At 43.3% G+C, this 72,089-nt stretch overlaps 3 protein-coding genes across 4 annotated transcripts in view; all 3 read left to right on the top strand.

The window, feature by feature from the left end:
- The window catches only part of NPVF (neuropeptide VF precursor), a 3,278-nt gene extending 369 nt beyond the window's left edge, over window positions 1-2,909 (top strand). The window contains exons 2-3 of the mRNA XM_076332324.1: window positions 1,583-1,955; window positions 2,848-2,909. Of these exons, the coding sequence (XP_076188439.1) occupies window positions 1,583-1,955; window positions 2,848-2,855 (381 nt within the window). The 3' untranslated portion in view covers window positions 2,856-2,909. The remainder of the gene's footprint in view (window positions 1-1,582; window positions 1,956-2,847) is intronic.
- Window positions 2,910-17,888: 14,979 nt separating this feature from the next.
- Window positions 17,889-43,909, top strand: SPMIP4 (sperm microtubule inner protein 4). Its single transcript, XM_076332114.1, is given in 9 exon segments — window positions 17,889-18,022; window positions 28,054-28,125; window positions 33,852-33,881; window positions 35,599-35,780; window positions 39,330-39,388; window positions 40,543-40,730; window positions 43,114-43,348; window positions 43,753-43,829; window positions 43,831-43,909. Coding segments are annotated over 9 exon segments (1,056 nt in total).
- Window positions 43,910-54,031: 10,122 nt separating this feature from the next.
- Window positions 54,032-56,729, top strand: CYCS (cytochrome c, somatic). 2 transcript variants are annotated; one of them, XM_076331310.1, is made up of 3 exons: window positions 54,032-54,142; window positions 55,110-55,286; window positions 55,457-56,729. In XM_076331310.1, exons 2-3 carry the CDS (start codon window positions 55,118-55,120, stop codon window positions 55,603-55,605), a joined length of 318 nt encoding a protein of 105 aa, XP_076187425.1. In that variant the 5' UTR covers window positions 54,032-54,142; window positions 55,110-55,117; the 3' UTR covers window positions 55,606-56,729. The 2 variants fall into 2 exon arrangements, with proteins under 2 accessions (XP_076187425.1, XP_076187424.1); XM_076331309.1 differs by having other exon boundaries at window positions 54,033-54,146.
- The last annotated feature ends 15,360 nt before the right edge of the window (window positions 56,730-72,089 follow it).

A 72,089-nucleotide genomic window follows, 5' to 3' on the forward strand; every position in this document is an offset into this window, starting at 1 on the left:
GATCAGGTTGAGACTTTTTCTGAAATGTTTCTTACTTACACAGTGGGGCCTCAGTTAACATTCCTGTCAGGCATTTTATGCACATAATATAACAGATACATTATTAATCCAAAATTAATAAAGGCATGCTTGTAATACTCAAAGAATAATGATAAACAGAGAACATTATAAATCTAATATAGTTAATGGTCTTAAAATTCTACTCTGGAAATTGACTATAAAAATATCTTTGCAGGGTTGCACATTTATTATGTCTCAATAGATGCCAAATCAAATTTGCACAGTTCATCTGTATTATTTTTCTTGTCTGCCCTGCAAATACTCCCTGGGAAATAAGAGCCATCCTCTCTTTTGAGTCATCATTATTGGTGTAATAAAGATCCTTCAAACCAAAATACAACTTTAATTATGCTAGTGAAATCCTCCTGTCTTCAGCTAACTGTCTTATATACTTCAGAAGGGGTGTGCAGGTGCAATCAGAGGGATCGTTTATTTAATATTTTAATCATGGAGTATGATTAAAAGTATGATTTTAATCATGGAGTATGATACTTCCCAGTAGCTGGAGAAGCTCCTGGGAAAGTCACCAAATGGGGATAAGGAACTGAAATTAGGATTAGTATCATTTCTGTCTTCAACTGAAATTAAAAAATGTATTTGTACATATTTGCTGTTAAGGCTTGGAAACTTATATTTGTCGCAAAAATAAGTGATTTTCAATATGCCTAGGGAAGGAACACTGCTATATAGGAAAGGGTCATGCTGATATAGCTATTTTTCAGGCAACAGCTGCCCTTTACGTCAAGAGACAGGTAATATGCTAGGCCCAGTTCTTCAACGTCTGCCAGCATAGACACAGAAAGTAGATTTTGTGCTGGTTGCACAAAAATTAGGAGCCCAGGAGCTCCTAATGCATCTTGTGTACTAGTGGAGGACTAAAGCAACTTAAAGCTCAGGGCAATCTCTATGCAGCAAGGCCACAACAGGCATGATGTGGACTTCACCCACTTTCCATTCATTTCCTTGGCTGTTAGCCCAGCAGGATATTGGGTCAAAAGCATCCACCCAGTCCTTAGGAAGAAATGAGCTACACCTTCAGGTAGCTTGGCCCGTCCTCCTGTTCATCCAGACCAGATGAGTAAGAGTCTGGGTCTGTGTCAAGTCACTAAATAGTTAGCATTTTCCCCTCCAGACAGCTTCAGTTGGTGATATTAGCAAATACGGACCTGACAATGACTCCTGTCCACACTTAACTGATGGCACAGGTACTGACACCTATGCCCAGAAATATTTCCGATTGACACCATTTGAACAGTTGTGGACACTGATAAGGAGATGTGCTCTTGTGGTCAGTGTACGGAAAAGGTAAGCAGGACAATGTCTGCATATGAAGTAATCCACGTGAAGTAGCTCACACTACAATGGAGTTTAGTAAATACAGCTAAAAAGCATTAGATATCAAAAAAAGAGTGTTACCCAGCAGCTTTCTAATGACATATGAAAATGAATGCTTTGTGTGATTGGTAGCTGGACTAATGACCTATAAAATGATAGCATCCTTTTTTAAATCATTTTTCTTTAGATTAAAGATAATATCTTGGAAGAAAAGCAGAGGAGTCTCAATTTTGAAGAAATGAAAGACTGGGGATCAAAAAATATCATTAAAATGAACCCTCCTACCGTAAACAAGATGCCAAATTCAGTTGCTAATTTACCTCTCAGGTTTGGAAGAAATTATCCAGAAGAAAGAAGCATTAAACCAATTGCTAATTTGCCTCTGAGATTTGGAAGAGCTTTTGGAGAGAATGTACCTAGGCACGCTCCAAAGGTATCACACAGGCTTGGGAGATCTCCACTTGTTAAAAGTTCCAGTCAATCACTTCTCAATTTGCCACAGAGATTTGGGAAGTCACTGTCCGTCAATCTGTCTCAAGATGTTCAGGAATCTGAACCAGGTAATACTATGCAAGCATTCAAGCCATATATTAAAATGCATATTAAATCAGGTTAGTGATGATCAAATACAACCAGTCTTCCTCAAGGGATATTCCCTAAGCATTTCAATATGAGTCCAATTTGCCTAAAGAAAGATTTGCAGTTCATCAAATTAAAAATTCTCATCACAAGAACTAAAGAATCTCTTTATGAAATCTTTTCTAATGAGAAGATGCCAAATAGCCAAAGCCGAAAATGTTCATATGACAAGATTAGGTTTGACAACACTTTTTTAGATCAGGTTTCATTTTGAAAAGGTTAAAGCTTTGGTGAAAAAGGTTCAGAATCATTAAAATATCCCATTTCAGCACTATAACATGACCAAACAAAACTACCTAAAAATTACTCTTCCATTTTCTAAATTTATGCAAATTAGAGTTAAAAAAAAAGACAAAATTCCAAGCTGAATTGCAGCATTTTGAAAATGCTGGTTTTTTTCTCATCCAAACCTATTTTTTTTTCAGATTGTCTTACTGAGACAATGTTTGAGATTTTGATTTTTCATTCCAAGTTAAGATGAAAAATTTTTTTTGACATCTCAGAAATTTTTTCAGGATACGAAAAATATTTCCTGCCCATTACTAAGAATAATTTAAACCAGCTCTTCAATAACAGTCCTTCTTATCCTATCTGCTGCTTTATCTGAACTGTCCATTTGTCTTGGAACCAAGTTTCAGTTGGCTATCCCTAACTTATATCTGACACATGCGTAAAGTAGACGTTCAGGCCAGGAAAGATAACTGATATATCAGAAGCCAAGACTCTCTCTTATTTAATTTGTTTCCTTTTGTTCCTTTCTCACTGTCTCACCTGATTATAACAGATTATGTTTTATTTGTCTGATATTTTTAGGGATATGAATTCTAACAGTTACGTTAATACTGGAATGAAATAATGAAGACAGAAACTGAAAGACTTGGAAAAGCTGCAACGTGTTTTCAAAACTAAAGGTCATGAAAAGGAAATATATGAGAACTGAAATGCAAACCTATCTTCATGTTATGAATAATGTATTTATTCTGTACAAACACTTGATGTACAAGGCAATGATAATTGTTGTAGTTTACTTCAGTGGCAGTGTAGTATAAATTTTATTTACTTCTGTGCGACATGTCCTGTGGGTTGTAAAACCTAATTTCAGAACAATGGCTGTATAATTGAAAGCATTTTAAGTAAAATTAAAAGAAGCATAGTATGAATAATGAAGCATGGTACAAATAAAAAGAAACCTATGATATGAATAACAAACAGAAGCAGGATCAAAACCACTGGTACCCTTTGTGTCATATGCAGCTAAAGAAAATCAAGTAAAATGTAGAGAAAGCACTTTTCCTGTTGTTTATGAGTCATGTTAGATATAAATCTGAAAGGCGACTTGTCAAGAATTTGCCGCAAATAAAACCTAGCTTCTTGGACCCCCACAGAGGAATAACATCTAACCAAAATCATATTGTAATGCAATTATCTTGGGTTTTATATCTGAGATAATGCCCTCCCTAATGTCCTACAAGATCTGCCCTGTGGGTGTCCTGATTCCTCTGTTAATGTGAATGATATTACAGCTACCAGATACACACGCGGAAGGGGCTACTTCATTATAAGCCCATATTTCCATTTCATATTTCTTATGAAAACCGTTCCCTTCTAAGTGGAATATTGTGTGTTTAGGCTTCCTCCAAAACTGAGTTTTTAGTAAGCTTTGAAGAGAAGCTGAATTCTCACCAGTTACAGGGAAAACAAATCTGGTGGACTACAGGATCTAAGGGATTCTTTCTTCTGGCCCTCAGATGCTGCATTACCTTGACACCAGGTCTGGCCAATGGTGGGGCTAGGCATCCCCCAAAAACCACACCACATGTACATACACACACTATACAGCCACAGCTGACTACCAACAGACAAGAGAGCAGCAACGTTACAGTCTCCACATACACACCAACAAGACTCACATAAACATACAAATGGGCTGATCCTCTTCTCACTCACAGGCTAATCAGACTGAAAGCTTGCTAGCAGATCTCCCACCCAAACACACGCAAACAGGTCCCTCCAGTAGCTGTTCCAGACTGGTGGTCTCTCCAGCAGCTGGCTCTCAGACCCTTGGTCCCTCCACTGTCCCAACCCGTGGTCTCTCTGGTAGCTGGCTCCCACACCTCTTCTCCTGCTCACCAGTTATTCCAGCTTTAAATTCATATTCGAATCACACACACAGACAGGTCCCTTCATCAGCAGCTGTTAGATGCTCAGTCTGTTCAATAGCTGGTATCCAGACAGTCTCTCCAGTTGCTAGCCCTCAGACCTGCATGTCCCTTCGACCCGCAGTCTCTATCTCCAGTTGCTGGCACTCAGACCACTCGCTCTACTCACCAGCTAGACTGGCTTGAAATTTGCCAGCAGATCATACACACGCACATGCACACACAATAGAGAGCACACTCACATAGGAAAACATTCAATTACTGAGTTTAACAAGAAGATAGGACACACTGTGATGATCAGGCACAGGGCATAGCCTGACAGCATACTGACAGCGGCTTGACTGCATGCAGCCGACCTCATTTATCCCCCATCTTCTCCGTTTTTCCATGCTTGCTCTTCCCCCATCTATCTTGATCCCTTGCTTTGACTGTGTTTGGCTCTCCCCTAAACATCCCAAAATAAGTTCAGCACTTTCCCACATCCCTTAAAACACCCCATAATAAGTTTTATGTGATCTTACAAGCCCTCTCAAATATCCCATTGTGAGTTTGCTCTTTCCCATGAGATCCCTGATAACCAGTTACAGAGCTCTGGCTGAACCTCCTCAAGGTGTCGAGTGGTTCCTTTAAGGTCCCATCAATCAGTGATCTAAGTGTTCTGCTCTTTGTTACTGTCTTGTTATCGTCTCTTCCTCGGGGTCTGGGTCTCTGAGAGTTTAATTTATTACTTCTGTCTCTTGTCTTAGTCCTTTATGCTGAATAACCAGTAACCAGACATCCTTACATTCCACATATCTTTAGAGGAACCTGGGAAAAAAACTGATCAAATTGATACTTTTTATCAGCTAAATTAATAGTTGGGACAGAGCCTGCGTTGCTGTTCCTCTACAAAGTTAATGGGGCTACTTGAAACATAACACTATTCAACCTGTGGCTGGTGAATTTAATTCAATCCAAAGTAGTGAGACCACAGTCCTGAGAATATCTAGTCTCTCTGTTCACTCAGACTTAAAATATCAAAGAGATAGGGACATCTAAACAGATTATAAACAAAGAGATTGTACCTTTTGAAAGTAAGAGTTCCAAACCAATCTTTGGGCTTCTCTCTCAGTCTCAGAAAACACTTTACCTAACAAGTGCTGGTGAAACACCAGTTTTGCAGCGTAACACTTGGGTACTGCAGCAAAGTCCATGCTGAAGGACACTGGTCAACAAATTGTCTATGTGGGGGAAAGTCCAGGACCCAGCCTATGAAGTAGAAGTCTTGCCATTGCCTGCCACAAGAACAGGATGTTATTCTTTCTGTAGTCAGGAAAACTGGGATTTTTTAGTGATTTACAGTCAAACAAACAGCAGAAGAAAATGCCCTGAACTTTGAGTTGTGTTCTGGTCCTGCAAACCTCACTGCACATCATGTGAACCAACAGCAAACAAGATTTGTGAGAATCCCTGAGCAGCAATAGGAGCTGCTTTTTTTAAGGCACGTATCACCTAGCAACAGGGAAAGGACACACATCAATTGGCATTAATGATGGCTGCTATGGGAGGAAAGCAGAAGCTCAAACACTGGCCCAGCAGCAAGTACAATTAGGTTGTCCTATTATTGCAAGCTCCACAGCACAGATACAGGAGATGGCTGTTGATTTGTTTTCCCTTAGCAGAGGAAGAGCTAGGTGAAAAGTACATAAAGGAGGAATTATGCTACGCTGTGCAAAATTTCTGTTTGGTTTGAGAGCATGTGAGCCAAGAAAACAATCACTGGATAGTGCAATGGGAAGAGAAGGGGCACAACAGGCAACATACATTGCTATAGCTATTACTCATCAGATTATTTATTATCCATATACAGATATTATTCATGAATTGGGAAAAAGCAAGGAAAGGACTCAAGTAAATCAAGTGACAGACTATCAAGGCTTACCGGCATGAATTCTAGTAGGGTTCAGGAGCTCCCAGCCTTTCCTGCCATACACATAATATTTATGTCTGTTATTAAAGCCTCCATGCAAAAAAACCACCAGGCTTATTTTAGATTCTGACTTAAGCTTATAGAGAGGACAGCTGACAATCTACTGATTAATTTATAAGTCTGAGGGCTCATCATGTTGTTGATTTCAATATATCATTTGGATAGATTTAGTGGAACGTAAAGAGACACTGTTGTTTTACTCTCAGAAGGAGCCAAAGACTTGGGCATCTGGCATTTGAAATCTTTGTCTTAGATTCACTTCAGCTGCTTTTTGCAACTGCCTTTTGCATTTTCTTCAAAAGATGACAGCTGGGCTAGCCTTGGTCATCACAGACCACTAGAAATTTCCAAACACTAAAAAAGACATTTTAAAAATTGCCCCCTCTTGAAGAGTACCCATTAGCAGGAATTGGAAATGTTTTCATTAGTGACATCCACTAAAGTACATCTAGCACAGATGCATGGACACCCATAGATATCCAGTTTGCATTTGTGCTGCTCTCCTGATGACATAAGGTATAGAAGGGCCTCAGCTAGTGCCACTCAGATCTTTTGTAACACAGAATATGGATCAGAAAAATCTGTGCTGTTAGGAAGGGAAAAAGAGGCTTAAGGTATCCTTATGTGTGTTTTATCTCAAAGAATGATGGACAGTGTAAAATACATTTTTTCTTTTTTTCATACCTATGCACATGGATCCTATGAAGTGATTAGCCAGAAATTCGGTCCTATGGCCTTATGTGGAACCATATCCAATTAAAATTTTGGTGAAAACCAGCAAAAAATGGGTTTCTCTTAGAGATGTCATCCCAGTTATTCACTTAGAGCCCTAGAGTTAACTGGTGGAAGAACTATTCTAGATAGGCTTTCAGAAAACTCAGATATATTTGTAGGCTACCATTGTACTTGTATTATACGGAAAGTACATGGTTTAAATAGTTTTCTAAAACCAGAAGGTATTAAATGCTATTCAAGTTCATTCCATCCCTTTATGACCATCCTCCAACCTGCTGATAGTGGATAAAGTAAAAGGAAAACCAGAAGGTTGTTTCTATTGTTTGCAAGTCTTAAAAAAGGAGTCAGGTGATTAAGACAGACATAGGTCAGAAAAACTTTGCACAGGAAAATTCATTTTGCTACATCCCAGATTTTCAGAGGCACCCAAGTACTGCTTTGTCTCACACAGCAGCACCTCAGCAATTAATTATTTCTTTTAAAGCCCTGCCTTCAACAGGAGGTTGGACCAGATGATCTCCAAAGGACCCTTCCAACCCAGACTTTTTTGTGATTCTACAATTCTTCAAGCTTGGGAGATGCAAAGCTAAGACAAAAATGTTACTTCACAAAGGAATCTTTATTTCTATTTCCTTATATACCTTTATAACTTTGACCCCAAGTCCCCACCAAGTGTAGGTCACTTGCCACAGCAGAAGGCTTCCTAGTCAATAGCAGTAATGGTGCAGGTAGGTAGGAGCCTTTAACTGTTCCCATCTTCTGGAACTTGCTGACCACTTAGCTCTTTCCCCCTATTTTGTCATATTTAGGACACCTGTTCTGGTTTTGAAGCTTTTGCACTTAATATATTTCTCTCATCTCTGATGCTCATAACAATTGACTTCTACCACACTTATCAATTACCATGTTCATTGACCTTAGTATGGCATCCAGCTACTTTGTCTCTTGCAACACAGTGAAAATTATAGGCACAAGCCAGAAAACAAGTACAAGTCAGTTTATGGTTCAGCAAACAGAGTTGAAAGCAAAGCACGTATCAGAAACTTCTCTCTTTCACTTCTCAGAATTCCTGCAATTCAGATGGACCCAGAGGGTTTACATATATAGCTAGAGGCAGCCAATAACCAAACAAGGAATATTTTCAATCCTTTCAATTACAGCTTCACATTCTACCTATTGCAAAACATTTATTCTCCTTTCTCCTCACATATATTTGATACCTCAGCCATAATGAAAGAAATGGTTAAATATTAGGAACAGAAGCTAAACTTCACATGCTGCATACCGTAGCACAGATGCACAGACATGCACAATGCAACACATATATTGTAGGACACATTAAGTCATCGTATCTGTCTTTGCAAATACCACATTTGTGCATATACTGGTAACAAGTGAGAGAGGAGCAGTGGTTCAAAAACAGAGGCAACTATTAGGCATATCCTAACTCAAAACTCTGCTTGGGTTTTGACCCTTAGTTCCTAAAGCCACCCTGCCTCACATCAAAGAAAACATATTAAATTACTTTGCATCACTGAGATCAAAGTATATAATAGGTATGTATCTCTGAGGAGCTTTATGCTAAACTTTTCAGTTGAAAACAAATAGATTTACAATTTTTGAGATGGTGAACAGAGCCAGTAAGGTCTGATGAACTCCATGTGCTGTTCATTCCCAGCAGGGCTTAGCTGGCTCATTTGCATGAATTAGTGAAGGAGAACAGAGAACAACTTTTTAAAATCACCTGCTTCTCTTAGCTGCTCAACACTGTGGGTACATAAAATACACCTGCATCTTGGGGTAATAAAAGTGTTTAGAATTAACTACATTATATGACTAATATGGAGAATTTTATTTGTAAAAGAATGGAGACAAACTTTCATTGAACCCTGCTGTTGAAGAGAGAGGCTCAAGGAAAAAATAAAAGCATATGCTGGGTGCTGAGCTTGTCTTTGAGTGTGGTTAACTTTTTGAGTGAGTACCTACTTGGCCTTAGAGACCATCATCAATTCTGAGAGCTGCAAGTTTGCCTCTCCCTCAAGAGGCATTTCAAATTAAATGGTACAGCCTAATTCAGCAGCTGATTTCTTTTGGCAGCTATGAAAGAAAAGTCAGAAGTTTAATTTAGATGCCTGTGAAGAAATTAAATACCAGTGAAGGTCTACTGGGGTACCTATAGTGTAGTTATACTGGGATCACATATGGCTTATGAAGTCTTGAAATAAAGAAGTGTGAACGCAGGTCATTCTGAATTGCTCTTGAACTAGAAGTGTCAGTCTTGTGCGGAAAGAGCAGGGGAGGGGAAAAGAGCAGACGGTCGTCAGAAAGTACTTCCCGTGCCGGCTCGGCTCAGCATACCACCGTATGCTTCTCGAAGTTCCACATTTCAAGACATTTCCTAACAAATGTATTCTTGCACATATTTATACTGCATATGAACTTATGAATCCCCAGGGGCAGCCTGGAGGATTGCAGAGCCCACCCCCATCTCAAATTTATAACTAGCGATAAATTCTTTCTGGGTCTTACTTCCCTCTCGTGCTAAGTGCAGATGGTGCACAGTTTGGCACGGGTACAACAGCAGCGCAGGCTGTGCCTGTGCAGTGGTGATTTTCCTAGTTACCCCAGAAACCACAGAGATGAGGATATGGCAACTTGGGCTGACTGTGAAAAGGGGCACACAGGAGAACGTTTGCAGGTAATGTATAAAGTAATGGCTTCCCCTCCCCCCCCATTTTCCAACATAAAACAGCAACATATTCTCATCTTGTTAGTATTATCTTGACAGTGAATAATCTATTCTTGTTTTGTATAATACTGTTCTTTTAAATCACTATTGCATTATATGCTCTCACACGTCTGCTACAAAATTTCTTGTTCAGATCCTCACCAGCTAACAAGCACTAGAGACGCCACTGTGCGTGCATGTACACCTGTTCTCTCTGTGTATACTTGATCGTCAGAAAAGGTGATAAGCAGCAGCAGCTCACTTTGGCATTAACTGAAACTATACAACCCTCTATAAGCCTGTATTTGATACCATACAAGGGATACATGGTAACCTTTAAACAGTATAGGATCTCTATGAAATACAAATTGGCATTGTGGTCTGATCCTGCCCTCAGTCTGGAATAAATCTAAAGTAACTCCACTGGAATCAATGTATTTATTGATTGATTGACAGGACATGGAAGCTGAGTGCAATTTAACTTATAAATAAGTTAAAGAATCACTGAAGGCATGAAGAAGCTGCTGCGTGCAATTATGCAACATTTTTCATGTGAACAGGCCAAAAGTGAGGCACAGGCCCTTGAATTAAAATTACCTTAGTGGCTAGAAAAGAAATGATCCTTGCCTGTTTCTTCTAACATGCAAGTCACATCTTCATATTCTGGGTTATGAGGTAAAACTAAGAAAATTGTATGTAATTAATTTGACAATCTAAATAGTCAACTGCTGTACTCAAATGAAAGATATACATAAGTACATTGTATACAGAAAAACTGGCTCGGAGATACAAAATTCTGTGTTTGTTCTCTAAAGTAAAAGCAAGACATCTGGGATTATCGAAATGCAATGCAAGTCTTGGAAATTCCCGTCGTTGCAAAACTAGCCTGTGGCCACGAGAGGGCAGAAAGAACATTCCTTGTAAAGCTTGATTTTGGGGAGAATCATGTATTCCCTTGTAGAACCTGGGCTGTAAATTGCCGTAAGAGGCTGCTGGAAGAGTTAGGAAAATGCAAACTACACAGTTAGCTTGACAAAAGCTACTGCATGAACTTTCAACATTAACGAAATCTGGTTATAGTCAACTTTCCATTTTTAAATAGATATTCCTAGAACAACAAAATTAAAAAAAAAAATCACAATGGCATTTGACGTAAAGCCTGAAAAGAGGATTTCTTGAAGTGTGTATTAAGCTGTGTATCAATGCTTTCAAACTTTTGCCTTTTAGCACTGGCTTAAGGATAAGAATACGTATCATTTCTGACTTCAATAAACAGCTTGCTTTGGCTCTTTTTGGATCTGAATGCATGTGTAGTTCTCACAACATCACGGCTGTCAAAATCAGTGAGAAGTCCAGAGAATGACATCTCAGTCCTCTTCACTGAAATGCTCACATCCCTCTATCTTCTCCACCACAATCAGGGGAAAAATATGAATTGGAGAAATTACTTTTCTCCCTACTTAGCTAAGCTGTCCTCACCTTTTCTCAGCCCACCACCATGTAAGTAACAGAAACACAGCTTTAATCAGTTAGAAATGATCTTTCTATTTTCTGTTTCCACTTGCTATGTCACATTACACCACCTGAAGCACATTCAGTTTCAGCATGGAGGGGGTACTGGTTTAATAACTGCCTCTGCAGATCTTCATCTTTCCTGCGTTAGTCAACAGGAAGGTTAAAAGAGCTCTGACCTGAGATCATACCAGAGCCAAACGCAAATGACTATTTTATCTGTCTGTCAGAGCCATCAAGTGACTTTATTCCCTGGGAGCTGAATATTTTGCTTAAGAAGGCAGATTATGCTTCCAATTCAAGAGGTGCCTTGTTGCAAGGCTCCTTCCTCTCTTTGCCCCAGAAAAAGGGATAGTTTTCTTTATCCCACTTTCCACGTAACTGCCACAGCATGGGGACACCTTCAACAGCCCTTGATTGGGGGATTGTAGGAGCAAGCAGTCAACAGGGCACTGGGGTAAGAGAGGAAAACTGTGGGCAAGCTGTCAAGAAAAGCCATAGAGAGGTAGAAATGGAAGGACAACGTGAGGAACTCACTGCAGAAGATCTTTAATATGCTTGAGTAGATAGCTTAGTAAAGTTGTCAGGCTTGTAATTGTCATTTTTAGGATTGGGTTGAGGTCACCTTTTCTTAGGTCTCCTGAATAGCCTGGGAAGAATCTTTAAATGATCATGCTTCTTAATGCCACCTCATTTCTGCTTTTGCCTTCTGACTTCCACAGCATTTTAGAAGTAGAACTGGTTGTGAAAAGCTTATTCTCTATATTCTTCACAACACAAGACAGGACCAAAAACACAGGAGTGTTTGAAAAGCCTTTAAAACACACATACACAAGTCTACGGGCCCTGATGCCATGAGTGTTGAGGGAGCTGGCTGATAACATTTCGAGGCCACTCTAAACCCTGAACAATCACAGCAACTGGGAGAGGTGTCTGAGGACTGGAAGAAAGCAAATGCCATTTGTATCTTCAAAAAGGGCAGGAAGGTCTGGTCAGCCTCACCTCCATCCCTGGGAAGGTGATGGAACATCATCCCGGAAACCACTTCCAGGCACATGAAGGACAAGAAGGTGACTGGGAGTAGTCAGCATGGATTCACCAAGGGGAAGTCATGCTTGACCAACCTGATGATGTTCTACGATGAAATGACTGACTTGGTAGACAAGGGGAGAGCAATGGATATTGTCTATCATCTTGACTTCAGTAAGGCTTTTGACACTGTTCCCCATAAAATCCTCATAGAGAAGCTGATGAATTATGGTCTGGATGAGGAGACTGAAAACTGACTGAATGGCTGGGCCCAGAGGGTGATGATCAGTGGTACCAAGTCTAGGTGGAGGCCAGTAATGAGCAATGTACTCCAGGGGTCAATACTGAGGCCAGTCCTGTTCAATGTCCTCATTAATGATCTGGATGATGGGGCAGAGTGCATCCTCAGCAAGTTTGCTGATGATACAAAATCGGGAGGAGTGGCTGATACACCAGAGGATGTCTGGATGATGCCATCCAAAGGGACCTCAACAGGCTGGAGAAATGGATTGACAGGAACCTCATGCAGTTCCACAAAGGTAAGTGCAAAGTCTTGCATGTGGGGAGGAACAACCCCAGGCACCAGTACGTGCTGGGGACTGACCGGCTGGAAAGCAGCTTTGCAGGAAAGGACCTGGGGGTCCTGGTAGACACCAAGTTGGACATGAGCCAACAACATGCCCTCACTGCGAAGAAGGCCAATGGTATCCTGGACTGCATGAGGAGGAGTATTGCCAGCAGGCTGGGGGAGGTGATCCTTCCCCTCTACTCAGCACTGGTGAGGCCACACCTGGAGTACTGTGTCCAGTTCTGGGCTCCTCAGTACAAGGGAGAGATGGACATACTGGAGAGAGTCCAGTGAAAGGCCACTGAGATGATGAAGGGTCTGGAACATCTCTCATATGAGGAAAGGCTGAGAGAGCTGGGACTGTTCAACCTAGAGAAGAAAAGGCTCAGAGGGGATCTCATCAATGTGTACAGATATCTGAAGGGAGGGTGCAAAGAAGATGGAGCCGGGTTCTTTTCAGTGGTGCCCAGTGACAGGACTAGAGGCAATGGGCACCAACTGAAACACAGGAGGGTCCACCTGAACATAAGGAAACACTTTTGACTGTGAGGGTGACTGAGCACTGGCACAGGTTGCCTAGAGAGGCTGTGAAGTCTCCCTCCTTGGGAACATGGTCCTAGGCAGCCTGCTTTAGGTGGCCCTGCCTGAGCAGGGGTTGGACCAGATGATCTCCATAGGTCCCTTCCAACCTCAACCATTCTGTGATTCTGTGATTTTGTGATACCCATCTTTCCCTGACTCCTTTGTCACATCAACACAGAACAGCCACTGTAGCCTGGTAAGGGAGCTATACAGAGAGGTATCAGGAACCTTAGTCCTCCCAATTAGTTGTTTCCCAAAGAAACTCATTAACCTGGAGATACAGGTGGCAGAGATACACCCAACTTAGGTACTGATAGATTTACATGTGGGGTGACCTTTTCTGTGTGAAGATTTAGAGGGTAGAAGTGATGTCCTAAGCCTTTTTCCTCCAGTCAGCACACCCTCTATAATAACAACTAAGGCAGGTCATTCCCATAGTATCTTAAAACCACAACTCTAAATCTTCCATAGTATTTTTTTGGAAAGAAATAACAGAGTTTTTCAACAGCTGAATAATTAATGAAATGAAGGAAAAGATTCTGCTGAGCCTTTCCATACATTCAGCTCTAGACTAAGATGAAGCATGAAAAAGAAACACTGAAAATATTTTTTTTTCAGAATATATTAAACTTCTGAACTCTGGGAATTACTGATACAGCTATATCACTTGTACATGGCACAAACATTAAAGTGTAGTTCACTTTAATGTGATGGCCAAGCCATCCATGTTAAAAACAAACCAGTCGTCCAAAATCATAATAAACCAATTACTGGCTCCACTGTATAATAATAACACGACAGTGCACTTAATAGGTATTCAGAAAAGCTATTTATGTATTATCACTTGCCAGAAGACTTGCTTCCAGCTTTTTTCACACTGCTTTTCCAAGAAAAGTAGGACCTCCAGCTAATTTTGCCCTGTCTGGTGAAAGAAACAACAGAACAAAACCACTCTTTTCAAACGCATCCATTTATTTTGACACCAATTCAACTCAAAGAAAAACCACATTGAGAGAAAAGAAAAGGTCAGCAGAAGAAAGTAAAACAGATCAAAATCTATCACCATGTCTGTCAAACACAGGAGGGCAGAAACATCCAGCAAGCCAACTAACCAGAATCCAAGCTCCACCAGTGGCCAGGTCCAACTGTTTCGAAGGAGGGTGTGAAAATCCCACACAAGACCTAAGCAAAGAATATTGGTATCTCCAAGAATGGGGATAAGAAGTGGCAATCCACAGAAGTCCAGCTGCTGTGCTGCCTGCCTTATTTGAAATGTTCTAGGCTCAGCCAATTTGTCAAGAATTGAACTGATGCCCACACGACTTCACTCAATTCTTCCCAATTGAATTTTCTGTAATGAACTGGCTTTTGGCTTGGCTTGTGGCTATATTCACCACTTTATTCAGCAGAGGTAAAACAGCCCATCACTTACTTGTGTCTTGGATCCCAGCTCCCAAACGTGTTCTAACATCCTCCCCCCTCACACACTAGGTAACCATCTGCTGACATCACCAGCTGCCTCATTCTGTGTATCACCCCTAAAGATCCCCAACACCCTCTCACTGTGATGTCAAGTACGACCAGAACACAGGCCAAAGCATACTCACAGTGCACTGCACTGAATGAGAAAGTAGGCTTAGTTCATAGATCTGCTCTACACAGTTTCCTGTGTCTTCTGAAGACAGACAGACAATAAAGCTTTGGAGGAGAGGGGCTGCTCCCTAGATATTGTCTCCTACTTTGGAATAATACCTCTTTGGGGTTTCGTAAACACAATATTTGAAAGGTTATTACATTTAGAAATTAAGATTTACTTAGGTATCATTCACCAGGACATAAATGTATCGTTTTCCTGTACCTTCCTGCCTTCCCCCCCTAGAAGCTTTTCCTCATCAAAAGGCTCACAGTGAGATAATTCATTCTCTTAGCTGTGGATTTCTGAAAGCTCTGGGGCTGAAATGTGAACAATTGTGTTTCCTGCTTTGGAGAGACATCATCCTGGAAACTAGTGACTTCCTTTGTGGATGATTTCACCTGGATTGGTAAGGACTTGGGACTTTAGTCCTGGCAGCACGTGGCTCCATCTGACTTCATCATCTTTCTCCTACTGTTAGCCTCCCTTATCTATTGCCAGACCTCTAGCCTGAGTGGCCTCACTGAGTTATAACCCCCTTGGCTTCTTCTGCCAAGGAACTGGGCCAGTTTGCCAGGGAACAGAACTGGACAGACAGCGGGTGTCCTTCTGCATGCATTGGACTGTGTCCAGAAAGCGTTGTTCAAAGGGATGCCTTGACTACCCAGATGATGTCTGGATCCTGCTGCTAAAGGTAGGTGTCAAGGGCTGGGAACTCAGGTTCCCAAGCCAGCCACCTAGAAATGCTGTGCAATGAACTATGTTTCTGGAGCTGAAGACAGTTTTTAGGATTTGTGTGGTGGCTTTGGACTAGTGCAGCTGCAGGGACATGGGACGTATATGTTCACAACCCTTCTGATGAGGGGAATGGACTGCTGCCTATCAGTGGAGCTGGTGTTGGTATGATGGGTAAGACTGCAGATGGATGTAAGTCTGTATGTACGTTGTGTATTTGGAGCTGAATGCAGTCAGATCATGATCTGGTGCTATGGACGATGGTTGAAATGCCAGGAGACTGATGAAGTAAAATTGGTGGCGTAGATCCCTGCCTCAGCGGGCAGTTGCTATTGTGGAGCTGCAAAGAGCAGCTGTGAACTGTGGCACCTCCCTAGATGTGCAACAGGCAGAGGCAAAAAAAGCTACTAGTCATAGGCCCCACCTGTAATTCTGGCAGCCAGAAATACATTTCCCAGAAAGGTTAATCAAGCTGGATAGAGGGGAAATTCTGCTAGGGTTTGAACAGTGTGGACTCAGAACTGCATTGCATTACAGAATCACAGCAGTCCTGCTGGAAGGAAAGTCTGGCTTCTGTTTCTTGCCCACTTGCATATTGTGAATCAACAACTCTGAACATTTTCCTCTTTGCAAACCAGTAGTACTTGAATCTGAGTCATCAGTGTAAGAGTCCCATAGTGCTCACGTAGATATCATAGCAGACCACCCAACACTCCAGAAACTGCCAGCATGACAGAATTCATCTGAATTTTTTCACTTGAACATGCTACGTCAGCTTCTTTTCTTAGAACACATATGGCCCAAACCCCCAGACATCCTAGAAGAATTACATATTTCAAATATTTTCAAATTAGTTTCCTATTTTAATAAGGCAAAGCAAAATCTTTTGCATTTCACTGACATATGCCTGAGAAGAAGAGGGTTTGAGCAAAATACCCTTTTTGTCAAAGCTTTGCCAAAGTCAGGATAGCAAACGTACCAGTGAGACAAATGTACATTGCTCCCTTCTCCTTGAAACTCTTCTCAGACCCCTCTTGCCATTGTAAGATCCATATCCAAAAGCTAGCAGACCATTAAGTGCAGAGCAATGCAGAAGTGGCTTTAAAGGTACAACTCAAAATGTAAGGAGGTAAAACAAAGGCCTCTCAGCCTTCTCCGTATGATGAGCCATTCGTTTTTAGTCAAAAGGAGCCTTGTCACAGCTTGTGGAGAGCAGAGTGAATTCAGTGCTTCCCTTTGTACCTGTGAACTTGTACAAAACGTTATTAACATACCCCTACTGGGCTTGTCATAGAGCAAACAGGCTCCTGAGGGCTTCCTCAGGAAAACTGAGGATTCTCCCAGAAGAAGCAGGGCACAGATACAAGGGAATGCTCTGCTGGCTCCTGGTGGAGGGGGAGGAAGCAGTAGTGCTTCTTCATATACTTCATCTAAGAAGTTGCTGGTGTTTTTTGAGAGAGGACTCTCAATGCTGTGAACCAGAGTTTCACCGGGTAGAAAGTACAAGTCCTGGTGCTTTTCTCTTACACAACAGAGCAGCTCAGAACAGAGGCAACTTGTTCAGATATAAATGCCTGCATGGCGTTCTAGAAAGCAGAAGGGTTTATACTGACCTAAGGTAGCACCTCTCCTCACAAAGAGCTAGTCAACCAGTGTTGAAATACAACTTCACTCAAGTGAAAGGAGGACTAAAGCATTTCCCACAACTTCACTCAGGTGAAAGGAGGACTAAAGCATTTTCCCTTGGCACAGAGGTAGAAAGACAAAAATCATGGCAATTAAGGAAAAAATTATTTTCTATGAAAAGTATCGTGGGTTTAATATTATCCTTTTCAGAGTGGGACTGGAACTTTACAGTGAATCCAAATTCACCAAGTGAGACTTTCACAAGTAAGACTCTCCAAGTGCAAGTCCAAACTTTCTCCTCCCATTATTTGAAAGTTTATTTCCAGCTCCTCTTCATCAGTAATACAAAACAACAGTATCACACCTGTTTAATCTGCCTCTTTTTTTTGTTTTATTTTTGTAACCTGGCACAAATAACCAGTAGCAGTAGTAAAAGCAACCATTGTTTCCTGTTGACACTTGTCAGAATTAGGGAGAACTCATCTATGTTTCCTCTTTAGCATCCAGATGCACTAACAAAACCTTTGATATTTGGTATTTTATCCCTGTATTTTCCCCTAGAAGCTCAAACACAAAACATGATGCTGCTGCATGACCTGCCCCACTACTATAGAGAAATTGAGGGAACCAAAATCCTATCAAGAGCCTTTGAGTCCAATGAGGTACTAACTCAGCTTCAAATTCCTTCTTGTCCAACTGTCTCACAAGACAGGTAAGAACAGAACTCATAAAGGTAAATTATTTCATTAAAAGTATTTGATATCCATTTGCTGTTACCAAAAGTATTTTCTAATGGTTACGTTTTTCTGGCAAGACACAATTTTTTCTTTTTGTTTTAATGAAACAAAACGTTTTCTACTTTGTGCAATAGTCTGTCAGTTCCCTGGGAAATATGTTGATTACACCTGAGAAGAGGAATGCTAAAATATGTTATACTGTGGCTTTAGGGCGCAAAATCTCCGGAATTAACTTTCATAAAACCAACCTGTATATTGTATTTCTAATTTGGAAAAAATGAGCATATTTCACAAACCAATCACCAATATTTATCATATTATTCTTTGATCTACGCCTGTTCTGAACCTTTTTTTTTTTCTGGATTACAGGTTGACCTAGAATTACTGAGATAAACTTTAAAATTAAAATTTAAGATTACAGGAAGCCTGAATTTTGCTTTTGTAGTCATCAATGTGTAATCAGGAAGTTTCAGGAATCAATGCATTTTTACTCTATTGTACAGGCCCAATTATACTGTTAGCTAGGGGGCAAGATATGGCAGAATTCCTGCAGTTTTTAAGTTCTGGAAAGCTGAACCTCCATGCTGCTCAGTACTCATGACAATTTTTTTTTTTAATCTGAATTTCTATTTTTTTACATACATAACAGATTCCAGAGTTAATCTCAAGTCCTCCAGTGTTCTTTCACGTGAGATTTTCTCTCTTTTGTTAGCAAAATCAATTCTTAGTTTCCATCTTATTGACAGCCTTCTGGTTTACTACTACTGCTAACTTCTTCCATTATTTGTAATGTCTCATATCCAACATCTGAATTCCAGTCAGAGTATTTTGATATTATTGGATTATCACACTTGTCAAACTGTGTCTTGATGCCTCCCACTTACATATTTTCCCTGAGGCAAGTTTTTGTTGTATTCCTTGCATTACAGGAATTTGGGTGAATTTCCATCTGAACTGTTTTAACTATTGACAGACTTGAAAGTTTACTGAATTATAGGCCTGATGTAAATTTTAGTGAATGTACAGGGAAGATTAATGTTGCCGACACAGGATACCCAGCAAAAGGAAAAATTAAGCTCAGAATAGGCTGTGATATCAGGATCTGAACGCACCAGCAAAGCATCTTTCAGATGACAACTATGTTAGACCCAACTCTGAAACACAAACAAGAAATAAGTACGGCCAGGTCATAACATTTCTCTTCTCTGTGAACAGGAAAATCTGTATTGTAATACAGGCAGCAAGCTACATTTTTCTGCTAATGTAAACACACACTCCCATGAACTCACCAATTTATACCTGAAAAGAGGGTGGCTGCGTGTTTTACAATATCATACATGTTTTTAAAATGGTGCATTTTTTTCTAGTCACATAATTACAAGTAAATAAATAAATAGAACACAGTTGTTCTCAGCTTTTAAAAATACTGCATCCATGAATTTTATTACATTATCATCTTGGACTAGAGTATTTGTTACCAATATTTGCATTGATAAACAGCGCCCGTGAATAACCAGAGGCACGTATGTGTATTTGTATAATGTTAGGTTACATATATACAAAGAAGGTACCCTAAGGATTTTACCCTATGATCAGGTAGTCAGATTCAGCATTGATATACTAAGATGTATATAGTTATTTATATGTTTATTGGGGAAGAGTTAATTAAAAAAAAGTTCAGCCATTCCCACACCCCAAAAAATTCACTGAATTCCAAATCAGTATGTTGCTCAGTGACTATGTCTATGTTGGCAAGTATTGTGGACTACAGGAGAAGACGAATAGAGTGAAACAGTTGGTGCTGAGGATCTGAGGTCCAGAAAAAATGCATTTCAGGTGCTCTTTACTTTGCATTACCTCTAGTGTGATTCCAGGGACTGAGGGTCCATTTGTGGCTGTGGTGCCCTCCTGGTGCATTCCTGGAACACATCTTCCAGTTAATTTCATCCAGAAGGAACCCAGTTCATGTACTCCAAGACCAAGGCACTGCAAAATAGAGATTCATGCCAAAAGTGCACTCCTGATCCAAACTAAAATGGCAGTGTGAATGCACCCTGTGTGAACTCATACAAAGGCAGGTCTTAATCTTATCCCTCTAAGAACTCTCTTTCCACAGACCTTCTGCAAGCTGTTGGCAACACACCCCCTCAGATGTGTTGGCTTCATGCACTGATCATATCAGTCACTGGAGCCCTTCACAAGCTCACAATCTAAGATGCTGTATTCATACACTCTGGTTTGAGCTCCCCACAACAAAACAAATTTGAAGGAAAAAATGTAACTTTTTAAAAATAAGGGAGGCACTAGCAAACTAATGTTCTGATCCCTGAACGTTAGCTTTTTTTTTTTTTTGTCAGAACAAAAAAGACAGAAAGCTGGAAGTTGGCTGTCAGAATTCAGAATAAATCTACAGTTGTGGAAGCTAGAAATGGTAATAGTCTCTGTTAAATCATTGACTATATTGCTGAGACTCTTAAGGATTGTTCATGATACACTCTTTAAAACTTTGTTCACCCTAGCCCTCATTTGATATTCTCTGAGCAGAGACATTTTTTTCTGTGTCCTTGAGATCTTCAATATCACTGGATCAATATCAGCTATAAATGTTTCTTTGTGAGAAAGAGACTTGGAAACATTTTAAGCTTAACAAAGTCCTGTTTGGACTGAATGGATGATCAGACCTTTGTGTGCAATGCTTCTCTTTTCTGTCTAAGATAAAGTCGTTGTTCTGCAACTTAGTAACCTATAGATAGCAGTCAACAAGAATGATTTATTAATGTTTCCAATGAGAGTCAGTTTAATGAATACAAACACCACAGCCATGCAGGTGACTTGGCATCTGCCTGACTACTTTCAGAAGGGGGAAAAGAGGCTTTAGACAGAACTTAAGAAATGGATGTTTGAGTTCCTTCAGAAACTTAAAAACAGAAAAGCTTTCTGATAATCTATGGCACATGAGATTCTTATTTTGGTTCATTGTACAATACAAACATATTGCCCTTTGCACCCTGGCAAACTGGATAAAGGAACAGCATCAGGTAGCAGCAGAGTGGTGCTGAACCACATGGAAGGAACTATATGATAGGAGGGCGCTGTGCTGCCAAGAAACCAGACAGAACAAAATACAACACAGCAGCACTGTCTGTGTCTTGTAGATCACGATCTCTCCCATAGATTTCCCTAAGATCTGTTTAGATATCTAGGACTCTACCACAGTTTGAGTCTCAATGTACTCTGACAAGAAGTTTTTGTAGCCATTGTTTTTTCTTCCTTAAAAGCCCATACTCATAACGAAGGTCAGGATTGTAATGTTCATGGAAATGCTCATAGCCACATAATAAGAAGCCTATTTCTCCTCACATTTTAGGAGATGTGGGCTCAGGGATGTTATTCTACCTTTGAATCAATGTAAGACGAAGTCAGAATTAGGGGAACCTTACACCTGAAAAACACCATAAGCCTGACTCTAGCTAGTACCTTCAGAGTGGCACTTTTTCCCAGTATAGCTTAATAAAAAACACCCTCTCCCTCCATCTCCAAAGTAATGATCAACACTAGCAAAGATTAATAACAACTCTGTTTAAACAAGGATTTCTTTAGCTGATACACCTCACTCCATCAGGAATCACACATCCAGAAACCTAGAGCAACACCATACTTTGGAGCTCAGGGCAGAGAAACCCAAGGTAATTGGGAGCGAGTTGGAATATCTGCATGATTCACCACAGCCTGTGCTTTGATAGCAGTGCAGTGGCTGTACCACAGTCAACAAAGGCACTCCTACTGGTCTGCAGCCATGTCCAGCTGCTTCACTCATCAGTAAAGAAACACACAATATCAGAAAAAGATGGTAGAACAGATGAGGTCTAGCTAAAGCAAGAATCGGGGCCACTCAGTGATGGAGGGGCTGACAACAAACGTAGACATGGCTGCTGGCTCCCAGCTCATTCACCTAAACATCACTCTTTGGTTTCATACGAATGAAGACAGCACACCAGTAAAATATCCCGAGGGTGACCATCCCCATCACATACAACAACGGTTCATTACTTCCTTGATAAGGTTTTCAGAAAATCCTGGACAACTAAGTCAAATTTAAATCACTCAATTTGGTTCTTACAGAATCATAGAATCATAGAATATCTCAAGTTGGAAGGGACCCATAAGGATCATCAAGTCCAACTCCCTGCTCCTCACAGGACTACCTAAAACTAAACAATATGACTAAGAGCATCATCCAGATGCTCCTTGAACTCTGACAGGGTTGGTGCCATGACCACTTCCCTAGGGAGCCTGTTCCAGTGACCAACCACCCCCTCAGTGAAGAACATTTTCTTAACGTCCAACCTGAACTTCCCCTGATGCAGCTTCACTCCATTTCCTATGGCTGGTCACCAGAGACAGGAGATCAGCACCTCCCCCTCCGCTGCTCCTCTTGAGGAAGTTGTAGACTGCGATGTCGTCACCCCTCAGCCTTCTCTTCTTCAAGCTGAACAAACCAAGTGACCTCAGCTGCTCCCCATAAGTCTTGCCCTTGAGACCTTTCATCATCTTGGTTGCCCTCCTCTGGACACATTATAATAGTTTGATGTCCTTCTTATATTGAGGCTCCCAAAACTGTACACAGTACTCGAGGTGAGGCCACACCAGTGCAGTATAGAGTGGGACAATCACCTCCCTCGACCGGCTAGCTATGCTGTGCTTGATGTACCCCAAGACACAATTGGCCCTTTTGGCTGCCAGGGCACACTGTTGACTCATATTCAACTTGCCATCAACTCAAACCCCCAGATCTCTTTCTGCGGGGCTGCTCTCCAGCCTCTCATCCCCCGATTTGTACATATAACCAGGATTACCCCATTCCAAGTGGAGAATCCAGCACTTGCTCTTCTTAAATGATGCTGATGGGACTTCCATCCCAGGAGCATGACAAGGTGCTGTGATCCCACAGTGATAGGATCAGTGCAAGAATGTATAATGAGCTTGAAACAAGAATTTTCATTGCTCGTGTTTTTCTTTTCTGAATATGCAATCCCTTGGATTATTTGGTGTCCAGGCAAGTGAATTCCACTCTGAAGAGAAAAAGAGGTCCAGAAACAAGCCTTCCCTTTTCCACAAGGTGGAAAATGCCTAGGTGGCATATAGTCTGTATACCTGTCTTCACATTCCTACCCTCACATTGCAAGCAAGCAAAGGTTTAGGCCAACTCAGTCATAGTACAAAGGTAGGAGTCACAAGGTGACTCCTCATGAGAAAGTAGATGAGTCACAGTGACTACATGTCCCATCTCAGAAAACCAACTTAGCAGTCAGAAAGAGAGAAGAGGTTTGCAAGCTACTTTATAAACCCATGTTCATGACATCCATTTGTTGTTTGTCTTGGGCAACTCTCACAGTAAAGCGATACTGCAGAAGAGTTGTTCAGAGCATAGCCAGACGTCACAATCCTGATAGTGCTATTGTAGGGGCAAAATAGAGTAGCTTTTCCTCCACACTAAGTTTCTGTATTACACAGATTAGCTTCCAGGTAAGTAGCAGAGCTACAGTATCCCCAACGGCACCACCTTTGCTGATCTCAGTGAAACCTACCAGAGATGCAGGCTAGAAATTAATTAGGAATTTACTCTAGTGCAAACAATTATAGAGGAGAAAGCTGAAGTGGGCAAGATGCAAATGAAGTCTTTTCGTGGCTGTGCCTCTGATAGCACTGGCACAAATTTCAGCGGGGGAAGTATGAGAAGCCTATATAAATATGTTTACAATAAAGCCTTGCACGAGAGCTGGAAGGCTGTCTGACCATAGGTGCTTGCGTTGCTCAACTGACAGCACCCGTGGCACAGAAGCACACATTACAGTGGACAGTGCTATTGTGGGAAACTGCTTAAAGAAGAAAGGGAAGACAATTCTGAACTTGTGGTTAAACCCAGAGTATTATGAGCATATTCCCGTTGGACTGTGCTATAACCCGCAAGCCTTGGGAGCCCATTGAGCCAGCCATAAAAGTCAAACAAATCCCTTCTGATTCAGCATAATTTCTCTCCCTTTCTTGCAACCAACATCTCTTCTTCAGCCATACAATTAAGGCCACCCATTCCTTTTAACAACAGACACTTGATTAGACGCCTTGGATCAAGCTCAGCTTTAGCAAGGCCAGGTCAGAACTATAAGGCTATTTCTAATACCAGGAAAATCTTACTGGTTATGGCTGATTTTTCCAAATGCATTTCCTTCATTTTGGCACTCCTGTTTGCTCTCTCTTCTGTTGTGGTTTGGTTTTTTTTTTTACCTGATGTCCTGTACTAACAACTGATTTGTTTTCCATTCTTTAAACTCAAAGACAGGTACGGTGGTGTCTTCTCATCAGATTCTTTTCAGTGAAAAGGACCATGCAGTTTGGCTGGATTCTGGGAGCCCTTTGGCTGAAAGTGATCCCCATAACATAGGAATAACTTAACTCCTTATAGGATCAAAAGATGGAACCTGCACCCATTCAAGGCATTCTCACAGCTCCTACTGAGTGTTAGGGGTGCATGGTGAGGGGCTGTAAGGGCCAGGCCTTCAGAGAGGGAATTGCTCAGTGTTCTCAGGAACTTTGGATTCAGGCATGGGTGCTCAGCACCTCTCAAAATCCAGCCCTGCAGGACTTAGATTTTGAAACTGAGGATATATAAGTGGTTACGGGACTGGTGCCACAGCCAGGGATTCAGCTACTTAGACCATGGGACTCACTTTGAGAAACCTGGTCTACTGGGGGCTGACGGGGTCCATCTGTCAGAGGAGGGGAAGAGCATCTTCGGTCATAGGCTTACCAAGCTGGTGAAGAGGGCTTTAAACTAGAGATGCCGGGGGAGGGGAACCTCAATCCATCCCACTCCTACCAGTTTGACGCCAGGGCCAGCAATAGATGCCCAGAGCCTGGAGAAGGAACACAGGGCAGCAGGAGAGTGCCTGAAGAGCAGCACAAAGGAACTCCAGCCAGTAAGACAGCTTCATCGGGGGCCCAACTTAAATGCCTCTATGCAAATGCACGTAGCATGGGGAACCAACAAGAGGAGTTAGAGACATGCGCACGCCTGCAGGGCTACGACCTTACTGGCATCACACAGACGTGGTGGGATGGCTCCTATGATTGGAGTGTTGGGATGGAGGGATACAGGCTCTTTAGGAAGGACAGGCAGGGGAGATGAGGAGGGGGTGTCGCCCTCTATGTCAATGACCAGCTGGAGTGCATGGAGCTCTGCCTGGGGATGGATGAGGAGCCGACCGAGAGCTTGTCAGCATTAAAGGGAAGGCAGGGACAGGTGACATTACGGTGGGGGTCTGCTACAGGCCACCTGACCAGGAAGACCGAGCGGATGAGGCCCTCTATAGACAGATAGGAGCAGCCTCACGCTCACAAGCCCTGGTCCTCATGGGGGACTTCAACCACCCCGACATCTGTTGGAGGGACAACACGGCAGGGCATAAGCAATCGGGGAGGTTCCTGGAATGCGTCGATGATAACGTCCTTCTCCAGGTGGTAGAGGAGCCAATGAGGAGAGGTGCTATGCTGGACCTTGTTCTCACCAACAAGGAGGGGCTGGTGAGGAATGTGAAGCTCAAGGGCAGCCTGGGCTGCAGTGACGACGAAATGGTGGAGTTCCAGATCCTTAGGGCACTGAGGAGGGCGCACAGCAAGCTCACTACCCTGGACTTCAGGACAGCAGACTTTGGCCTCTTCAGGGATCTGCTTGGTAGCGTGCCATGGGACAAAGCCCTGGAGGGAAGAGGGGCCCAGGAAAGCTGGGTAATATTCAGGGATCACCTCCTTCAAGCTCAGGAGCGATGCATCCCAACAAAGAGGAAGTCAGGCAAAAATGCCAGGAGGCCTGCATGGATGAACAAGGCCTTGTTCTCAAACACAAACTCAAACACAAAAAGGAAGCCTACAGAGGGTGGAAGGACAGGTAGCCTGGGAGGAATACAGAGAAATTGTCCGAGCAGCCAGGGATCAGGTTAGGAAAGCTAAAGCCCTGATAGAATTAAATCCGGCCAGGGACATCAAGGGCAACAAGAAAAGACTCTATAGGTACATCAGGGATAAAAGGAAGACAAGGGAAAATGTGGGCCCTCTCCGGAACGAAACGGGAGACCTGGTTACCTGGGACATGGAGAAGGCGGAGGTACTCAATGACTTTTTTGCATCGGTCTTCACCAGCAAGTGCTCGAGCCTCACCGCCCAAGCCACAGAAGGCAAAGGCGGGGACTGGGAGAATGAAGAACCGCCCACTGTGGGAGAACATCAGGTTCGAGACCATCTAAGGCACCTGAAGGTGCACAAGTCCATGGGACCCAATGAGATCCATCCGCGGGTCCTGAAGGAACTGGCGGATGAAGTTGCTAAGCCACTATCCATCGTATTTGAGAAGTCATGACAGTCCAGAGAAGTTCCCACTGACTGGAAAAGGGGAAACATAACCCCCATTTTCAAAAAGGGAAAAAAGGAAGTCCCGGGGAACTACAGGCCAGTCAGTCTCACCTCTGTGCCTGGGAAGATCATGGAACAGATCCTCCTGGAAGCTCTGCAAGGGCACATGGAGGACAGGGAGGTGATTCGAGACAGCCAGCATGGCTTCATCAAGGGCAAGTCCTGTGTGACTAACCTAGTGGCCTTCTATGATGGAGTGACGACATTGGTGGACATGGGAAGGGCTACAGATGTCATCTATCTGGACCTCTGTAAGACCTTTGACACGGTCCCCCACAACATCCTTCTCTCTAAACTGGAGAGGTAGGGATTTGATGGGTGGACTGTCCGGTGGGTGAGGAATTGGTTAGATGGTCGCATCCAGAGGGTAGTGGTCAACAGCTCAATGTCCAGATGGAGTTTGGTGATGAGTGGCATCCCGCAGGGGTCTGTATTGGGACTGGTACTGTTTAATATCTTCATCAATGACATCATAGACAGTGGGATCGAGTGCACCCTCAGCAAGTTTGCAGATGACACCAAGCTGAGTGGTGTGGTTGACACACCAGAGGGACGGGATGCCATCCAGAGGGACCTGGACAAGCTCGAGAAGTGGGCTCGTGTGAACCTCATGAGGTTTAACAAGGCCAAGGGCAAGGTCCTGCACCTGGGTCAGGGCAACCCCTGGTATCAATACAGGCTGGGGGACAAAGGGATTGAGAGCAGCCCTGCCAAGAAGGACTTGGGGGTACTGGTGGGTGAAAAGCTGGACATGAGGCAGCAATGTGTGTTTGCAGCCCAGAAGGCCAGTCGTATCCTGGGCTGCATCCAAAGAAGCGTGGCCAGCAGGTCGAGGGAGGTGATTCTGCCCCTCTACTCTGCTCTGCTGAGACCCCACCTGGAGTACTGCATCCAGCTCTGGAGCCCTCAGCATAAGAAAGACATGGACCTGTTGGAGCAGGTCCAGAAGAGGGCCACGAAAATGATCAGGGGGATGGAACACCTCTCCTGTGAAGAAAGGCTGAGAGAGTTGGGGTTGTTCAGCCTAGAGAAGAGAAGGCTTCAGGGAGACCTTATTGCAGCCTATCAGTACTTAAAGGGGGCTTATAAAAAAGATGGCGGCAAACTTTTTAGCAGGGCCTGTTGCGACAGGACAAGGGGGGATGGCTTTAAACTAAAGGGGGGTAGATTGAGACTAGATCTAAGGAAGAAATTTTTTATGCTGAGGGTGGTGAAGCATGGGAACAGGTTGCCCAGAGAGGTGGTGGATGCCCCATCCCTGGAAACATTCCAGGTCAGGTTGGACGGGGCTCTGAGCAACCTGATCTAGTTGAAGATGTCCCTGTCCACGGCAGGGGGGTTGGACTAGATGACCTTTAGAGGTCCCTTCCAACCCAAACTATTCTATGATTCTATGATTCTATTTCCACACTAGCAACATCTATGAGTTTTGATATTAAGGCTTATCTGAGAAATCAAGACAAAAACATATCAATTGATTTGGATTTTTACAAGCAAATAGAGCATAAGCTGTCTACATTTATGCTTTCTCTTTGCACAGAGGCCTTCCCACTGAGCAGTACTGTGATGTCACCCAGCTGAAAAAAAGTGATATGTGTATAAATTATGAACTGTAAGTTTAAACTGTGCGTTAAGCAGATTGTGAATTTAGTGAATATAACAGCAAACTGAATATTCATTTCACTCTGGTAAGATTATGCACATATGATATGAAGTGCAGATATGATATGAAATCTGAAGGGCCATGTTCTGTAAAAAGGGATTAGCTAGTAACAAAGGAGAGCAAACACAGTTGGGAAGGAAATTCAGAGTACGGCATTATACCCCTTCAGTTTAGTATCTCTTCACAAGGGTCTCTTAGTGTGCTTTACAGGTTGTCCATATTTATCAACTCGTAATACTCAAAATTATTAGCCTACTAGTTAGAATCCAAATTAAACTGAAGTAACTGAAGTAACCATGACATCGTGTATTTCAGTCTATTTTTCGGGTGTGTATATATATATACAGATGTATTTTTGGAGGAAGCTTGGCAAGGATTATTTTTCTCACTGCTGCTGTTCAAGAGATATCAGATTGAATGAATTTGGATGCTGCTGGAGTTCTGCAATCCAACATTTTGCCACTTGATGGCAACAGCAAGACACTTAAATTTGATCAAACTACCGAGATTTTAGATTAAGGTAATTTAAAGTGTAAATGTAAATTCTTCAAAAGCAGAAAAGGAAAAAGTTACACCTCTCACATTTGCATTGATAACTAGACCATATCAGAAGCCTGAGAATAATTCTGTGACGATTTCTCAGTTATCTTTATAGGGCTGTGAGGTGCATTGTTTGACCCCACCACTCTCCCTTTAGCCTCCCTGCACGTGAGGTACCTGCTCCCCATTTTGTGTAAACTCAGACACTCTAGAAAAGCAGGAGAGCTAATTGTAAACAGGCCACAGAAGCTACACAAGGAAACCTGCAACCCCGTTCTTTGTAATCCACTGCTTTTTGCAGGCTTCTCTCTTTATTACCTCATTACAGCATGCAGCAGAAGCAGAAGTGAGTGTGGTTACCTACAGTAGTGTACAAGCCAAAACTCCTTTTTACTGGGACAGCTTATGGCCTTTGACCAGCAATGCACATTAGAGGCATTGGCTGTGCTGCTTCTGCAGAATTTGATTACAAGCTACAAGGAAGTAGCAAGTTTCCCTGCAAGTTTCTTCCTATAAGTTTCCTAAGCACTAAGTGACAAGAACTGGCCCGTGCACTTTTGTAAGATAATGGAGCACTTTTAAGTTATTTTAAAACCAACATCCAAGCAAAGTAGGCACTCTCATGTTGCACAGTCAAGCTGGGTGGTTCTGTTTTATTACCTAATCCATCCCCAAGAAAACTCCATTGACTGCAGCAGAATGATGCTGGCAAACAATTTGGTCCGCTGTGACTTGCTAGTCAAGTAAGTGTCCTTTTATGTGACATTGATATTGGTATCCCTGAAACAGCGGAAACACAGGCAAATTGTGGAGTAAAATTAAAAACTGTGCTTCGCATGGGGTAGGAGGCCTGCTGTGTTTTCAGTAATTCCTAGGCTGGCCAACCTCAAATGCTTCCTGGTTAAGGATGCTCTGGGACCCATTCACTTCATAGCAAGAGCGTTCCTCGTGCCGGTTGCTCAACAGAATGGACCATCCATGTACACAGGCTGAGGTAGAGATCACGGCACCTTTCTGGGGATTTGCTTCCTTAAGAGGAAGCAACCAGGGACTGCTGTGACTCTGTGCCCTTGTGCTAGCTGTATAAGGAGGAAGGAGGTTTTACACAGGAGCAGATCAAACTCTGGCCCCGTACATACTGAAAAGTACACGACCTTGGACTCTGAATATTTGATGAACAGCACATTGATATACTTTCTCCATTATTTTGCACTCACATCTTAACCTGAAACATGCCGGGTCGCTAAAAATATTTTATGGTCTATGCTTTGTCCTAGTTTGAGCGTTTTCTTTTCCTACAAGGTTGTATTTTCTTGGTCTTTGAAAGACTTTTAAATTGAAGGAAAGAAAATATCCTTTAAAACAGAAAGTTTTGTTTAAAACACCAAAAAAAAAATCTTCCACGTTCATAGTCCAAGGTGTTTCAGAGCAAATACTCTTCCTGCTGTCAGGGACTATTAAGTGGTGACAGCCATATGGAACCTTTTCTGAAAAATACCGAGTGGTGCTCTGCAGGCCTACCTGGGGGCTATTAACACTCAGTTTGTTTACCTTATAGCCTGTGAGGCCTCCTTTGAGCCATTACTGTCTTTTGTGGGAAATGAATTACCAGGCATTTACAATAACTCTTTACACTTTCATGGGACAACTATGCCTTTGCCTTAAGTATGTTCACTATGTATCCTTGTGCAGTTTTGCACTAGAATGAATCACTGCGTTTGTGCAGATGTGCTTTTATAAGTGCATTAGCAGTGGGCCACACACATATGCCCTCCCAGTCAAATGTACTGGAGAAAACTAGTTGCCTCCTCCCATCTAAAGACGTAACGAGTCCTCAAGTTCACATCAAACAAGACTGCAACATCCTGAAAGGCCTTGAAACACACCCTTCTGCCATTGCCAAGAACCTAGTTACACACACTCTACATCAGGCTACAGCATTTGCAGCTGTCCTTCCAAAGACAAGTCACACCAATGAGGTTTTCGGTGGGTTCAGTGACAGCACAGAATGAATGAAAACTGGCTTTTTTCCATGTGGGTTTTAATCTGCTTTCACTGTTTATCATGCTGCACAGCACTTCTATTCCTCTGGCTGTCCCCCAGCTCCCCAACCCCTGGTGGTTCCCTGACCTGCAGCTCCCCGACCAAGCAGGTTTTAAGGTTAGGCAAGATAAGTGATTGCCTCCCTTTGAAATAATAAAGGGCTGCAGAGAAAGCCAATTAAAGCATGTGAAACATTTTATTCTCCAGTCATAATTTCTATCTAGAAAAGAAGCTGAAGGTCATGAGGCCCCCCACACTGCATCACTCTCAAATCAACACCACACCTGAGAGAAGAAACAGCCCTTCAGAGGCTCCTACCATGTGTCGGAGAGTAGAAAAATGGTGGGAAGTGGGAGCTCCTCATGAAGGTCACACAGGTTCCAATGTGTCTTTTATTACCGTTACTTAACAAGTGTGTCCCTGCACCCAGTGCTCGCACTACATCAGGAGGGGAGCTGCAGAACTACTGCAGGCGAAGCCAGTGTTTCCATAAGGATACTCTCTCTCACGTGAAACTTGGTTTATGCCTATTTTATCAAAAAGTGTTTGATGAGTGCCCACAGTGCACTCATTGCTAGGGAAATGGGATGGTGTCCATCTGGACCACTCCCTGGATTTGTTCTGGGGCTTTCCAAACTGGGAGCATAAGTCCCTCCAGCTTGAGTCTGACTTCTTTTCAAGAGACTGATAGACTCCATGTCCTCTGTGGACTGAACACAAAGGGGCAGATAACATAATACTTAGCAACTGTTTCTTGTGTGATACTGGCAGACTCCAGCAAAAGTCTACTAGAACTCCAGTGAAAGCATCTCAGTGCCAAATTTGGAAAAGCTGCTATTTCTTTCTTCTTTTCCAGCCAGAGCTCTACCTTTCTATGCTGCCATCCATTCTGGGTGGCTTCAGGCTTGATTACCCAGTTTGAATTTTAAAAATATAAGGAACACTCTAAATAACTGTCCACCTTTGAAAATGCAAAGCTTTGCTGGCTGTTACAACCTGAGCTCACAAAGCTTCTCTAAATCACAGTACAGTCATGAAAATGCTTGTTCATCCTTAATTTTATTGCTGCCTTAAGTTGAGATGTTATAATGAAAAAGTACTCTACAAAGGTACTGAAGTAGTTCTGCCATGCCAGAGCACAAAGCAGACTGACTGTCCTTATTTTTGCATATTTGTATCAGGAATATGCCCAATGAATGCAATGAAGAATGTAACAATTCACACTGTAACACAATGTAACAATTCACATTGTAACAATGGAATGGAAATGGAAATTGAAAATACTTCTTAGTGTTTATTTTCAATTCACATTGTGTTACAATTGTAATATTGTAACATTGTAAATACAATGTACAATTACAATTGTAATATTTTCCTTCATGTCTACAGGACCAGTAGACATACAGCACCAGTTCTAACCATAGAAATGGAAAGTCAATTAGAAGTATCTGTGGAATAAAGTTTTAAAGATTGCTGTCCTGTAAGTATGGATATTTCTGTAAAAGCTTTCTGTTTTCAAGACAGACACAAAGTTTGAATCAGAGTCCCAGGTCATTATAAATGTAACAATATACAAATGGTTGTCAGAATCCAACACTTTGATTAAGTCCTGTTATCTTTGTAGCATCACACATTAACAGTAGATCTTTTGTTCAGCTCAGTTGAGGCATGAGTTATGCTGTAACTTGTGAGATATCACACCTCGTGTTGACTGCACTGAGTCCCATGGCATCACAGCACAGATTTCACAATGAAATGCATGACTTGTGCATGTTGTATCAGAATGTGTGAACAAAATTGATCTGGCACTTGGAGATTATCTTCAAAACACCCATGCCAGTATGGAAAGAAATAAGCACAGGATTGTATTTAGATTCTTTGAGCAAGGGGGCATATTTCCTCTTTGTAACTGTGCAACACCTATTTTTACGGAGACTAATTCAATGATGGACTGGCCAAGTTGCAGCTCTTGAGTCACAAGTGACTTGAACAGAGCTTGGGTGCAGCTCCCATGCTACGGCTGTGTCATTAACCAAGCTACTGAGTAATCCCCAGCTGTGGGAGGAGGAGAGTTCCCACAGGAACTGCTAAGGCTGAAATGATGGAGTCCCCACGGGGCCCATTAACATCCCACATGGCTCTGTCCTCAAACTGAGCAAGGGGAGGAGCCATGAGAAGTTATCACCATCTCCTCCTTGGGAATGAACCTGGGACATCCCTCTCGTCACTGAGAAAAACAAGGGGACAATATGAAGATTTTGGTATATGGGTTGTAGAATCAAGAAACTTTGTGTGATCACTGTACAAATAATAAAGCTTAAAAAAAGACTACCAGCAGTCAATCTCTCCTACCCATATATGGTAAAGACCCTTTGAAGCAAGACCTGCTAATTAAGCCTTCCTCATGAAATACATGAGATTTTGGAACTCCAGATGAACCACTTAGATTAGTCCAGTAATATTGTCTTTCAGGCTTTTTTTTTTTTCATTATACCACAAAGAACCATTAAGCAAATTAATTAAATTTTTAATCTTAGACATTTTTCTGACTTGGTACAATTGCCACGAGACTCTTAGCTAGCCTCAGTGATTAAATTCTTGCCCTTTAAAGTTAGTGTTTTCTTTTGACTGCTTTTTTAAAACTTACTTGAAGCATAAAATAAGTCTCCATGGTAAAACATAAATAATTTATCAGCATGGAATGAATAAGTATTTTCTCTGCAAGTAGAAACAGGACATGTTTTCTGTTTTGCATTACTGATAAAAGGATTTATTTTTACTAATAGCACATACCATTGTTAGTTAATAAAGTCCTTACTACACAAAAGCGTAAGAGGATAGATTTTTCCCTTGCTCCTTTTAAAAAGACATTCTGCACACCACTTGTTCCCGGTGCCTTTTCAGTCTTTGGCACCTGGCAACACAAAACATTCCTCATGGAATGAGTAGTATCAGGAAGAATATTGTCTGCATTGCTTACACATTGATTTGTCCCTAATGTGTACTGATTGCACTGATTCAGATAAAATGTGGGATGTGCAAATGAACATGGGTCACTTCAGGTAACTTATTATTTTTCTTCCCTAATATAGGCTTTGTAAATCACCAGACAGTTTGGCTAAGTGAATACATTTCACCTATATTATATCTTATCTTTCCTTTATGAAATAAAAAGGCAAGTTGTTCCTCTTACAGCCATAATTGCACAGTGCAGGTTCCTTGGCAATAAGTAGCAGCAACACTACTAGATGTTGTGGTTTAACCCCAGCCAGCAACTAAGCCCCACACAGCCACTCGCTCACTCCCCCCTGTTGGGATGGGGGAGAGAATCGGAAGAGTAAAAGTGAGAAAACTTATGGGTTGAGATAAAGATGGTTTAATAGGTAAAGCAAAAGCCATGCACATGAGCAAAGCAAAACAAGGAATTCATTCACTCCTTCCCATCAGCAGGCAGGTGTTCAGCCATCTCCAGGACAGCAGGGCTCCATCATACATAACGGTTACTTGGGAAGACAAACGCCATCACTACGAACATCCTGCCCTTCCTCCTTCTTCCCCCAGCTTTATATGCTGAGCATGACGTCATATGGTGTGGAATATCCCTTTGGTCAGTTGGGGTCAGCTGTCCCAGCTGTGTCCCCTCCCAACTTCTTGTGCACCCCCAGCCTCCTCGCTGGTGGGGTGGGGTGAGAAGCAGAAAAGGCCTTGACCCTGTGTAAGCACTGCTCAGCAGTGACTAAAACATCCCTGTGTTATCAACACTGTTTCCAGCACAAATCCAAAACACAGCCCCACACTAGCTACAATGAAGAAAATTAACTCTATCCTAGCCAAAACCAGCACATAGGCAAAAAACTCTCTCTCGAATGAAGCATGCAGTGATAGGTTTAACAGGTTAGCAGTGTTTGCCTAGCACACCCACTCTCCTAACAAATACTAATCTTGCTGACTTGCCTATGGGCTAACTGGGTTTTCTCAGTTGTGTTGTTCATGGCCTCTTTACCTAATGTGAATTAAAGTGTTTGGGAGCATCTACCAAGCACAGCTAAGGGATCTAAAGTATGTATAAAGCAGATTTATGAAAGAGAAGCCTCAGAAAAGCCCAGCTTGGTAAGACATCTCATTATGCCATGATGCAAAGCCTCAGGAATGAAATTAATTTGGCTCCGGTATAAGGTTGTGACTTTGCTTTATACAGCAATTGGAGAAAGGCATTTGCTCTCGGTAAGCTGCTGTATACAGCTGTGGTAAAGTTTAGAAGAATCCCAAAAGGGTGACAGTCTCTCTTACTGGAATAAACCGCTGCTTCCATTTTCCTCAGAATATTTCAGGATTTCCCTGATTTTAATAAGTTTTTAAATTATTCTATCATGAAAAACTGAAAGCTGAAGAAAATAGGCACAGGAACGTGGGCACTCCATGAAATCCCAGTTCTCAGTACCCCATAAAACTCTCCAGTTTAGCTTTGTCTTCCTTCCTCCCAGAAATAAACATCTTCTTAGAGGCAAATTTTGATTTCACAAGCACAAACTCAGTTACTATTAATTGGAGCTGTGCAAGAATCAGAAGTCCACATTTTCCTTCCCTTAAGCCACATAAAAGTAAATGTGAATTGCTATGACTGATTATGTACAAAAGCTGCAAAGGAATCATCATTGTGAATTTTTTGCAGGGTGCAAGCAAGAGGGGATTAAAGAACTAAGATACCGCCTTTCTGATTCTCACATCTCTCCCAGTTCTTGCAAAGTGTTATATCTAATGCTAAAACTCTGTGAAATGCAAAATAAGGAAATCTTGTTTCTTTCTGTCCTTCCTCCTGCCAACTCAAACCAACCCAAGACCACTATGCCTGCCATTTCACACCTCTCATCTCTACCAGACACACATCTTTAGGTACGTCATGTTCCCAAACTTCAGATCACCTGAGGATCGAGACGCTGAGATCAATGCAAGCAGTCATCAGCCTTTCCATCCCAATATCCCTACCAAGGCTTTTGATGTGGTTCTGAGGAAGACCAGAGGTAAGACCACACTCTTTTGGTTTACCATTTATTCTTGAAACTTACTTAGAAACACTACTGAAGTCATGACTCTTTTCTACTGAAGCTTAACACAGCCAGAATCTGAATATAATAATATTTCATTGATCATTGGTCAATTTAAGAAACACTAATCATGTGTGGAGGTGGGCTTACAAAGCCTTTTTTTGCACAACAGGAGGATCATCGAAGGCCAAGACCTATTTCCAGCAAATCTTAGCAGGTTCAGAATTACTAGCTAAGGGGGCAGCTACCACTAGCACTTAGAAAATACTTTAACTTCATTTTTTGTTCCCTCCATATGGTTTGACTTCCTCTAAGATCAGGACACTCCAGTTCTCAGTGACTGAAGGAGAAATCTCTGGTTAAGTACAGATAACCCAGACCACACTCAGGTGACTTTTACCACTGGAAGGTTGTATTTAAAACCTTTGTGCCTTTTCCACATCTTACCTTTACAAAACTCAGAGTAGCTATTATGTAGTTAATGCTGACAGCATCATTGTGAGGTAAATAGGGAAATTGAGGCAGAAAGACTGGAGAGAAGAAGCAGTGATAGAACCAGGGTTGGAAATTAAGCTCTTCCAAGCATGCACTGCAGTTTCATTTTTATAAGACATGTAGTAGCACTCAGTTATTCCTCTGATGGTGACATTATGAATATAATTTACCTAATGTGAATTAAAGTGTTTGGGAGCATCTACCAAGCACAGCTAAGGGATCTAAAGTACGTATAAAGCAGATTTATGAGAGAGAAGCCTCAGAAAAGCCCAGCTTGGTAAGACATCTCATTATGCCATGATGCAAAGCCTCAGGAATGAAATTAATTTGGCTCCGGTATAAGGTTGTGACTTGGCCTGTTCAGGACGCTGGTTGAGAGAGTCCCATGGGAGACGGTCCTGAAGGGCAAAGGGGTCCAGGAAGGCTGGACGATCTTCAAGAAGGAAGTCTTAAAGGCGCAGGAGCAGGCTGTCCCCATACACCGTAAGAAGAACGGGCGGGGAAGACGACCGGCCTGGCTGAACAGGGAGCTTTTGCTGGGACTCAGGAAAAAAAGGAGAGTTTACCACTTGTGGAAGAAGGGGCAGGCGACTCAAGAAGAGTACAGGGATCTCGTTAGGTCGTGCAGAGAAGAAATGAGAAAGGCAAAAGCCCAGCTAGAACGCAATCTGGCCGCTGTCGTTAAAGACAACAAAAAAAGTTTTTACAAATATATTAATGACAAGAAGAGAGCCAAGGAGAATCTCCATCCTTTATTGGATGCGGGGGGGAACATTGTCACCGAGGGTGAGGAAAAGGCTGAGGTACTCAATGCCTTCTTTGCCTCAGTCTTTAACAGGCAGACCACTTATCCTCAGGGTACTCAGCCCCCTGAGCTGGAAGACAGGGACGGCGAGCAGGATGAACCCCCCATAATCCAAGAGGAAGCAGTCAATGACCTGCTACGCCACCTGGATGCTCACAAGTCTATGGGGCTGGATGGGATCCACCCGAGAGTGCTGAGGGAGCTGGCGGAGGAGCTTGCCAAGCTGCTCTCCATCATTTATCAGCAGTCCTGGTTAACGGGGGAGGTCCCGGACGACTGGAGGCTTGCCAATGTGACGCCCATCTACAAGAAGGGCCAGAAGGAGGATCCGGGGAACTACAGGCCTGTCAGCCTGACCTCGGTGCCGGGGAAGATTATGGAGCGGTTCATCTTGAGGGCGCTCACAAGGCATGAGCGGGACAACCAGGGGATCAGGCCCAGCCAGAACAGATTCATGAGAGGCAGGTCCTGCTTGACCAACCTGATCTCCTTCTATGACCAGGTGACCCGCCTAGTGGATGAGGGAAAGGCTGTGGATGTGGTCTACCTGGACTTCAGCAAGGCCTTTGACACCGTCTCCCACAGCATTCTCCTCGAGAAGCTGGCGGCTCATGGCTTAGACAGGTGGACTCTGCGCTGGGTCAAAAACTGGCTGGACGGCCGGGCCCAGAGAGTTGTGGTGAATGGAGTTCAATCCAGTTGGCGGCCAGTCACGAGCGGTGTTCCCCAGGGCTCAGTTTTGGGGATGGTCTTGTTCAATATCTTTATCAATGATCTGGATGAGGGGATCGAGTGCACCCTCAGTAAGTTTGCAGACGACACCAAGTTGGGCGGGAGTGCTGATCTGCTCGAGGGTAGGAAGGCTCTGCAGAGGGACCTGGACAGGCTGGATCGATGGGCCGAGGCCAACTGTATGAGGTTCAACAAGGCCAAGTGCCGGGTCCTGCACTTCGGCCACAACAACCCCATGCAGCGCTACAGGCTTGGGGAAGAGTGGCTGGAAAGCTGCCTGTTGGAAAACAACCTGGGGGTGTTGGTCGACAGCCGGCTGAACATGAGCCGGCAGTGTGCCCAGGCGGCCAAGAAGGCCAATGGCATCCTGGGTTGCATCAGAAATAGTGTGGCCAGCAGGAGTAGGGAAGTGATCGTGCCCCTGTACTCGGCACTGGTGAGGCCGCACCTCGAATCCTGTGTTCAGTTTTGGGCCCCTCACTACAAGAAGGACGTTGAGGTGCTGGAGCGTGTCCAGAGAAGGGCAACGAGGCTGGTGAGGGGTCTGGAGAAGAAGTCTTATGAGGAGCGTCTGAGGGAACTGGGGTTGTTTAGCCTGGAGAAAAGGAGGCTGAGGGGAGACCTCATCGCCCTCTACAACTACCTGAAAGGAGGTTGTAGCGAGGTGGCTGTCAGTCTCTTCTCCCAAGTAACTAGCAATAGGACGAGAGGAAATGGCCTCAAGTTGCGCCAGGGGAGGTTTAGATTGGATGTAAGGAAAAATTTCTTTACTGAAAGAGTGGTGAAACATTGGAAGAGGCTGCCCAGGGAAGTGGTGGAGTCCCCATCCCTGGAGGTATTTAAAAGACGAGTAGATGAGGCACTTAGGGACATGGTTTAGTGGGCATGGTGGTGTTGGGTTGACGGTTGGACTCGATGATCTTAGAAGTCTTTTCCAACCTTAATGATTCTATGATTCTATGATAGAGCCAGCTTCACAATTCATCAAGCTTTATTTTTTGTTGTTGCCGTTTTTAAAAATCATGCACAGAAAATGCAGTAAGAATCTTCCCTGCTGGTGTGTAAATCAATTCAGAGCTCCTGCAATTGGCCATGGGCAGATGGCCTTCTGCAGAGGCAGCTTTATCTGGTGTAAGATCCAGCCCTCAGCTGCTTGTCACCACCTCTCTGCCTGAGACAACTAGCCTTGCAGACCTGGTGGTGCAGATAATCACATTGAGTGCTTCCAAAAAGGCAGTTGGGTTAACTTATGCTGATTAAACGGGTCATCTGATCTAATCCTGCTGATTTTCTACCAAAAGAGTGAAGATGAGTTCTGTCTGCAGATCCTCTCCCAAGGTAGAAGAGACATTAGCAGTAGCTCACAGAAAGAACCTCTTCCACCAGCACAGCTGTCTTTATAGTGAGCATATGTCTACAGCTTAAAATGCAGATCCATCTGTCATTCTGATCAATGGTGTTCCATTAGAACATGTTAAATATTTCCCCTATAGGTAATCCATATAGGCATGAAGTTGCCAGTGCTCCAACTCCTGGAAGAAGGCTGTGCACTGTCGGGGCAGCACACATACTTCCACGTACGTAGTTCATACAGAAAAGAGCAAAATGCCTTCTTTTTTTTTTTAATTAAACTTCTCTGCATCTCTTTCATGGGAGACATTTTTACACAGAGAGCTCCTGTACTGTTCCAAACACTTGCAGACCATGAATTACGCATCATGCATACAAAGAGTGAAAAGCTTCAGAGACAGTTTTCAGCCACCTCAGCAATGTATAAACAAGATCAGAAGCTAGCAGGCTGTCCTGTGACTGAAGTCCTTTAAGCGCTAACTAGCTCTCGTAGGACCTAGCCAAGTAGCTCTGGAGATAAAAAGAACAAGAAGAAGAAGCAATAATAGCTGCTGACCATACATTTGGGACAGAGGAAGGGGGGGCTGCATTCAGAAGCCCAGATTACACTCTGCAGCTCTTCAAAGAAATGGGTTTGGGCAGCAGTAGACCTTTGCTCCTCCTTACCTCTCCACAAGTCCCGCCAACATACTGACAGGCTGGTGTCTCTATTTCCATGTCTTCAAGAAAACAGACGTCCTCTTTGTGGATGGTCTTTGCCTCCAACCTTGCCTTCCCCAGTGTCATGATGGAGACTGGGCTGGTCCATAAAACAGAAGAGTGAATTTGTTCATGAATGATCACATTTCTACTATTCTACATCTTGGGTAAACACTAGTTCTCTTCCCAAAGGGATGTAGCCTGAAGTTTGATGGCAGATAAAAGTCATGAATAGTGTAGGAAAAAATAGTGGTGAACAAAGAAAGATACAGCCTTTGTAGACACACAGTCTTACAGATGTGGCAAGGGAAACAATAAGTGGCAGTCCATTTTAAGGCAGTCTATAATTGTGACTATGAAAGAAAGCTTATGTTCTGTAACGTTCTGCCCAGGTATGGCTACCATGGAGAACCTGATTCCAAGTTATGTGAATTGAGTTCAGCTGAATTATGTACCTGTTGAGTCTTCCACTTGAGTAGTAATACTGTACTGAAGACATTTTTCCACCACATTTTTACTTTTATTAGCATTTACTAAACAGATAGTTGCGGGAGGGGAGGACAATGCGACAACTGTTATTTCAAACCTTTAAAATAGTCTTTTCCATCCAGCACACATATTTGGTTTATGCCTTACCTATTTCTTCTTATCCTTCAGTTTCCTAAGTTTGCTGAAGAAAAGGGTCAAATATACTATCCAAATCCACCAAAGACAGTCGCCCCCAACTCCACTTTTAAAGAGCTAGAACATAACCTCTCTCCAAGAACAACCAATATGCTACAAAACACTGAAAGGGCTCTGGGGATCACAACATACAGTCGGGACTTCACAGATAAGCATTTTTTGTTAAATTAGTTTACTTGGGGTCGCAATGAAAGACCACAAAGTGTTAGCCCCTAAATTTCTCAAAGAAATTAATTTTTTTGTCATTTAGTAACAAAGGCCAGAAAAACTATAAATTATCTGAGGTTTTTCAGGGGGACTGTGCATTAATTCAGATTTTTCTAACCAATAAAAATGTATGACAATAAATATGTCTCCATTAAGGAAGAGGTCCTATGAATTCCCTTATCCTGGATAACTATTACATAAAAGCAGCTGGCAGATTAACTGGAGAATTAGGTGAAGACATGGAACTAGTAAGTACTGCATTTACTAAGAGTCTTATGCTTCCACCACAAGTAATACTGGCAAGAGTATTACCAGATTCAGCTAGCAGAATTAAGCCTTTCCTTTGATAATACTTAAGCGCAGGGCAAGGCTCACTCTAAAACAGAGGCAAAAGTTCAGTATACTAAATCAGTCCTGACACAGCTGGTTGACAGAACTTCTGTAATGGATTAATGACTTGTTCAGGGTTTGCAGGGGGGGAAGTTATTGTGATTATCTGCTCATTTTTTATCTTATCATTTAAAGTTGCCACCAACACGACAGCAATTCAAACGACCTTTTGCCTTGAGAAGTATGAGTAACAGTCTCCATAAAACGAGCTGGCAGCTCTCATGTGAATGGTGCACCACTGCAGAGACTGAAACATATTGGCTAGATGTTCAGCTGATGTTAATCAGGACAACCCCACTGGACTCATCAACTTACTGTCTTTACTGCACACTGTTTATTTGATAAGTGACTTATTACCATTGCAGACTATTGCCTCCTTACTAACTATACCAGTTTAAGTTTGGCAGAGTTTCTACGATTCATCCTCCTCCATTTACATGAGTGATTTGCCTTTCTTCCTTAAGGGTGCATCAGTAACATTATCATATTCTATTTTAATGCAAAGATTTACTCTAAAGAATGTATAAAACTATATTGTAAAACTCCATGTTTATGGTCTTCAACAATTTTTATGTACTGTGTGGCCTGTATAAAAGTGAAAAGATACTATTTGTATTAAATTCTACTCATGCAAATGAAGCATAACATGGTATATATGCATAGCAAATCAAGTTGAGCTGCTTTTTGCTAATGCATCATTACCTGTAATGGCTTAAGCCATTCAGTGACACCTGCACATTGTCATGCAGAGTACATACACACATCTAATTTATTCTAACTGACTAAGCAATTCTGCAGGTAAACCAGAAGGAATGGATTCCTGCTCACCCTTCCACAGCACTGCTGGCTTTACAGCATTTGCGGGTTCAAACTGCACAGAAATACAAGAAGCAGGGCAACTAAGTAAGATGCTGTCATTTTCTTATAGTCCAAAAATGGCCCTGGATAAAAAGTCCCCAAAATGTCTTGCTTTCTTTCTATTGGATTAAAAAAAAATCCAAGTAAGGAAATCCTTTTTGAAATGGCATTTACAAGTTTCTGATAATTGAATCCCTGTACCTGATATGGAAAACCTGTCTAGCTTTTTCTCCAGTGTGATGAAGAAACAAATGTTTCACTTCATGATGATGAACACTTTAAAGAACGCTTTCAACAGCTCGTCTCTGGAAATTAAAATCCAAATTAGCAGCTTACATTAATTCAAAACTGAACAGTTTTATTGCCCTCTGGCTTCCAAAGTGTGATTGGCAGAGGCCTACCCTGGGCCATGCTGATCTACCTGAAAAACATTATTCCACTTAAAGCATATATACGTTAAATATCAAACACTTGGATTGTTCAGCACAGTAACTGTTGAAAAACATTCTCTGGCTATAGGACTCAAATGTACTTATGTTTGAACAGTTCCTATAGAATGCGGCTTTGACTCTGCACCAGTATCTGAAGCCTCAACAGTACAAATGATTAATACAGGGTAACAGTATTCAAGCAGTGGGTCAAACTGTGGTTGAGAAAGCTAAAAAGCCACATGCCAGTGAGCATCCTCAGTCCCACTTGCAACAGTTCCTAAAAGAAGTTAAACCACACTAATGCAGGTCACCGTTTATACTATCATGTTGCTTATGAGACCACAAATGGGAAGACAGATGCTTATAGAAGAAAGCAGAACAGAGCACAAGACATCTATACCCATCTATATCTTATGCATTGGGGTGGAGCAGAATATTTTCTTTTCCAAAGCATAAAGACTGACTCTAAGCTCCCTATGAGGCAGGGCGGTAATGAATGTTTGGGCTGCTTTCCTTTGCCTGGGAGACCCCTAACTGAGCCATTTCACTAGTCTCAGGCAATGATCTGCTAAAATAAGCAGTTCCTGCTAAAATAAGACTTAGATGACAGTGTAAATCCTGTTACTTCCTCCATATAGAAAAAAACATTTCTGCCTAGTCTCTCACAAGTGAGACCTCTTGAAGGGTGCACTGCATGTTTACTTCAAGGTCAACGTCCCCATGAATCAATTCTGCAAGAACAGTACTCCTCCAGTGTTCAGATGCCTCCGCCTTTATTCAGCGTTCCTACTGCAGTAGCTGGCTACTCAGCCACAATGCTGAGTAAAATAAAACCACTTGCCAGTCTAGGTCAGCAGCGTAAAGTGACAGAAAGCCCAGACGAGAAACGGGATGTGAGCCAAGAGCAGGCCACTCTGTCTCAGACATGCTACCAGAAAGTTCATTATCTGGGTACAAGGCCGCCAATAAACAAACTTCAGGAAATCACTGACACATCGCAAACAGAAGCATTGTACAGGGGGCAGCTTTCAGGCAGGCCTGAACTTGAATCCCTTACAAAATCTGCACGTTCCCTTTCCTACAAAGACTTCAAGCCCAGACATTTGGATCAACATACAATATGGGAAAACCCAGTTAGTCCGAGTAAGCCAGGCTTACCACCGGATGTAAAGAGTGAGGAAAGTAGAATTTTGTTGCACAAGCTTTGGCATCAAGAAGCATGTCAACCTGCATGGACGGGCCAAGAGAGACAGCACTGCCTGGATGGATCCCTAGCTGTGAGGTTCCCTGGCACCAGACAGCACTGCTGGAACTGCAGTATTCCTTCTCTAAGACAGCAGCACAAAAACGTTTTCATGATTCCACAACAGGAGACAAAAGACCTCAGAGATAACATTACTGAGGGAAAGAGACACAAATTCTATAGTTTCAATGCTTTTTATTTCTTTAACTGACACATTCCTTGGTCCTTTAAAAATAGAGTAACAAATTAAAAGTACTTCAGTACAAACTGTCTGTCCTTTCCTAGAGAACCACAATAAATTCAAATAGTAAAGAGAAGAGCAGCTAGGGTAGCTCAGGACATGTGCAGCCGTCTGAGAAGACTAGAAGAGCTTGTCTTGGTCTAGAGGCTGTGAAAACACGACTTTTCTTGAGAAACACATTAGTGGGATAAACATTGGTTACGGAAACAGCTGGTTTGTTAAAGGCCAAATGGATTCACAAATGAGCGTTACAGTCTGACTGGGAATAAACTTAGGCTGGGAATCACAAGATGATTTTTAATGGTCACAGCAGGGAGGTTCAGGAATAGCTCTTCAATAGATAAGGAGAGGATCAGAAAACAAGCTGCTTCAGAATGGACCTGGCCAGTTTATGAAAGGAGCTATGACATGGTTGCCAGCAACAGCTGGGGATCATAGTTACTGACCCAATAAGGCCCTTTGCAGGCCCTCACAAGCACCAAGCTTCCAGGTCAAAAGGACCCTCTGCTACTCTGCAGAGTCAAATGCCAATAATGTCAGCGCTACCATGCACACGCAGGGACAAACATGATGCTCATGAGCTGTGGAGTCTCTTTGTCTGTGCACAGCACATTCCCAAAGCCTCCATGCTCTAAGGTTGACCGTGGCCTCTCCAAGCCTACATTCCTATGTCAGACCTATTGTGGCTTGTATTTCAGACTCTTCCCTTTCCTTTTTTACTCATTGTCTAAGACAGGAATGTTTAAGAGAACTGGAAAGGCCATAGAGACTGTATTTAAACTGCAGTGAAGACTGGTACAGGGAGAATGGGATTTAGCAATCCCTGCAGGGCTTTGAAGGAGCTTTAGAATGAAGCAGGTGAGCTACAGAAAACATGTAATCTGTTATTAGGAGTTAGCTCTAGATGGCTGCAAGTGGTCAATATAGTAGCTAAGGATTAATAGCGGGCATTAACTTGTTGGTTATAAAAATAGTTAAGAGCAAGAGATAGGGACAGAACAGCTCTGCTGCTGTGTTGTGCTTACTGAGCTGTTTAGGATTCCTGAAAAATGTGAACAAAAACCAACCAAACAAAAAAGTACCCAAATGCAATATATTTAAACATCTTAAATCATTTTTGTAAGCCTTTTGAAAATAAGAAAGCAGCAAAGGAAACTTTAGTGGAAAGCTATCTGATGGATTAGCAACTGGCTTTGCAAACAGAATGCAAAGAATAAGCTTAAATTGCTATTTTCTGTGTGCTGACAGATTAATATTGCTGCTACCCAAAATTCAGGAACATAGCTAATATTGGTTCAATGAATATCTTAAGGAGCTGCAGCCAAGTGGGGATTAGAGAAGCGAAAACAGCACATAGGCATTCATTGTTTTTTTTTTAACTGCTTAATTAAATGAGGGATTATTCAGTTGTTTCCCAGAAAGGACCTGAAGAGGGAGCAAAATGCCATTGTATTTTTCATTGAGAGTTTTTTCATTGCAGTTTTCTAAGCTGTCCCATTAAGAGATCAGATAGACTCCCCTCTCCCTTCAAGCAAATCGCCAGAGTTCAGGAGACTGCCAGGATCATACACTGAATATACGGCTCAAACAACCATGCTTCCAGCTAGTCATTATCCACTGGATTTTCCTTTACAGGAAGAGATACTAGCAAAGAATCATGGCAGAAACATAAATCCCTGATTATTTTATTCATGTGTGAGGTCTTCAGGAGGCCAGTCAGGACACAGTGCCCCAGCACCGCACTATTTTCCGTGCAAGTATTCAGAGTATAGAGGGCTCAGTGGCTACCAAGAGGATATAAGGAAAATGATGCGACAGGAGTCAGAGATCTTACTTTCCATTAGGAGAGGATACTCACTTTCCATCCCATCTTTACACATCTCAGAAACAATCAGACTTTTGATTCTTAAAACAGAGATGATTAATGCTTTTATTAAGACACAAGAAGACTACAGGAGACTATCTAGAGGATTTAGTACAAAAGCAACTGAGCAGCATAATAACAGATTAAATTTAAAAGTGAAGTATGAAGAAACATACTGTTGAAGACAACTTAGCCACAAATGGTTTTTAAAAAAGTTGTTACCTCCTGGAGGAACAATTTCAAAATAAGTGCAGACTCCTGCGTTTTGCTCTGCCTCTAGCACCATTCAGGAGAGATTAATGTTAAGCTGCAGAGAAGACAGAATATTATGTTATTTCATAATCCTTGTGTATCTTGCATTTAGTTTTGTTCAGCACATTTCAAAAGTAACAAAAAGCAAAAAAGTCTGGAAAAGCGCAACAATTATTAAAAACAGGGGTTTAGTTACACCCCAAGAAAGATATGTGAAAACTGAACTTGTTCTTTCTGGGGAAAAAAAAAAACAACAAAACAAAACCAAACAAAAAAAAACCCCACACAAACAAACAAAACCCCCCCAAAAAACCCAAACTATAAGCTACAACTTAGCAATGAGTACATAACACATTTACTACAGAAAAGTTTCATCAGTCATTTGTGTCATGTATCTGTAAGCCCCTGAATGAAAAAGCTCTGGGACTTTTTGTTTGGTCAAATTCATCAGACAAAAGAAGAAACTTAGAAAGTACACTCTAATTTACTTGTTTAGTTTTCTGCTTGGAATATGATGAAGGCAAAGAGCTTAATATAATTCTAAAAAAAGGCTTAAAGACATATCCTAGGAGCATAAGAAAAACATCTGCAATGCTAGTAGTTTGGATTAAGTGTCTCAGTGCTCAGAGACTTCATGCTTTAGGATAATAAGCTCATCCTGGGCAGTTTTTAGTGTCCACAAAACATCCAGCATTGATCATTGTCAGAAACGGTGCTAAACCACTAGTCTGCTCTGATACAACACTTGACACGTGTGGTGGGTTGACCTTGGCTGGACACCAGGTGCCCACCAAGCCGCTCTATCACTCCCCTCCTCAGCAGGACACGGCGGGGAGAAAGTAAGATGGAAAAAACCTCGTGGGTCAAGATAAAGACAGTTTAATAAAGCAAAAGCAAAGGCCACGCATGGAAGCAAAGGAAAACAAAAGATTTATTCTCTACTTCCCATCAGCAGGTGATGCCCAGCCACTTCCCGGGAAGTAGGGCTTCAGTACGCGTAGCGGTTGGTCCGGAAGACAAACGTCGTAATAATGAATGCCCCCCTCTCCTCCTCCTTTCTCTTAGCTTTTACTGCTGAGCAGACGTCGTATGACGTGGAATATCCCTTTGGTCAGTTTGGGTCAGCTGTCCTGGCTATGTCCCCTCCCAAGATCTTCCCTACCTCCAGCCTACTGGTGAGGGGGAAATGTTGAAGAGAGAGCCTTGATGCTGTGCAAGCACTGCCCAGCAGTAGCCAAAACACTGGTGTGTTATCAACACCTTTCTATCTACCAATACAAAGCACAGCACTATGAGGGCTGCTATGCGGAAAATTAACTCCATCTCAGCCAGACCCAATACAACACATTCCTAAAGTCATATGTAAAAACAAGCAATGAAGCTGGGATATTAAAACCTCATTCTAAAACTACCAGCCAGGTGACTACTTGGTTACAAGTCTTGAAAACTTGACACAACAGGCAGCAAAATTAGCATAAGATCTCTGCAGGGAGGAATCCTACCTCTCCACTGACAGAAACATCCCATGGGTGCTAGAACCAGCAGCAGTGAATTCCTCTCAGTGAAGAAGATGGCCTGTAGATCTATGAATCATGAATATGTCGTCTCATGACTTGGTCAGGCTTCACATTCAGCAGCTCCTCCTGCTGCTACACACAGAGCCCTCGTAGCTCTGCAGAGAAATGGGTATACACTTAAAAGCATTAAGCCTGCCATAGCACGCTAGTTTTATTTCTATGGGAGAACAGAGCTAAATTTGCCAGTTTATGGCCTTATTTCTACTTATGTTATAAATGGTTTCTCCTTTGAAAATCCTAAGGTAAGCAAAGCTTTTATTTTTTAAGACTCTCATCTGAATCTGGGGCCATGCTAGTGCTCTTATTTCATGAAAGGTCCTCCTGTCTGGCCTATAGCTTAAATACAAGAACTGTGTAGGCTTTAGTAGATTACATTAGATTAGCATATCATCATTACCTAAGGAGACCCAATCATACAAATCTCCTTACAAAAGGAGTCTTAATTTGGAGCTTTTCTCAGGGCTAAGTTGATGCTTTGGAGACTAATTTGACAATATCTTCATTTAAGCTGCTGCAGAAGTACTTCTTACTCTACAGCTTGGATTATTCAGACGATAATGTCCCAACTGATCATGTAAATGAGAGGACAGTAATCTTTGGCTCCCACAGATACACAAAGCAAATGTATTATCAATGTAGGCAATTGTCATCCCCTCCAAACAGGATATGGCTGAAATTCTTCCAACTGTTTGATTCATTAGAAGGAAAAAACATTTTTTAAAAAATTGAAAATGTTGTAGCTTTGACCAATTACTTGCCACCTAAAAATAGAAATTGAGGCCAGTAGAAATTACTGTTCTTGTAGCATGGTTTTTTGTCAGATGGAATCAGGCTCTCAGACAATGCTCAAGGACATTTATTATACCTCTGTTATTTTAAGGTCTCCAGTAAACTGTGGCAGACTCCATAATAGCATGAGACTAGCTTTAAAGTTAAAAACATAATGGACTTAATAAAAGGATACCCTTTTATTTGTCTTCCAATTCTTGTGCCCTTAAAGTTAATTTTAAAGTTCTTTTCCAAAAGCAACAAAATTATGTTTTTAAGAAAAGCTGAACTTCTGACAAATTGCTAGGTCCTGAATCTTTCAAATGTGAATGTCCTTGTTAGTTAACTTAATTAACTTTGGCCTTGAGTCCAAAAATGTTCTTTTTTTAAATTACTATCTCGAATCATCTATCTTTTTAGCCTACTTTCACTATGGGAACTGGTTTATAAGGATTCAGAATGAGTTTTCTGATAGTAAAACAGAAGTTGATGCAGTCCTATCCTAGGACAACTCTTGCATTTGGAAGTCCTTTCTTGCTATTCCATGCTTCATTGCAAATTACCTGACTTTATGCATTTATGTTTTGTACTCACTACTCCTTTATACTCATCCAAACAAGATGCCCCTGTTGCATTACTTGCCTCAAGCCATGAACTGATTACAGAGAAGTTGTATCCCACGCTTCTGTCTATCTTATACTGAGGTCCAAGGCCTCATTATACTCTTCTGTGAGTCTACAGATAACTAGACATCTGTCAGTCTACAAGCAGCTACTAGAACAAATGCTTGAGCAGGGCAGTCCAGTATCTCAACACAGAAAAGACAGGCATTGAGTCAATGTTCTCAGCTGGAGGTCTGTGTCTGTTTCAAATTGACAAAGAGTGACTCTGGACCTTGGATCTTCTTAATCTACCCAGCTCCCCACAGGCTAGATGCTGGGAATGACAGAGACCTCTACTTACACCAGTCTTGGGGACACTTCATCATAAAATAAATGGCTACCAAATAAGTCTCCATGCCTGTGACATAAATCCACAGCATCAAAGAATGGACAAAGTACTTTGGTATTTTCCACACCTGTTAAACTCATCAGTAAATTTATCACTCAGTAAGTCATGGCATTATAATGGTTGTGCGATTGATTCAGCTACGAAATATTTTGGCAATCTTCCAGCTGCCCTCTCTGCTTCACACTCTGGCTGGATTGGCTGGCGTCTCTCTACCTGTGTTATCTGTCATTTTTTTGATAGCTTACTGCAACGGTGAGCAGCATTGCCTCACCCTGCGCCTAACTGGAGTCTACAACATCCTGGCCAGGCAATTCTCAGCCTCTCTGTTCACCTAAAACATCTCATAGTAGAATATCCCTTATCTCCCCTAGTGCCAAGTAGTTGCATCCACAGGCCTACAAAACTCACTCTCCAAAATCACAGGAACAGCAGATATGGAAAGAACTCTAAGTTCTGCCTTCATCTGAAAAGATCAAATCCTTCAACTGCCACTCTGCACCCTGGGGTGCAGAAAATATTTCTATGTCCCACTCCCAAATACTTTATCTTTATAACATAGGCATGTGACAATACAGCAGCAGTTCTTTTTAATTTGAGAATATCTTTTATCTTTTCAGTAATGGAAAATATGCATTGAATGCAATCCAGATATTCAAGTCAATATAACACTTGTCATTTTAAAAAAAATAAAAATCACAATGTTGTCTGAGACAACTGCACAAAGCATAAACATGCTGCCACAAGAAATTACTATAAATAGATCTGTGAACAGGTTCCTATCTTCCATCCAAATGCCCTGTAAAAGACGTAAGAAACATAAGCCATAAGTATATTCCAAATGACAGGACTTGCACCGTAACAGTGTTGAAAAGTAACCCACAAAGCATACGTTTGCCACCGCAGAATATTTTTGAAGGATCCTAGCGTCAAGAATTTTTGAAGCCCAGCCCAGAATCACTCTCTCATGTTGATAAACCAGGCTTTGAGAAAACTATGGAGAGATACACCTTTCTCCCGAACAATTTCAAAGGCAAAGGTAAAAAAAAAAAAAAAATCAGGTCTTCTGAACAGCTTCAGTACAATTCAGAAATCATAATGGTGCAAATTAGTCAGTACTGTTTCATGAAGTAAGGTTTATCACTCAGGTCATAACTCAAGCTCTTTCTTAAAAACAGCTCACACCACCGTGACTGCAGCACAAATCACAGACTCACCAACACTGGCACAGTTAGCTGCAGGAGTGAGCAGCAGCTCAGGCTTGGCCCACTTCCACACAGTCAGAGGATGAAAAGAGGCAAAGGTACTGAAGCACCTAATCCCTGATGATTTCAACACAAGAAATGGGTTCTAAGGTATTTGTCAAAGACCAAACAAGAAGTTTATCACAGAACTGAGGAAAAAAACCATGTTCTCCTGAGTTCCAGTCTACGCCCATAAGGCAATCTTTCTTCTTTTATCTGCAGTGTACCTCTTAAAGAGAACTGGTTGGCTCTTTTGCCATGTTTCCTTTAGTACTGGACTTCACAGATTTGGTTTATTTTTCCTTCCTTTGGAACAGAATTACATAGCAATAATTCTGATTGCAAAATAACTATTGTTCCAGTGTATAATGGTCTGAGGTAGTAAAAAGACAAAGGTATTTCAGGTATAACCACAGCGAGTAATTGAAAGACTAAAATACAAACCTTCTAGGCAAACCACATCAAGGCAAACAGTCTAATGAATGTTAATACCTGTAGGAAAGTAATAGTGCATTGAAAACGCGCCCTGAGTCATTTTAGTTTACTCCAGCAATTGAAACCCACAAAGCCAGAAAAGCCCTGACTTTGTCTTCAGCATTGCCTCTGGAAGTCCCACAACATATTCTGTCCTTCAGAGGAAGTCATACAACGTGCGGGATTCACGCATAACATACACTACAGACGCTATATTTAGCAGAGAAGGATAAAATTTCACTATTAGTCTGTCCTACCACAGAATGTTTCAAAAAGTAAAACACTGGCCACCTTGAACAACCCCCGTTCCTGCACCTTCTACTTTACCTACAGACCAGTTCTTACCACTGTGTTGCTCCAGACTCACACTTAGTAACGCCCAAATGGGCTGAAACAAATAAATCAAGTCTTCTCCATTTGAGATACCTCTTCTTACTGGTGAAAACACATCTTCTAAACTAGTATATTTTTGTATTAGGCAGAACCTCTGCTTCCACTAACAATACAGTATGCAAACCCACAAATACTCCGTTCATATCATTTACACCTTCATGAAAGGGTATTACATCATGACTGCTGGCAGTCACTCATACAGCAGACATCTGCGTGGTCAGGTCTAAGGCAGAGAAGACAACAGTTCATTTTACAGACTGATTTTTAGTATCCTAATCTTTAGCGCTGAAAACCTCACAGGTCCAGTATTTTCCCTGAGAACATTATTTCCTTATTTCAAAAGTTTAACAAAAAATGATTCAACTGTCTTGAATTAAGGCGCAGTTTTCAAAAACAGCTTCCTGGAGAAAAATTAAAATAACGTTGCTACAATGCCCCTCCACACGCATCAGAAGGATTAACCGTGAAGCTCAACATGCAATGCTCAGTGCGGAGCATACATATTTAGAAGGCAAAACCCAACAGAAATTGAGAGAGTTACAGATGCTTGAAGTCTGCATTCTGTGAAGGGAGAACCTTTGAATGGATGTCAGTGCGTGTCTGTCCACATCTAGTGCTTAAAGAAGCTTAAGAATTTACACTACTGTAATTTCTTAAAGCCGCTTAAAAGGTACCTTCAGCTCCTTCCTCTTTTAAAGACAAGAGAGACCAGGGGTCTTATCATGAGTCTTGTGATATTGTTACATACATCTGGGTCCTGGAATCATGTCAGACACAGAAACCTTACTAAATAAAATTACAGTCCTTATAATCATGGTAAAAAGTCTAAAAACCTGAGTGAAGTGCACCACGAAGGTTCAAAACCAAATGGCAAATAAAAGAAACAGAGAATGCCTTTAAACTAGTATCTTTCCGTTCAACCTCATAATTCTGGGAGTCTGACATGGTTTGAGATTTGCGTTGGGCAACAACAGGAGAAGTCAAGATGCCAATTTGAAGTGGTTCCACTGCATGTATATTACCTCACTCCCCATTAAGTATATTAATTTAGCTGTATATCATAAGCAAATCAGTTTGATTGTGGTAAGTGTACTGTCAAGAAGATTACAGTGTTAATTGTTAAAGTTTAGGTGCGTATTAATATTTTGTATATACCTTGTGATGAAATGTTAGAAACTGCACAAATACGTCTCATACTCTAGACACCGTGATCATTGTAAAACGATGCGCTCTCTCCAAACTAGGAAGTGATAGTTTGCTGAATATTCTTATGAATTGTCTGCAAAATTCTGCCATGAGAGGAACCTTTGATGTATTTTTACCCTGTCCTCATTCCCTCTTGCTCATGTTGGCACTTCAGATGAGCGCTGCTCCACGGTGCAATTACAGGAGCACACTTACACCAGGTCCAGCATAGCATAAAAGCACACGCAGAAAAAAAAGTTCCTCAAATGCCAGACAGTGGGAAATTCTCACAGTTTTAATGTCAATAGTTAAGGCAAACAGTTCACCTCTTGTGATCACTGGACATTATTACACTAGGCTTTTTTAACAGCTCTTCTTCCTCCTTGCCAAGGAGGGCGAGATGGCAGCCCCGTCTGAAACTCATTATTTAAATTCTGTTTCTAAGTCCACAATGTATGCACATCGACACATCCTCTTCAAGCACCACAACGCTGCCCAGCCTGCTGGGAAGCGTCTGGAGCATCTTCTTCCTTTCTTGTGGTGGTCCCTTCCGCAACACTCTCGTCTTCTTCGAAACCGTACGACTTTAGCATCCCACCGGAGGTGTGGGATCCAACCTGCTCCCCCTCCAGCTCCACGTGGCGGCACACCGGCCAGCGCTCCTGGCCAGCCCTTCTCAACCTCGGAGGGGTTTAGCCTCACTTTTGCTACCTGCGACGCTTCCCGATTCTCCAGGCTCCCTTGAAGACGTTTTTAAAACTCAACGACGCGTACGGCGGGGGGCAGGCACTCTGCTCAGGTTCACCTCACGAGAAGCCCCGGCCGCCTCACGGCTCCTTTCCTCACCCCTGGAAGGTGCCAGAAAGCGCCGGCGGCAACGGCCGCCGCAGCGCCGGCGGCGGCGGGGGGGGGGAGGGCTGCCGGTCACCTCCCGGTCACGTCACGGTCACGGCCCAGGCCCAGGCCCAGGCCCCGCCCACCGCGCCGCCACGCGGCCGCCCGAACTGCCCGCCGAGGTCGCAGCCCGCTCGGGGCGCCGCGGGACCCTTGCTTCGCCTTCCGCTGTGCGCATGCGCTCGGAACCCGCCCCCGCGAGCCCCGTCGTTCTTTACGTACCAGAGTTACGTCTGACGCCATTCCGCAGGGAGGGGGAGGAAGCCCGGGGCCCGCCGGTCGCAACCTACCCCGCTAGCCTCCAGCGCCGTGACGTTCCCCTTGGCGGACAGGCGCCGTAACCAATCAGAGGTCTAGGACCGGCACTTGATTGGTTGTCACGTCGGGAGGGGCGGGCCGAGCGCCGGCGTAGCTTGGTTGCGGCAACACCGGCTTACATAGGGCGGAGTACGGCGTGTCCTTGGGCTCAGACGGCGGACGGCGCGGGGGTTACCGGGGTTGTGGTCACCGCCGTGGGCGCAGCGTCAGCGGGGCGGCCGGTCAGGCAGGTGCGGGGGGCAGCCGCGCGCGCGGCCCGGCCCTGGGCCCGACTCGGCCTGGGCCTGGCGCCGTGGCCCGGCGGGACCGTTAGTCCGGAGCGGGAGGGCGGTGAGGCAGCCGGGCGGCAAGGCGTGAGGGACGGGGAGGCGCGGACGGGCGGCAGGTGCTCTCGTCTGTGCCGAGGGCGCGACTTCCTTCCGCCTCCGTGGGCCGGGGCGGGGGAGCCTGGGGCGGCCCAAGGAGGCGGCCGGGGTGCGGCGGAAGGTCACCGCGGGGCCTAGTGGTCACCCCTCGGGCGGCTGCGGCCCGGAGGGGCGGGGGGGACCCGGCCCGCCCGGGCTCTGCCGAGGTCGGGGGCGGCGCGGCGCGGCCTGGCCCGCGCGCCCTTGCGGGGTGGGGGCGCCAGCCGCCGCTCTGCGGCCGTGCCAGGGTCGCGCCGCTTGCCTGGAGGGTCCCCCGGCGCCGGGAGCCTGCTCCTCGCCTCAAGGTCGGCCTCCGGGGAGGCAGAGCCGGAGCCGGGAGGCGCGGTTGTCCTTGGGTGCCCTCGCCACACTGCGTGCGGACAGCGTTGCTGCTGGCGGTCCTGTCCCTTTACGCAGGATTATTCATAACTAGGAAACTTCCCTATTACAGATATACAAGCTATATACAGAAGTCGTGTTCAATTTACTCTTCAGAAATGGTCTCCATACTGTTTAAGTGCTGTGGGGCAATTACTTTGGCTGAGGACACGTTTCTCCTGCTCTTCAAGCATCTTTATCACCTTGATACCTTCTACATAGTCTAATGATTCTATGCTAATCTTCAAACCCAGGAGCTATAGCTTGTGGATAGAAAGCGTGCTGGAGAATTACTAGACTGATGGGCCATATATGCGGTTTCGTAAACCGACAGGACCCTTCTAAAGTTTCTGTTGAATAGGTGACCTTGAAATTGCGATACTGACCTCTGTGTGTGTTTTCTTGGTCTAGTACTGAAAATGGGAGATATTGAGAAGGGCAAGAAGATCTTTGTCCAGAAATGTTCCCAGTGCCATACAGTTGAAAAGGGAGGGAAGCACAAGACTGGACCCAACCTGAATGGCCTATTTGGGCGCAAGACTGGACAAGCTGAGGGCTTCTCTTACACGGATGCTAATAAGAATAAAGGTAAACTTAAAGCTGTTCTTATGAGTTACTAGGGACAAAAATACTCAGTTCTCAGTGATAGTTCTAGAAGTACTGACATCTGCCAAAAAGTAAAATAATACAGAGGACAAGAATATAAACGTGTTTGTTATTTTGAAGTCACTATCGTTTTTTTTTTTTCTTCTCTCTAGGTATCATCTGGAGTGAGGATACTCTGATGGAATATTTGGAAAATCCAAAGAAGTATATCCCAGGAACAAAGATGATTTTTGCGGGTATTAAGAAGAAGTCTGAGAGAGCAGACTTAATAGCATACCTCAAAGATGCCACTTCAAAGTAAAAGTTATTTGCTGCCTTATTTATTTCACAGAGGAGATGGCAATGGAAATGTCTGTGATGAGATTGGTTTTTAAACTTTCTATTTTTACATGTACCCTGTCTAACCTTAAAATCTGTCTCACCCATCAGATAACGTTGCTCACGGTGGGTCACTGGAGTACACGCTTGTTTGGCAGCCATTAACTTGATGGAAACTATGTAATTGGGTTGATTTAAATGGCTATAATGTTCAGTCATTCTTGATCATAGAATTAAAAAAAACCAAACCAATATATTTCCTGCCTCTTCATTGTTTATAAAAAATAATCTATAAATAATCAAATGAGTAAATTGTCAACAGCATAATAGCTTTGACAGCCCAACTCTTCCAGATTAAAAAGCAGGGTGGTTTTTTGCATCTTCCGCTGTACATCTTCTGTTCCATTACATTAAAGATTTTAAAACCCAAAACAACAAAGGCTAAAAAAAAAAAAAAAAAAAAACAAGATAATATTTTTCTAAATTTCATCAGTGCTAGGTGTTGTGGTATATATTAATCTGTCTAAAGCTTGCAATAAGAATGCATTTCATTTGACTTGAGTACTATTTGTGAAATGGCAGTTGTGCCCAGCCACTTTTCTTTTATCTAGGGGAAGCATGTTACATAACTTATCCAGACTTCAACAGCTGCATGCACCAGTAGAGTATAACTCCCCTTCAGAAACATCTTCAGTTTTTTAAATGTTATTGAAACCCTTTGTTCAGTAACTCTTCCGAAAACAGCCATTCTCAGTGTAATGAATAGAACAGAAAAACATCCTGTTCTGGAAATGCAAATGCTAAAGACCAAGCTGAGAGTTATTAAATCTTCTTAATTCAGCAGAAGCATTCACCTGAAATCTACTGTTACAGGCAATTTCAGATGAAGGGGTACAGGCATGAGTGCGCTGGTAGACTAAAGGGAAACAGTCTTTCTCTGTGCCTGGCTGTAGCCAATGTCATTACTTCTGAAGGTTCTGTTTCGTACAGTGTAAAGCGGTATTTTTAATGTTTTAACTGCATTTTTTTCATACTAATTGTTCAGATGAATGTATTTACTGTGTACCTACAGTAAGGCATAACTAAATTAAAAAAATTAAAAGTCTCGTTTGCTGTATGTGTCTGAAATTAAGTGAAAAACAGTGGGAATGTAGAGAAAAGTTTGGTGTCCAGCTTTACATCATTAGGAAAAAAGCAAAAGCTCAGCATGAAAAAAAGTAAATGCTAATGGAGTTGGTCCGAGAAGTACTTAGAAGTGAGGCAAAGTTAGAAAGTATTTTAGACTAGAACTAGCAAAGCTAAACTCTTCCACCAGTGTTCTCTTTAACAGCACTTTTGCTGTGTTTCCCGAGCGGGACGGGAGAAAACTCAAAGCAGCTTGAAAGCTGTAGCTGTGCTGTAGGATTGGCTGGGTTTGAGTTATGTCCAGCAGAATAGTGTGCTTAATGACTGAGTTGCAAAGGCCTGTTACTCAGATATGAGTGAAAAGAATTAGGATGGCTAACAAGTTGTCGCAATGGTTGCTACCATATGTTTTGTGACTTTTTTCCAAACTAAATGTGCAAGCAGCATTTCCAGCAAATCAAAGGCAGACTTAATATTAACCAACAGCAGCTTCTTTACTAAAAGCTTGTTAAGAGATACCTTCAAGTTGTAGTAGTTAATGACTGTTCTAATTTTCAGAAGTGACATTCATCATAGCACCTTTATGGCTATGCAGAACTTAGCTTTCATGGTGCCAAAATCCTGACAGAGTCAGTCGTAGGTACGGAATGTAACCTTACCCAGCTTCGCAGTCTTCTGAAATGATTACGGTGGATTGCATGGAGAGAGTTGTGACGCTTTCTGTTCTGTCAGCACCTTCATGAGATGAAAAAAAACTTTGTGATCTCCAAGCTGCTCTTCTTCCCTAGTTGAGCTGGAGAAGAAACGGACTGTAGAGAAGAGGATTTTGTAGTACAGTGGCATTTAATTCTGCACAGGCAACAGTTTACAAAAAGTAAGTTATCCATCATCAGAAAAACTCCTTCAGGAGAAGGCAGAGTGATCCTTTGTCCAAAGTAAGCAGGGGACACAATTTAGCTTGGCTTGTTCTATCTGTGTACCTCAGAGACCTTGGAACAAAGGCAAGTGCAGCTTATACATACTGCTGAAGATGGAGGAAATTGACCTTTCTAATTCTAGACTGGGGATGCCTCCTTGTTTATGTTTTAGGGAAAAGGCCCTTCTGACCTTTAAAATTTCACCTTTCTCTCTATGTACACAGCCCTAGACAGCTGTTGTAGTAGATAACTAGCAGCCATTTACCACTGGACAAACACAACACTGTAGTATTTCTACTAGTGGATCAGGGAAGTAAGAGTACTGAAGTGGAAGAAGGTTAGATTATCGCTTATTGAGATAAGTGTTAATGCAAGTGCCTGGGTGGGGTTTTTTTTGGAGGGTGGGAGGGAGGCGTCCAGATTGGTTGTGGAATCAAGCTTTAGTTCCTTGATTTCCAGTCTTAAAGAGTAGGAGGAGTGGGGTTTGCCTTTGTTTTATGAAGTAGCAAGTTTAGTGTTCTTCTTTCTGATAGTGACATCGCTCTAGATGCTTGGTATTTCAGTACTTCTTTACAGTTCCAAATTAGGGAATCAAGGCACCGTTGCCAAACATTGCACCATCCCATAAAAATGGTTCTTGGCTACGAGCTTACAGATTTGATGGGGCATGCCTTTAAAACTGATCTTGTAATATTTTCACATGTAGTTATGCAAATGCATGAAGATTGTCAATGTCAATAATGACTGGAAAAAAGGTAAAATTCAAAACTACACTTTTTCACAGTATGACTTTTCAAAACCAAAATGAAACAGGTAGGATACTTTCAAAATTATAGAAGTTATTATTTATGCATCCCAGTGAAATTTAGTGATACAGAAGCTCTTTTTTATTTAGTCTTAACAATTCAGGTGTCATCACTCTACAAACAGCTAAATTTGGGAAAGTTCCATTCGTAGCATGTCCATCCAATTGTAGATGATCACTTCAGTTAAAGATCTGTTCATTTTAATAGATCGAGTCTTGTGTGGGATTATATAATACTTTCCTTTTTTGGTATAAAAAACAGTAACTGTGATCCAAAACAAATGTGAAACATTGTACTTCTCTTACAGGGGAGAACAATAATTAAACAGCTAATAGTTAAGAACTATTAGATACTCTAGTCTCTCGTGTACATCAAAGGCCACTGAAGTGCACACATTTACCTCTGTTGTAAGCCTTGTCATTTGCCTTTATCTAAAACACATCCTAAAAATTCTTCCAGGGCCAAAGCCAACAGAAGTCTCTGTGTTACTGCATATAGGATGGGCTGAACCGTTTCAAACTGATGTCCTGAAAACCAGGTTATTCTGGGAGGGCAGCAGCCCAGAGCTAGCAGTAGGAAATGTTAACTGTCGGGAAGGGTGTGAAATCCTGTCCCTTTCCAGCGCTGTAATGGCTGAGTCGGGACTCCAGGTAGTTATCGCCACCTGCTCATGATTCAGAGCTTGCATGTAAGCACTCGCATGTTTTTTTCCAGGATCATTCTTTTCATCTGAAATACAGAAAATATGATGGTCACCTTTCGAATAATTAGTTTCTGGTTAGAGGTCTCACAGGAGGTGAGAGACGTGGGTGACGTGTTTGCTTCTGTGACAGGATACAGATTCACATCCCCAAATTTCCAGAAGGCTGCGTTAACCACCAAACTGAACATGTGTGCTGGGAAGATGTTCTATACCGCTGTTGGAGCTGTCATTATGCAAAAGGACAGCCAGAAAGAAAATGAGCAATGGAGGAGCTAACTATAGCATAGAGTTCAAAACACATACCTTGGAGCAGGGGAGAAGGTGTGTTCTTTCCAGGTTGTTTATGCATTTAATTTTAAACAGTCTTGAATAAAAATAAACCTGGCAGTGGAGAACAGAAGTCATTACTCTACTGGTTTTACATCTCATTAATGCTGTTCACTGCAGCTTGCTCGGGCAATGTGAGCCCCTGCCCTTCAGAATCACCCGCTCTCCAGATGCATCTTCCCCTTCCTCATTCTCCATGTGTTAAAACATATTTTTGTATGCAAGTCTGTGCTGTCCCTATCTTACCACACTGTCAGTCTTTCGGTCATAAGCACTCAAAGCTGTTGACGGAAACATCGAGCAGTGTTCTCATCCTTACAATAATCTGCAGAAATTCACTGCTGATGTCCCTATTCAGTTGTGACTGTCTGGTGACAATTTCTTTTTAAGATGTCTGATGGTTCTTAATCTGTGTGACATTGCCTTTTATTGATCTTTTTTAATTCTAAATTTTTAATAGAGCTAACTAAAGCAGGTAGAGCTTTATGTGGCTTTTACCTGCACTATGTCTCAGTTGGGTTTTTTTACTGTGAGATGCAGCATGATGATGTGAGCATTCCCTGATGTGTAGTGCTTCCAGACACGTAGGAAAAATGCACCACATACACTGAATTTTAAAAATACTGTTGGTGTCGCCTACAGGTCACTGGTAGCCTCGAGAATCTGGTGCTCTTACCCAGGTTTCATTGCAGGAATATGCCTACACTGACTGTTAGCAGCCTTTCCCTGAAAGCATTTCTCACATTTCTCCTTCCACTGCTTCCACATTGTTTGGAGAACAGAGAGGTATAGAAATCAGACTTCTCCATATCTTACCATGTTTCCTATAGGACTCTCTCATTTTATTGCCAATTATTCTGTCAGTTTACCTGCTATTGATACTAGATCTGGAGTTCTTCCAGTGCTATTTTTAAAGGCAAGGTACCACATTTTTAATTCCACAATTTTTTTGCCATAGTGAATTATTTTAATTCTAATTCTCATGTACAAATTATCATGGGTTAGCTTACCCATCTGGTCTTTCTCTTCTTCATTTTACGTGTTACTGTTACAATTTATACTTTTTTTGTATTGGCTGAACTGCAGGCAGCTTCTTGTACTTTACTATTCAAATGTACTCTTTAATTTACACATCGCTTAACGCTGTAGTGGACTGTTTTTTAAAGTTTCCAGGTAATGACTTTACTTGAAAAATCCTTCTTTCATTGGCTTTTTCATTGTTTAAAATCTTTTTTTTTTTTTAATTCACTGAAAAGTGTTTGGTTTTTAACTGTCCCTCACACCATGATGTTATATTCAATTATTTTGTATGCACCACTGTTTTGGACCCAGCTATTCTTCTGTATTGAACAAGGATTGTGTCCTTCTGTTGTGGTTTAACATCAGTCGCCAACTGAGCACCACGCAGCCGCTCGCTGACTCCCCCCCCCGGTGGGATGGGGGAGAGAATTGGAAGAGCACAAGTGAGAAAAACTCGTGGGTTGAGATAAAAACAGTTTAATAATTGAAATAAAATGATAATAATATAATAATAATAATAATAATAATACACAAAGCAAGTGATGCACAGTACAATTGCTCACCACCCGCCAACTGATGCCCAGCCAGTCCCCGAGCAGCGGCCCCCCTGGCCAGCTTTCCCCAGTTTATGTACTGAGCATGACGTCGTATGGTATGGAATGTTCCTTTGGCCAGTTTGGCTGTGCCCCGCTCCCAGCTTCTTGTGCACCTGCAGCCTTCTCAGTCAGTAGAGCATGGGAAACCAAAAAGTCCTTGGCTAGTGTAAGCATTACCTAGCAACAACTGAAACATTGGTGCTTACCAACTTTGTTCTCATCCTAAATCCAAAACACAGCACTGTACCAGCTACTAGGAAGGAAATTAACTCTGTCCCTGCTGAAACCAGGACAATATCCACCCCTTATTCTATACCATCTACGTCATGCTCAAGTCATATTTTCCAGTACATTTTCATTAATCACCACCCCCTTTTTTTTTAATATATATATATACACACACACAGAGATATCATTCCTTAGTCTGTGGGCCATCCCTCTAAAATGTTCGGTGAGTTCATTCAGTCCATGACTTCGGGCTCCATCTGTCGTAATAATCTTCCAGGGCAGGAAAAATGGAGATGGTATGTGGTGTTGGATTGTTTCATGTTGAAGTCAGTTCTGGTACCATCATCACTGTGCTTTGCTTGGTTTCATTGAAGTTATTCTTCATTAATCTGGGTGATTCTTATTGTAATATCATTAATATGGCATATAATATTATGTAGTACTTAACATCACATAATTCAGATCATTGGCTATTCTCACCCAAAATGAAATCCCCTTGAGGTACACATCGGACTTCCCCATCCTTCCTCATTATCCACCAAGTGCACCCAGGTCCTTGAGCAAAAGCAACCCCACAAATGGGTTTGCCTTTGCCCGAGGCAGGAATAACCCAAACTGTTTTCCCCAACATATTTTTTATGTGCACTACAGGGACTTTATTCCCATCTACAGTACGTAAAAGTTCTGACTGGGCAGGGCCTGCTCAATTGGCAGATCCCCGAGTGTTGACTAACCAGGTGGCCTTTGCTAGATGTGTATCCCAATGTTTGAATGTCCCGCCACGCATTGCTCTCAGTGTAGTCTTTAACAGTCCATTGTATCGTTCAATTTTCCCGGAGGCTGGTGCATGATAGGGGATGTGATACACCCACTCAATGCCGTGCTCTTTGGCCCAGGTGTCTATGAGGTTGTTTCAGAAATGAGTCCCGTTGTCTGACTCAATTCTTTCTGGGGTGCCATGTCGCCATAGAACTTGCTTTTCAAGGCCCAGGATAGTGTTCCGGGCAGTGGCATGGGGCATGGGATATGTTTCCAGCCATCCGGTGGTTGCCTCCACCATTGTAAGCACGTGGCGCTTGCCTTGGCGGGTTTGTGGGCGTGTGATATAATCGATCTGCCAGGCCTCCCCATATTTATATTTCAGCCATCGTCCTCCATACCAGAGAGGCTTTAACTGCTTGGCTTGCTTGATTGCAGCGCGTGTTTCGCATTCATGGATAACCTGCGCAATAGTGTCCATGGTCAAGTCCACCCCTCGATCACGAGCCCATCTGTATGTTGCATCTCTTCCTTGGTGGCCTGAGGTGTCATGGGCCCACCGAGCTAGAAATAATTCACCCTTATGTTGCCAGTCCAGATCCACCTGAGCCACTTCAATCTTAGCAGCCTGATCCACCTGCTGGTTGTTTTGATGTTCTTCAGTAGCCCGACTCTTAGGTATGTGAGCATCTACGTGACGGACTTTTACAACCAGGTTCTCCACCCGGGCAGCAATATCTTGCCACAATGCGGCAGCCCAGATGGGTTTGCCTCTGCGCTGCCAGTTGCTCTGCTTCCATTGCTGCAAGCACCCCCACGGGGCATTTGCCACCATCCGTGAGTCAGTACAGAGATAGAGCACTGGCCACTTTTCTCGGTCAGCAATGTCTAAAGCCAGCTGGATGGCCTTTACTTCTGCAAATTGGCTCGATTCACCTTCTCCTTCAGCAGTTTCTACAACTTGTCACATAGGACTCCATACAGCAGCTTTCCACCTCCGATGCTTTCCCACAAGACGACAGGACCCATCAGTGAACAGGGCATATTGCTTCTCATTTTCTGGTAGTTCATTATACATTGGGGCCTCTTCAGCACGCGTTACCTCCTCCTCTGGCGATATTCCAAAATCTTTGCCCTCTGGCCAATCCATGATCACTTCCAGGATTCCTGTGCGACTGGGGTTTCCTATTCAAGCCTATTGTGTGATTAGTGTGACCCACTTACTCCACGTAGCATCAGTTGCATGATGTGTACAGGGGACCCTCCCTCTGAACATCCAGCCCAGCACCTACAGTCGGGGTGCCAGGAGGAGCTGTGCTTCAGTGCCGATCACTTCCGAAGCAGCTCGAACCCCTTCATATGCTGCTAATACCTCTTTTTCAGTTGGAGTATAGTGGGCCTCGGATCCTCTGTATCCCCGACTCCAAAACTGTAGGGGTCGACCTCGAGTCTCCCCTGCTGCTTTCTGCCAGAGGCTCCAGGTAGGGCCGTTCTCCCCGGCTGTGGTGTAGAGCACATTTTTTACATCTTGTCCTGCCCGGACTGGCCCCAGGGCTACTGCATGAACTATCTCCTCTTTAATTTGTTCAAAAGCTTGTCGTTGCTCAGGGCCCCATTTGAAATGACCTGTTCTTCTTTCGGGTCACTTGATAGAGAGGGTTTACAATCAGACTGTAATTTGGAATATGCATTCTCCAAAAACCCACAACACCTAAGAAAGCTTGTGTTTCCTTTTTGCTAGTTGGTGGAGACATGGCTGTTATTTTGTTGATCACATCCATTGGGATCTGACGACGTCCATCTTGCCATTTTATTCCTAAAAACTGGATCTCCTGTGCAGGTCCCTTGACCTTTGTTTTATGGCAAAACCGGCCTTCAGCAGGATTTGGACTATTTCCTTCCCTTTTTCAAAAACTTCTCCTGCTGTGTTGCCCCACATGATGATATCATCAATGTATTGCAGGTGTTCTGGAGCCTCACCCTACTCCAGTGCAGTCTGGATCAGTCCATGGCAAATGGTGGGACTGTGTTTCCACCCCAGGGCAGTCGGTTCCAGGTGTACTGGACGCCCCTCCAAGTGAAAGCAAATTGTGGCCTGCACTCTGCTGCCAAAGGGATTGAGAAAAACACATTAGCAATATCAATTGTGCCATACCACTTGGCTGCCTTTGACTCCAATTCGTATTGAAGTTCTAGCATGTCTGGCACAGCAGCACTCAGCGGTGGCGTGACTTCATTTAGGCCACGATAGTCTACTGTTAGTCTCCACTCTCCGTTAGATTTCCGCACTGGCCATATGGGACTGTTAAAGGGTGAACGAGTCTTGCTGATCACTCCTTGGTTCTCCAGTCGACGAATTAGCTCATGAATGGGAATCAAGGAGTCTCGGTTGGTGCAATATTGCCGCCGGTGCACCATGGTGGTAGCGATTGGCACCTGTTGGTCTTCGACCTTCAGCAACCCCACAACAGAAGGGTCCTCCGAGAGACCAGGCAAGGTGGACAGCTGTTTAATTTCTTCTGTCTCCAGGGCAGCTATACCAAAAGCCCACCGGTACCCTTTTGGGTCCTTGAAATACCCTCTCCTGAGGTAGTCTATGCCAAGGATGCACGGAGCATCTGGGCCAGATGTGACATCACCCCATTGTGACAATGGGGTGCTTTTGCCACCCATTCCCAGTTAGACTTACTTCGGCTTCCAATACAGTTAGCTGTTGGGATCCCGCCGTCACCCCAGAAATACAGATGGGTTCTGCCCCTATATAGCTTGATGGCATTAGGGTACACTGTGCACTGGTGTCCCCTAGAGCCTTATACTTCTGTGGGTCTGATGTGCCAGGCCACCAAATCCATACAGTCCAGTAAACCTGGTTGTCCCTTTCCTCCCCCTGGCTGGAGGCAGGGCCCCTCTAATCCTCATCACAGTACTCGTTTCTCATTTCTTGTACATACGAGTCAGAAGTTTCTTCATTAAGATCAGGAGTAAAATCAGCCCTTCTACTCTGTCTGGGGAACTGCCCGCTGGAAACTGGAGCAGCAATTTTCCTGGAAGAACCTCTTTCTGTGATTGTTTTCCCTTGCAATTCACGTACCCGTGCCCCTAGGGCTGCAGTAGGTTTTCCATCCCACTTCCTCATGTCCTCTACGTGGTCACGCAGGTAAAACCATAGGGTGCCCCGCGGTGTGTACCCTTTATATTCTCTCTCTCTCGAGCAAAAGAACACTGACTCCTAATAGCCGAGATACTGGTCTGTACAGGTGAGGAGTAGGACCTATCCTCTCTGAGTTGCTGGATCTCCCGGGACGATTCTCCACAGCCAAGACGAGGGAGGAAGAGAGACTTTCCTCATATTGCTGGAGTTGGCCAGCCAATTCATCCACCATTTGTTCCTCTCCATCTTTCCAGGTCATCACTGCCAATGAATTGGCATATGACGATGGTGAGCTCCTTATAAACTTCCGCCACATGGGTCGTGTGCACTTGACTTCATCTGGATCTTTGGATAGCTGTTCATTGTTCAGGTCATCATAAATCACCTCCAGCACAGCTAATTCTCTCAGAAACTGGATACCCTTCTTCATGGTAGTCTGCCTCATACACTTCTTCCTCCAGCTCCCTTCCAGAAGAAGTTTCTTCCTCCCTTACTAAACAAGCTGACTTCTGCTTCCAAGATTTCTTCTTGTATACAGGGGCGACTGATACCGGCACAGGCTGGTTCTTTGGTTCAGCCACAGGGCGTGTCACCGGGGTCTGAGTGGCCGCAGTGCATGTTGCCAGGGTCTGAGTGGCCGTGGTGCCTGTCACCGGGGTCTGAGTGGCCACAGGGCCTGTTGCCAGAGTCTGAGTGGCCACAGTGCCTGTCGCCGTGGTCTGAGTGGCCACAGGGCCTGTTGCTGGAGTCTGAGTGGCCGCAGTGCCTGTTGCCACGGTCTGAGTGGCCACAGTGCCTGTCGCCGCGGTCTGAGTGGCCACAGGGCCTGTTGCTGGAGTCTGAGTGGCCGCAGTGCCTGTTGCCACGGTCTGAGTGGCCACAGGGCCTGTTGCTGGAGTCTGAGTGGCCACAGGGCCTGTCGCCGTGGTCTGAGTGGCCACAGGGCCTGTTGCTGGAGTCTGAGTGGCCGCAGTGCCTGTTGCCACGGTCTGAGTGGCCACAGTGCCTGTCGCCGCGGTCTGAGTGGCCACAGGGCCTGTTGCTGGAGTCTGAGTGGCCGCAGTGCATGCCACCAGGGTCTGAGTGGCTGCACGGCGTGTCGCTGGGGTCGGAGTGGCCGCAGGGCGTGTCGCCCGGGTCTGAGTGGCCGCAGTGCATGTAGTTTTACCATCAGATCCAGAGACCTTCTCTTCCCTTTGAGGGTACTGAATGGTGTTGAACAGGGCTCGGTAGGCATGGGCCAGGCCCCAGCACGTTGCAATGATCTGCATCTCTCTGGAGTTGCCAGGGTGACAGCATACTTTGTCCAAATGTTGTACTAACTTTTCAGGATTCTGCACTTGCTCAGGGGTGAAGTTCCAAAACACTGGGGGTGCCCATTGGCCTAGGTACTTGCCCATCTTGTCCCACACACCCTGCCACTCATAACTATTCAGCCTTGGGGCAGGTCTCTGGATGATATTCTTAAATTGCTTACCAACTTTAGACAAAACCGAAACAATATTCCAAAGAAGTACCAATAGAAGTAACTACCCAAGGATGTTCAAAATACTGAAAAGTTACTGTAATGAAGGAGGAAACATCATAGAAGAAGGTAGTGACACTGCCATTCTGTATTTCCTCTGTAAAAAAACTCTCAGAAAAGTCACTGCAATTGCTAGTTGTCTCCACGAAATGGTCTCCGTGGTACAGTAACGGCTTCATTGTGAAACTTACATACCACACTAAGGTCAAGGTCAATGTTCTAAAAACAAACCTCACAAGCGAGACATCACTAATCACTGCAGACCACAGCAAACTGCAAAAACCAACACCAATCTTTAACATGTACAGCAAAAAAAGGAGCCCGATACAGATTACACAAATCAATATCGAGAACAGAGAAACCAACATTGTGACCCACAACTATTAACAGATATAAGTTCCTTAACTCCGGTTAATCTGTTATTATCTCAAACCCTTTGTGCCCCACGTTGGGCGCCAGAAAAGGACTGTCATGGTTTAACCTCAGTCAGCAACTGAGCACCACGCAGCCGCTCGCTCACTCCCCCCCCCCCCCCGGTGGGATGGGGAAGAGAATTGGAAGAGCACAAGTGAGAAAAACTCGTGAGTTGAGATAAAAAGTTTAATAATTGAAATAATATTATTATAATAATATGATAATAATAATAATACGCAAAGCAAGTGATGCACAGTACAATTGCTCACCACCCGCCGACCGATGCCCAGCCAGTCCCCGAGCAGCGGCCCCCCCGGCCAGCTTTCCCCAGTTTATGTACTGAGCATGACATCACATGGTATGGAATGTCCCTTTGGCCAGTTTGGGTCAGCTGTCCTGGCTGTGCCCCCTCCCAGCTTCTTGTGCACCTCCAGCCTTCTCAGTCGGTAGAGCATGGGAAGCTGAAAAGTCCTTGACTAGTGTAAGCATTACCTAGCAACAACTAAAACATCGGTGCGTTATCAACATTGTTCTCACCCTAAATCCAAAACACAGCACTGTACCAGCTACTACGAAGGAAATTAACTCTATCCCTGCCGAAACCAGGACACCTTCACATGGATACCTGAGAAATAGTCTTTTCTTGTGAGCCTCAGAAACATGCTTCCAAAAAGCAATCATAGAATCATAGAATCATTAAGGTTGGAAAAGACCACTAAGATCATCGAGTCCAACCAGCAACCCAACACCACCATGCCCACTAAACCATGTCCCTAAGCGCCTCATCTACTCGTCTTTTAAATACCTCCAGGGATGGGGACTCCACCACTTCCCTGGGCAGCCTCTTCCAATGTTTAACCACTCTTTCAGTAAAGAAATTTTTCCTTACATCCAATCTAAACCTCCCCTGGCGCAACTTGAGGCCGTTTCCTCTCGTCCTATCGCTAGTTACTTGGGAGAAGAGACCGACACCCACCTCGCTACAACCTCCTTTCAGGTAGTTGTAGAGAGTGATGAGGTCTCCCCTCAGCCTCCTTTTCTCCAGGCTAAACAACCCCAGTTCCCTCAGATGCTCCTCATAAGACTTGTTCTCCAGACCCCTCACCAGCCTCGTTGCCCTTCTCTGGACACGCTCCAGCACCTCAACGTCCTTCTTGTAGTGAGGGGCCCAAAACTGAACACAGGATTCGAGGTGCGGCCTCACCAGTGCCGAGTACAGGGGCACGATCACTTCCCTACTCCTGCTGGCCACACTATTTCTGATACAGGCCAGGATGCCATTGGCCTTCTTGGCCGCCTGGGCACACTGCCGGCTCATGTTCAGCCAGCTGTCGACCAACACCCCCAGGTCCTTTTCCAACAGGCAGCTTTCCAGCCACTCTTCCCCAAGCCTGTAGCGCTGCATGGGGTTGTTGTGGCCGAAGTGCAGGACCCGGCACTTGGCCTTGTTGAACCTCATACAGTTGGCCTCGGCCCATCGATCCAGCCTGTCCAGGTCCCTCTGCAGAGCCTTCCTACCCTCAAGCAGATCAACACTCCCACCCAACTTGGTGTCATCTGCAAACTTACTGAGGGTGCACTCGATCCCCTCATCCAGATCATTGATAAAGATATTGAACAAGACCGGCCCCAGTACTGAGCCCTGGGGAACACCGCTCGTGACCGGCCGCCAACTGGATTGAACTCCGTTCACCACAACTCTCTGGGCCCGGCCGTCCAGCCAGTTTTTGACCCAGCGCAGAGTCCACCTGTCTAAGCCGTGAGCCGCCAGCTTCTCTAGGAGAATGCTGTGGGAGATCGTGTCAGAGGCCTTGCTGAAGTCCATGTAGACCACATCCACAGCCTTTCCCTCGTCCACTAGGCGGGTCACCTGGTCATAGCAGGAGATCAGGTTGGTCAAGCAGGACCTGCCTCTCATGAATCTGTTCTGGCTGGGCCTGATCCCCTGGTTGTCCCGCTCATGCCTTGTGAGCGCCCTCAAGATGAACCGCTCCATAATCTTCCCCGGCACCGAGGTCAGGCTGACAGGCCTGTAGTTCCCCGGATCCTCCTTCCGGCCCTTCTTGTGGATGGGCGTCACATTGGCAAGCCTCCAGTCGTCCGGGACCTCCCCCGTTAACCAGGACTGCTGATAAATGATGGATAGCGGCTTGGCAAGCTCCTCCACCAGCTCCCTCAGCACTCTCGGGTGGATCCCATCCGGCCCCATAGACTTGTGAGCATCCAGGTGGCGTAGCAGGTCGTTGACTGCTTCCTCTTGGATTATGGGGGGTTCATCCTGCTCGCCATCCCTGTCTTCCAGCTCAGGGGGCTGAGTGCCCTGAGGATAAGTGGTCTGCCTGTTAAAGTCTGAGGCAAAGAAGGCATTGAGTACCTCAGCCTTTTCCTTATCCTCAGTGACAATGTTCCCCCCTGCATCCAATAAAGGATGGAGATTCTCCTTGGCTCTCTTCTTGTCATTAATATATTTGTAAAAACTTTTTTTGTTGTCTTTAACGACAGCAGCCAGATTGCATTCTAGCTGGGCTTTTGCCTTTCTCATTTCCTCTCTGCAATCATGGTAAGTGCTGGGAATCTTCTGTAACTGGCACTATTTGATCAGTTTATTGCTTACGCCAAATAAACAGGAGGGAGGAGCAAAATGTAATATCTCTGGGGAGATATCAGATTACAGGAGATATCCCCCTCCTGTACAGGAGGGGGAGCCAATGTACTAAAAAGCTGCAGAAGAAAGCCTAACGTGCACTTGAAGGTAATTCTGAACAAACCTCGGACAGTTTGAAAGACGAAGTTCATTTGTACAAAAAGCAGTTTTACTGCAAGTGCTCAGCAAAAAGCGCTGGAGGTGATTAGTGCAGCTGAATGCATTGATATGTCTGCAATAAGTTTGGGTCTTCTGAATTCTTAAACCGATTCATGTTTCATATTTCATCAGGCTAGCTCAAGTTTGAAAGAGCCTGTGTTAAATTTCAACCTATTCAAATGGTAAAAGATTCAGTTAGAAAGCAAAATGTTTCTTTCTGACTACTCAAAGAATCTTAATCAAGAGTGGTAATCTCTAGTGCATACTCTGGCTCTGCTCCTGCTGTGGAGCTCACATTGCTATCATCATTTGAAGTATGCTTGAAATGGATATACAGATTGTAATATAGTTTTTCCACTAGCAGTTAGGTATGAACATGACCTTTGTTAGTAAAAATGCACTTTAATTCAGTTTTTAATACTGTTTTATGGATGGTGTTTGATGATAGACTCAAATTACTCTGAAAACCATGATAAGTTTTATAATACAAGTGTAACTAAATACTAGCATTGTTACTATTTAAGGTCCTAGGAAAACTAACATTGGTAACATTGAGTCAGAATTTCATTTAGCTGGGATATTTCTCATGGGGATATCAATTTTAATTTAACTATCAGTATGGCTTTTCTGGCACACGCCTGAATATGAAGCCTTTGCAATTCTTCAAAAGACCATGTTGCCTTTCTTCCTATCAATCCATGGTCTATGTGTATGTTGCAGGTTAAGCTTGTTTTCCAGTGCCTAACTCTATCAGGAGCAATGTGATCAGACATTAAAAATTTAGCACATATGCGTGTTTGCTGTCACTCTGAATTTTCAGAAAGATTACACCTCTCTCTGTAGCAGCATGCAGTGACACATCAGAAACAACTCCCCACAGAAAGAAGCAATCCAAAGGGAGAGCTTTGCAGTTGAAAGATACTTCTGCATCAGAAAATCTGTCAAGAACATAGAGTAGTCTTCTACAAATGAACAGGGTCACAGGATAGAAATCAAGATGACACAAATGAAGCAAAGAAAGTGGAAATAAAGTGGAACTGAAACAAGGTTAGCACAGGGTGAAATATTACATATTCTCATTACACGTTCAGCAGTTACGAAGACTGTGCCTGTGCTTTAGTCTGTTGAGTAGATGCCAGGTATTGCAGTATGAAAGGAAAAGCAGTGCAAACCCAGAAGCGATAAAAAACAAACTTGCCTACCTTCAGCTGGAGGTTTGGCAACTCTGTGTGTGTTCAGTGAATATCCCTTTGGTTGAATGCCTTTAACTTTGCTTCAGTTCTGTGAAGTCGTCCAATTGATGCTACCTGGCTCCAGCAGTCTGTACTTTGCTTCCACTTATTTTAGTGATATATATTCCACATTAGCAAAGCAGCCAGCTGAGGAATGGTGTGATGTTTACTCAGCGCACATATCAAACGATGTTTTGCAGGGCTGTAAGCTCTGATTCTTCTGTAACACTAGAGCCTAATGTCCTCACTGATGCAACATGCTTGAGTTGCACTGCAGTTGATGGCATAGCTTTAAATTTTGCTCCAGCTTCAGATCTTACCTAAAAAGTACAGGTCAGTAATCTTCAGTAGCTATGGTGAACATAATGTAGATAAAAGGGCAACAAAGAAGGACTCTAGCATAGGAGAGAGTAGTCATACAGTAGAGTCAGCATGAAAAACAGCCTTTGTTTCTTAGCCAGAATATATAAATGTGTTGATGGGGAGCATGGCCTAAATTACATTTAAATTGCAGATTATTTTTCTTTTAATTTAAGGTTGCTAGTTCTCTGAGCTGCTCTGTGCCAATCCAGAACTCAGCTGAAAGTCAAGTCATCAAGAAAGTCATCAACAAGTGAAGATAAAAAGATCCAAAGCCCAGTGAATCCGCATCTACTACAGTACCATCTGTCTGGCTCTTTAACACCAGTTTTCAGTTTCTAGACAGTGCAGCCTGATGCTCTGACTGATCAGCTTAGCCAAATTTACGTTTTTCTCTCAGAAAATGGTTTCCAATAACCTTTTTTCATTATTTCAAGATTTTAAGAAAACTTCCTTTGGTAAAGCAGTTGGTTTTCTTTTTCTCATATCAATCAAATCAGC

This window comes from Aptenodytes patagonicus, chromosome 2 (genome assembly GCF_965638725.1).
Source record: "Aptenodytes patagonicus chromosome 2, bAptPat1.pri.cur, whole genome shotgun sequence".
Taxonomy (NCBI): domain Eukaryota; kingdom Metazoa; phylum Chordata; class Aves; order Sphenisciformes; family Spheniscidae; genus Aptenodytes; species Aptenodytes patagonicus.

Bases quoted from the DNA above. Each gene is read 5' to 3' on its own strand.
- CYCS (XM_076331310.1), top strand. From the start codon at position 55,118: ATGGGAGATATTGAGAAGGGCAAGAAGATCTTTGTCCAGAAATGTTCC. The intron at 55,287-55,456 runs GTAAACTTAAAG...TCTTCTCTCTAG, and splicing joins GGATGCTAATAAGAATAAAG to GTATCATCTGGAGTGAGGAT.